Source organism: Ovis aries, chromosome 5 (genome assembly GCF_016772045.2).
Source record: "Ovis aries strain OAR_USU_Benz2616 breed Rambouillet chromosome 5, ARS-UI_Ramb_v3.0, whole genome shotgun sequence".
NCBI classification, from domain to species: domain Eukaryota; kingdom Metazoa; phylum Chordata; class Mammalia; order Artiodactyla; family Bovidae; genus Ovis; species Ovis aries.
The window spans coordinates 41,924,574-41,995,367 of record NC_056058.1 but is presented as its reverse complement, the minus strand read 5'-3'; the positions used below and the strand labels follow the sequence as shown (position 1 = coordinate 41,995,367).

General features: G+C 48.7%; 2 protein-coding genes across 3 annotated transcripts in view; one reads left to right on the top strand and one right to left on the bottom strand.

Annotated features, from left to right (window-relative positions):
* The first annotated feature begins 25,225 nt into the window (after positions 1–25,225).
* On the top strand, positions 25,226–48,433 carry BTBD2 (BTB domain containing 2). Its single transcript, XM_015096034.3, has 9 exons — positions 25,226–25,629; positions 39,238–39,357; positions 42,410–42,566; positions 43,576–43,681; positions 43,766–43,963; positions 46,392–46,584; positions 46,695–46,782; positions 47,022–47,168; positions 47,436–48,433. Exons 1-9 carry the CDS (start codon positions 25,247–25,249, stop codon positions 47,595–47,597), a joined length of 1,554 nt encoding a protein of 517 aa, XP_014951520.2. The 5' UTR covers positions 25,226–25,246; the 3' UTR covers positions 47,598–48,433.
* Positions 48,434–60,570: 12,137 nt separating this feature from the next.
* The window catches only part of CSNK1G2 (casein kinase 1 gamma 2), a 23,748-nt gene continuing 13,524 nt past the window's right edge, over positions 60,571–70,794 (bottom strand). The window contains exons 2-12 of one of the 2 annotated variants that reach the window (XM_027970241.2): positions 69,249–69,680; positions 63,325–63,365; positions 63,130–63,199; positions 62,905–63,053; positions 62,575–62,809; positions 62,416–62,501; positions 62,246–62,330; positions 61,998–62,164; positions 61,812–61,895; positions 61,614–61,720; positions 60,571–61,485 (exon numbers count right to left, since the gene is read on the bottom strand). In XM_027970241.2, the coding sequence (XP_027826042.1) occupies positions 61,431–61,485; positions 61,614–61,720; positions 61,812–61,895; positions 61,998–62,164; positions 62,246–62,330; positions 62,416–62,501; positions 62,575–62,809; positions 62,905–63,053; positions 63,130–63,199; positions 63,325–63,365; positions 69,249–69,432 (1,263 nt within the window). In that variant the 5' untranslated portion in view covers positions 69,433–69,680 and the 3' untranslated portion in view covers positions 60,571–61,430. The remainder of the gene's footprint in view (positions 61,486–61,613; positions 61,721–61,811; positions 61,896–61,997; positions 62,165–62,245; positions 62,331–62,415; positions 62,502–62,574; positions 62,810–62,904; positions 63,054–63,129; positions 63,200–63,324; positions 63,366–69,248; positions 69,681–70,794) is intronic. The other variant, XM_027970242.2, reaches the window with a different exon arrangement.

Here is a 70,794-nt window from a genome sequence, read left to right as displayed (position 1 = left end):
CTTTCATCAAGAGGTTTTTAGTTCCTCTTCACCTTCTGCCATAACGGTGATGTTATCTGCATATCTGAGGTTATTGAGATTTCTCCCGGCAATCTTGATTCTAGCTTGTGCTCCTTCAAACCCAGCGTTTCTCATAATGTACTCTGCATACAAGTTAAATAAGCAGGCTGACAATATGCAGCCTTGACAATAGCCTCCTTTTCCTATTTGGAACCAGTCTGTTGTTCCATATCCAGTTCTAACTGTTGCTTCCTGACCTGCATATAGGTTTCTCAAGAGGCAGTTCAGGTGGTCTGGTATTCCCATCTCTTTCAGAATTTCCCACAGTTTATTGTGATCCGCACAGTCAAAGGCTTTGGCATAGTCAATAAAGCAGAAATAGATATTTTTCTGGAACTCTCTTGCTTTTTTGGTGATCCAGCGGATGTTGGCAATTTGATCTCTGGTTCCTCTGCCTTTTCTAAAACCAGCTTGAACATCTGGAAGTTCACGGTTCACGTACTGCTTGGAGAATTTTGAGCATTACTTTACTAACATGTGAGATGAGTGCAATTGTGCGGTAGTTTGAGCATTCTTTGGTATTGCTTTTCTTTGGGATTGGAATGAAAACTGACCTTTTCCAGTCCTGTGGCCACTGCTGAGTTTTCCAAATTTGCTGGCATATTGAGTGCAGCACTTTCACAGCATCATCTTTCAGGATTTGAAATAGCTCAACTGGAATTCCATCACCTCCACTAGCTTTGTTCCTAGTGATGCTTTCTAAGGCCCACTAGACTTCACATTCCAGGATGTCTGGCTCTAGATTAGTGATCACACCATCGTGATTATCTGGGTTGTGAAGATCTTTTTTGTACAGTTCTTCTGTGTATTCTTGCCACCTCTTCTTAATATCTTCTGCTTGTTAGGTCCATACCATTTCTGTCCTTTATCAAGCCCATTTTTGCATTATCAAGACTGTTGAGCAAACTTGGCTCAGAACTGGGTCTCATATGCACATGAGTATAAAGTTATTGTGTCTCACACGTTTCCAGGTCCCAAGGAGTTTCTGACCTCACAAGACTTGTCTGATAATCTGTCACCCAGCCAGACCCTACAAACCCATCACTCCACTCTTCCTGTCTGGGCTGTTAAGATTCTGCCAGGGTGTTTTCCTGTCTTATTTCAGCAAATCCAGCAAAGTAAGGCTTGTCTGCTCAGTGGGTTTTTTGTTAAAGCCTAAAGTTGGCAAAAGCTATGAACACAAGAATCAATAGTTTATCTGTAGGACAGCGAGGCATGCATGCCTAGAAATAGAATTGGGAAATAATCTTGCCACGATACATACAGCAATAATAAAATGCTTAGAAACAATGTCCACAAGAAAGGCACAGGATCTGTGTAAACAAGGCAGTTGAGTCATTCTGAAAGAAGTAAAGGAAAATGCCAGTAAAATGGAAAAGTGTGAGAAGAATAAAAGTATCAATTTCTCCCAAATTATCATGGAATTCATACCATCTTAAAGGACCACAATTTACAAACATTTTACAATTTTACAAATTTACAAACAAATTTACAATTTACAAACTTTACAAACATTTTACCATGTTAAACAATTAGGACCATTCTCAAATTGGTAGCTTTAGATGAAATATGAGTGGAGTATTAACATCAGTAATTTATTTTGGCAGGTAAACAATATTAAACTAGATAAGCATTAGTCTTATCTTTATAAAAACTAAATAAGACTTAATTACATCTTAAAAGCATTTACATTCAGCTTAATTTAAGTCATTCTGATTTCTTTATATTTTTCATTCTAATTTGTCTTTTAATTTTAAAGATAATGTTGAAGTAATATAATTTTCATTGAACAAATCAAGATGATCTGTTGAAGGGAAGGTAATGTTTAGATGGAAAAAAAATTGAGTCATATCTTGTAAACTTTTATTACCTTCACTTAGGAAAATCACTGTTTTCAATTGTTTATATAAATATCCCTTCCCTTCAACAGAACACGAAAGTTGTGCAATGGTAGTCAGCGGTCTTGGATATTTTGTCGGATTTCAGTCACACAGCACTCATAATTTCACACATTTGAAAGTCTTATTTTGAATTCACATATTATTTGATCGTTTATTGGCATTTGTAATTTTATGTTTAAAAATGTGAACACATCACACACTCACCTCACTTGCACTGTTGCTCACGACTGTTAGGAGGGGCTGTAGGAGGCTTCCTGAATTCGTCTGAAAAGCTGGCAGTGGGGTTAGGAAGCATAGGCCTCCCCAGGAGCTGGAGTGGGAATGGGGCACAGGTGGAGCCTGGAGGAGCTCTAGGCCCAGAGAAACTGCGGAGGGACTTTGACCATGGTTTCTTGACAGTACCTATTTATTTTATTTTTACTGCGGTATCTTTTATTTGTACATTTTACTATTGTAATACAGACAAAATAGAAGACCAAGGTTGGACTGGTAAATTCAGCACTGTCGTATCACTTAAGAGCTATCTGGTCTTTGGTGAGGATTATTCTCAATGCCATGCTCTATGAAGCTATTGCATCGATTATTGTATAACCCATTTTACATACGAATGAAAATTCAGTATCATGGGTCTGAAATGTTTCTGAAACAATCTCATAAGAAATAGAAACTTTTATTTATTTTTTAAATATTTTTTTCTTTTTCTGCACCTGGTCTTGTTTGTGACATGTGGGATCTAGTTCTCTGATCAGGGATTGAACCCTGGTCCCTTGCATTGGGAGAAAAAAAAATTTTTTCCCCTAATTTTTATTTAGTTGTTAGCTCTGAATATGGCAGCTAAGGCTGTATATAGGAAGACTAGGTCTGGATATGATGAAGAATCAGAATGGAAGACTTCAAGAGGAGTTTTGTTGTGGTAAATAAAGTAAAACAGGGAAAAAGGCAAGTAACACTTGGCTTTAAATGTGAGACAAGTGCAAGTTCAAAAACAAGAAACATGGTGGAAAAGGCAGGGATTGAACCTGCATCTCCTGCATTGGCAGGCAGCTTCTTTACCACTGAGCCACCAGGGAAGTACATTTTCAATAATAGATTACTACAATTACTGTGCGTTTTTGAGCTGAAAAGGTAACACAATATCAAATTTTGATATTTTTTCTATTAATGAAACAGTAAGTTAATGTGATGAACTAGGGGTAAAATCACCTTTGAAACTGTATCAGAGAAGAAATATCTAATTAAATTAACTTTGAACACAAGAAGTCCCTGCAGTTGTGATCTGACATTGATTAAAGTTGTATTAAACCTACAAAGTGTTTGCACAAAGTGTTTCACAAGAGAGAAAAGTTGTAACTGTGCGTCTAGGTGTATAGCCTCCCTTCCTGAAGTGGCAGTGCCTTTCAGAAATGTATGTCTTTACCCCTGTCCCAGAATCGATTTTCAAGTGTGCAGTCCTACTAATCATTAATTAGTAGGGAATCATGGGAAATAAATCCTTTTCCTAGACACACTCATCTTAACCACTGACATCATCCTTGACTTTCGTACATCCAAACATCAACCTTTCACCTCTTTGTTGTCTACCTTTGGATTCACATACATCTCTGATATTTTTTGAGACCAGAAAAGCCTAAGGAAGAAGAAAGCACAACAAATAAGTAATTATGTTGTTTTCTCCATATGTACTGGTGAGTTGGCAATGATTTCTCATTTTTTCCCATGACCTGAGTTTAGTTTTCCCTTAGTGACTTTTTCTTCATACCTTTGATATGTGCTGAGTTTTATCACAGAAAATGCTGCTTTTCAATGAAATCCAATCTCTTTGAAAACTCTCAGAAATATTTGGCCTTGTGTGAACAAAGGAACAGAAACCACCTGGAACAAATCTGAAACTGTAATATCTGAACACTGTTCTCCACAAAGAAATAAACACGTGTTTTCGAACAAGAAAATGGTAATATTATAAAAATAAGATTGGGAGTTACAGAAGAACCAAGCAATAAAGTTAGAAGACACTTTTTAGCTCAAGAAAGCAAACAGAAGTCCTGGATAATCCAAAGTCTGTGCTCAAACAAATTAGTCAGTTCACTTTCAAGGTGAAATGCAGATTGCTTTGTTTAAAGATCCTTCCTTTTATCTAGACAGACATCTTGATGCTGAATCCAAGTGGAAGATATCTAAAAGTACATTATGTGTGCACTATAATGATATCATCTCCTTAGTCTGAATAATTCTGGGTTTGTATATTTTACACTAAAAAGTTTTACTGGAAATCCCGAGCCACAACTAAATTTGTCCAAAAGGTCAATGGTGTTGATAGGTAAGAAGCAAAGTCAGGTAAATCAGCTGGAGAACAGAGCAGAAACTATTTTAAAATAAACACTAGTTTAAACTGTTTTGACTATGGGGTTTTGTTTGCATGAATATGCATGATATTGTTTCATACAACAATTTAAAAACAACATGAAAAAGAAAACAGCCTTCCAGATAAATGGCTTAATGCCCATTTTATAGTACTGAAATAAAAAGGACAAAGATTTTTAAAAGAGAAGAATCAATAAAGACATATTTGTGAGGAGATCAGAGTACCCACTTTTTGTTTAAATAGTGTATTGATTGAATATTGGCTCTGATTACTGCATTCAGCGTTTGAAACAACTCCAGCCACAGCACTGATGCTGACTTTCAGTGTAATGTCAGGTCTGAGTCACGAGTGAAATTTTACTAGTAAGGCTTTGTGCTGCCCCATTTCAGTGAGGACCACAGGAGAATGAGGGAGACATTGCAGGGCCCCAGGCAGAATAGGGTTAGGATGCGCATAGTCGCTCTTGATGTGCTGGTGATAACTCACATTCTAAGATGCGACTTCAGAGACAGGTATTATTGAATGGTAATAATTCAATAATTCAACAAGGGGGGAACAAAGGATATTTAGCCTTGGTATGAAATTAACCCTCAGCCCTCATTACTATGTATAAAACAGATAACTAATGAGAACCTATAGCCTAGATATGAAATTAACCCTCAGCCCTCATTACTATGTATAAAATGGATAACTAATGAGAACCTCCTGTGTGGCACAGGGAACTCTACTCAGTGATCCGTGGTAATTTAAATGGGAAGGGCCTCCAGAAATGAGAGGATTTATGCACACATATAGCTGATTCACTTTGCTGGATGGTAGAAATGAACACAACATTGTAAAGCATCTATACCCCATTAAAAAAAAAAATCTGATTGCCTACAAGGCACTTGTGTAGGCCCTAGGGTTGCAAGCATTTGGATAAGCAATCAAAAGCTCATGGAGCTCGAGGTCTAGTTGGGAGAAAGAGAAGATTAATGCATCCATAAACAAATGAAACTGAAGAGATATATCTCATTAAGTGCTGTGAACAAAACAAGCAGGGAAACGATTTAGGGAATTTCTGGTGATGATGTAGTATTTGTAAAGATGGCTAAGGGTATCTCTCTAAGAAGGTAACATTTAAACCACAGCCTGAGAGTGCAGGAGCTCTGTGTGTGCCAGAGACGAGCGGACAGTTGTGGAGGTGTGTTCTCAAGAGAGGGAACAGAACCTGGAAAGACCCTGAGGCAGGGGCACAGCAAGGAAGCCTGTCTGTCTGGGGCCAGTGAGAGAGAGCAGGACCAAGGAGCTGCAGGGCTTGCAGGTTATTTATTATGACGACTATGGCTCCTGCTCCAAATGACAGAACGTCTTCGGAGGGGGTGGTAAAGAGAGGCTTTGTTGACTTAGTGTGAACAGCCGTTAGATTTACATTTAGCCTCCAATTCTATCACACCGGGGATTTGTTTTTAAGTTTCCAGTATAATATTAAGGCTTCTTAGGTGGTGCAATGGTAAAGAATCCACTTGCAGTGCAAGAGATGCAAGAGACGCAGGTTTGATCCCTGGGTCGCAAAGATCCCTTGGAGAAGGGCGCGGCAATCCACTACAGTATCCTTGCCTGGAGAATCCCATGGACAGAGGAGCCTGGCAGGCTACAGTCCATGGGGTCTCAAAGAGTCAGACTCAGCTGAGCTACTGAGCATATTGTCAAATGAAGAAAAGCGTTAGAAATGCCCCGCGGTCCAGTGGCAGCTGGAGAATGTGATATTGACTGTCTCATGAATGTGAAACCATCTTAGGAGATGATACACACTTTCTCTAGTATACAGATCCTTGTATAACCATAGTACTCTAAAAAAGGCACTTTCCCACTTTCAAATATTTCATGTGTATGTATTCTTTCTGTTGTAAAGAATGTAAGTTAATACTAGCACACTTTATTGATCATTAGAAAAATTTGTTTAACAGAAGTAGTTTTTTAAAAGCAGATAGACACTCAGCAGAGATCATTAAAATGATTTATTTTTTAACTCCCTTTTTAGAGTATGTCACTGTAGTCAATAACTGTGTTATTCATACTTTTCACCACAGTTATAGTTTTGCTATTTAAGACTTACAGCATGGACCACTTGTTAATCTTATTTATTATTATTATTTCGGGGTTTTGATTTTTATTTTATTTTTGGCTGTGCTGGGTCTTTGTTGCTGCACTCAGGCTTTGTCTAGTTGCTGCGGCAGGGAGCTACTCTCTAATTCCTGTGAGTGCCAGGGCTTCTCACTGCCCTGGCTTCTTTGTGGAGCATGTAGGGGGCTGTCTGTGCACGGGGTTCAATAGTTGTAGCACTCGAGCTTAGTTGCCCCGCAGCATGTGGGATCTTCCCAGACTAGGGATGCACTGACAGGTGAATGCTTACCCAGTGGACCACCTGGGAAGTCACACTTGTTAGTCTTGATACTTGACACTGTGCCCCCGGATCTTGGCGTGTTGGTTTTAGGCTCACAAACGGTTCACACCCCTGACTCCACGCAGGAGTGATGGAGGGCTCGTCGTCGCAGAGGGGCAGTCTGCACTCGGGCAGCCCCTTCTCCTAGGGATGTGGAGATGCCCGCGATGCATGGAGAACTCTGATGTTCCACTTGGTCCCTGAATGAGAGAGAGCGCGCTTCTGTGCGGGAGCGGTAGCTGGGGGTGGGGGGCAAGCTAATCCAGGGACTGGACGCTGGGAACCCGACTGCAGCAGAAACTCCAAATGTCGACTGTCGTTTTGTAAAAAGGAGACAGACGTGCTTACCTGAGAGCATACGACACAGGACACAAGGCACTCGTTGTTCCTCTTTATCTCATGTCTTTGGTCCCAGAGTTGGGTGACCTCACAGGCCAGGTCTCGCTGAGGCTGTAAATGCTGGTGGTCAGGCAGACGTGATTCAATGCCTCCCTTTGCCTTGTGGTTGCTCATTCAAAGTGAAAGTGTTAGTAGCTCAGTTGTGTCCTACTCTGGGGCCCCATGGACTGTAACCCATCAGGCTCCTCTGTCCATGGGCAATTCCCAGGCAAGAATACCGGAGTGGATTGCCATTCCTTTCTCCAGGGGATCTTCCTGATGCAGGGCTCAGACACATGTCTCCTGCTTGACAGGCAGATCCTTTACCACTGAGCCCCCTGGGACGTCTGAACTGCTCCTTCAGATCAGTTCATTTCAGTCGCTCAGTCGTGTCCAGCTCTTTGGGACCCCATGAATCACAGCATGCCAGGCTTCCCTGTCCATCACAAACTCCCAAAGTTTATTCAAACTCATGTCCATCGAGTTGGTGATGCCATCCAGCCATCTCATCCTCCGTTGTCCCTTCTCCTCCTACCCCCAATCCCTCCCAGCATCAGAGTCTTTTCCAATCAGTCAACTCTTCACATGAGGTGGCCAAAGTATTGGAGTTTCAGCTTCAGCATCAGTCCTTCCAAAGAAATCCCAGGGTTGATCTCCTTTAGAATGGACTGGTTGGATCTCCTTGCAGTCCAAGGGCCTCTCAAGAGTCTTCTCCAACACCACAGTTCAAAAGCATCAATTCTTCAGCACTCAGCTTTCTTCACAGTCCAACTCTCACATCCATACATGACCACAGGAAAAACCATAGCCTTGACTAGATGGACCTTTGTTGGCAAAGTAATGTCTCTGCTTTTCAATATTCTATCTAGGTTGGTCATAACTTTCCTTTCAAGGAGTAAGCGTCTTTTAATTTCATGGCTGCAGTCACCATCTGCAGTGATTTTGGAGCCCCCCAAAATAAAGTCTGACACTGTTTCCACTGTTTCCCCATCTATTTCCCATGAAGTGATGGGACCAGATGCCATGATCTTTGTTTTCTGAATGTTGAGCTTTTAAGCCAACTTTTTCACTCTCCTCTTTCACTTTCATCAAGAGGCTCTTTAGTTCCTCTTCACTTTCTGCCATAAGGGTGGTGTCATCTGCATATCCGAGGTTATTGATATGTTATTGATATTTCTCCCAGCAATCTTGATTCTAGCTTGTACTTCTTCCAGCCCAGTGTTTCTCCTTAGGTGAGAGCAAAACCAGGTAGTGGAGGTTGGCCCCGTCTCAGCAAACAGTGCGCTTCCTCCTTCATCAGAGAAGGTACCTCAGGTTCATCTCCTCCAAGTGTGTCTCACTGGAAATAAAGCTGAGATGACCATCAGTCTACTTACTCCTGAGAAACAGTTATCAGAAACATTAGTCTAATTTTTATTGATGTAAACACACTGTTTTTCACAGTGAACCACTGTAGACACTGGAATGTTTCTGTCATCCTCCATCCTTGAGGAGAACAAGTTTCCCTTTGTTTTGTATTAGATTAGTAGTCATGAGTAAACAAGTGTAATCTTTTTTTTTTTTTCTTGACACACCTGGGTAAATAATTCAAATGTAACCTTTTCTTATAAGTCATAAGAAATTATAAATTGTCTAATATGTGCTCAACTGACTTTGTGCTTAAGAGCCAGACATGACTGAACAGCTAAGCACAGCACAGTGCATTATTGTTTATATGCCAATTACAGGCTCAGTGGGTAAAAAATACACCTGCAGTGCTGGAGCCACAGGAGACGCAGGCTTGATCCTGCATTGGGAAGATCCCCTGGAAGAGAAAATGGCAACCCACTCCAGAATTCTCCCCTGGAGAATTCCATGGACAGAGGAGCCTGTCCACGGGATCACAGAGAGTAGGACATGGCTAAAGCAGGCAGCCGGGCATATGACAATGACACTCCAGTACATCAATGAAACAGTTTAAGAAACAGTAACTACCTAGCAACAGTATCCAGTACTCTAGATATTTCCATTGTACTTCTATTAAAGTAACACGAAATATTTTTTTAAATTGGGTCTTACACTCACTTTGTTGTTGTTCAGTTGCTAAGTTGTGTCCAGCTCTTTGCAATCCCATGGACTGCTGCCTTTTCATACTGTTCATGGAGTCTTCCAGGCAAGAATATTGAAGAGGGTTGCCATTCTCTTCTCCAGTGGACCACATTTTGTCAGAACTCTTCACTATGACCTGTCTGTCTTGGGTGGCCCTACATGGCATGGCTCATAGCTTCACTGAGTTATGCAAGCCCCTTCGCTGGGACAAGGCTGTGATGTATAAAATAGATAACTGATGAGAAACTACTATATAACACAGGAAACTCTATTCAGTGCTCTGTGGTGACTGAAATGGGAAGGAAATCCGAAAAAGAGGGGATATGTGTATACATGTGGCTGATTCATTTTGTTGTACAGCAGGAATTAACACAACCATGTGAAGTAGCTAACTATATACTCCAATAAAATAAAAGTATAGGAAAATAATAAGACCGTTACAATTCTGTTTAAAGGCATTAGAATGAGCACAGCTCAGCTAGAGATATATGAATCTTCTAAAGCCTTATGAAGTACTCAGAGCATAATTCGTGAGATAAGAAAATGATGAATGAGAAGATGGATGTTAGCTGAGCCTACAGTAGTAATCATTTCTCAATACATATCAGTCAAAACTGTCATGCTGTATGCCTTAAACTTATACAATGATGTATGTCAATTATTTCTCAATAAAGCTGGAAAAGTCATAAAAATCCATTTTAAAATTAAGAAACAAAAATTTAGGTCTTATTGAGGCCGTTTAGATCAGCCCCATGAGAAGACTTCTGTCTTCAGGGTGCCTTCCTTCAAACACCAAGATCCAAAATTTCCATGTTTCCTCAGTTCCTTTGTGCAAAATAGAAAGCTTCTGAAATGGTATACAGAAGTGCTCTTAACCTGAACCTTGTAAATTACCTACTCTTATACCCAAAGACTTCTTCGTCTTAGGTATGCAGAGTCATTTGTGATTACTTCTGTTCATCACCTCTGCACACGTTGGTCTTTCCTGACTGCCTGGAAAACTCCCAGTATCCTGTAAGAGGTAACCTGAGGGTTAAGTTCTCTAAATTGAATCCTATTCAGGGAGTGCACTTGAGCACCTCCGCAAAAGGCTTTCTTCTGTTTCCTGGACCTGCTTTCCCCGCCCCGGAGCCTGGCCCAGCCTGGCGACCCACTACGCTGAAGCCCCAAAGTGAGCCCCACAGTGAGTACGTGCCGTGAATAATTTGTATCCTAACAAACGTGAGCCAATGAACAAGGACTCACAAGCAAAACTTTTACCGTTGCTATTGCAGGGAATGCCACACGGCGGCAGGCTTTTCTCAAGACCGATTGTGATTACCTGGGAAATGAAAGCTTTTGAGAGTTTTGACTCATTAGAAAAGACCCTGATGCTGGAAAAGATTGAAGGCAGGAAGAGAAGGGGACGAGAGGATGAGGTGGTTGGATGGCATCACCGACTCAGTGGACATGAGACTGAGTAAACTCCGGGAGTTGGTGATGGACAGGGAGGCCTGGAGTGCTGTAGTCCATGGATGGGGTCGCAAAGAGTTGGACACGACTGAGCGACTGAACTGAACTGATTGAATTCAGGTCTGTAAATTAACGTGGAATGTACCTGAATGAACACCCAAAAGCTTTTGCTTTTTTCCTGAGTATTATTTTTTAAATTAACCTTTTCCCCATATTATAGTAACATTGATACATATGTTGTCAATGGTGGCAGGTGAACTGAGTGTATTTTCTAGTTTGCTGTTCTGTTATTTCTGCTTTCTCATCATTGTACCCTGATTAAATTCTAGAGACATAACTTATGTTTCTTTTTAATTTACCATCTAAGCCACTGGGGAAGCCCCTCATCTGCATTAACAGAACAAAAATAATACCAATATTCAGTCCATCAGTGTTAGAAATCTGATTATGAAATCAGTCAGTTCAGTTCAGTCCAGTCCCTCATTCGTGTCTGACTCTTTGCGACCCCATGAATCGCAGCACACCAGGCCTCCCTGTCCATCACCATCTCCCAGAGTTCACTCAAACTCAAGTCCATCGAGTCAGTGATGCCATCCAGCCGTCTCATCCTCTGTCGTCCCCTTCTCCTCCTGCCCCCAATCCCTCCCAGCATCAGAGTCCTTTCCAAAGAGTCAGCTCTTCACATGATGTGGCCAAAGTACTGGAGTTTCAGCTTTAGCATCATTCCTTCCAAAGAACACCCAGGGCTGATCTCCTTTAGAATGGACTGGTTGGATCTCCTTACAGTCCAAGGGACTCTCAAGAGTCTTCTCCAACACCACAGTTCAAAAGCACCAATTCTTCTGCGCTCAGCTTTCTTCACAGTCCAACTCTCACATCCATACATGACCACTGGAAAAACCATAGCCTTGACTAGACGGACCTTTGTTGGTAAAGTAATGTCTCTGCTTTTCAATATTCTATCTAGGTTGGTCATAACTTTTCTTCCAAGAAGTAAGCGTCTTTTAATTTCATGGCTGCAGTCACCATCTGCAGTGATTTTGGGGCCCCAAAAATAAATTCAGCCACTGTTTCCACTGTTTCCCCATCTATTTCCCATGAAGTGATGGGACCAGATGCCATGATCTTCGTTTTCTGAATGTTGAGCTTTAAGCCAGCTTTTTCACTCTCCTCTTTCACTTTCATCAAGAGGCTCTTTAGTTCCTCTTCACTTGCTGCCATAAGGGTGGTGTCATCTGCATATCTGAGGTTATTGATATTTCTCCCAGCAATCTTGATTCCAGCTTGTGCTTCTTCCAGCTCAGCGTTTCTCATGCTGTACTCTGCATGAGTTAAATAAGCAGGGTGACAATATACCGCCTTGACGTACTCCTTTTCCTATTTGGAACCAGTCTGTTGTTCCATATCCAGTTCTAACTGTTGCTTCCTGACCTGCATATAGGTTTCTCAAGAGGCAGGTCAGGTGTTCTGGTATTCCCATCTCTTTCAGAATTTTCCACAGTTTATTGTGATCCACACAGTCAAAGGCTTTGGCATAGTCAATAAAGCAGAAATAGATGTTTTTCTGGAACTCTCTTGCTTTTTCCATGATCCAGCAGATGTTGGCAATTTGATCTCTAGTTCCTCTGCCTTTTCTAAAACCAGCTTGAACATCTGGAAGTTCACAGTTCACGTACTAAACTAAAATGGACTGGAATGGGTGAATTTAACTCAGATGACCATTATATCTACTACTGCAGGCAGGATCCCTTAGAAGAAATGGAGTAGCCATCATGGTCAACAAAAGAGTCCAAAATGCAGTACTTAGATGCAAATCTAAAAAACGACAGAATGATCTCTGTTCGTTTCCAAGGCAAACCATTCAATATCACAGTAATCCAAGTCTATGCCCCAACCAGTAACGCTGAAGAAGCTGAAGTTGAACAGTTCTATGAAGACTTACAAGACCTTTTAGAACTAACACCCCAAAAAGATGCCCTTTTCATTATAGGGGACTGGAATGCAAAAGCAGGAAGTCAAGAAACACCTGGAGTAACAGGCAAATTTGGCCTTGGAATACGGAATGAAGCAGGGCAAAGGCTAATAGAATTTTGCTAAGAGAACGCACTGGTCATAGCAAACACCCTCTTCCAACAACACAAGAGAAGACTCTCCACATGGACATCACCAGATGGTCAACACCGAAATCAGATTGATTATATTCTTTGCAGCCAAAGATAAAGAAACTCTATACAGTCAGCAAAAACAAGACCAGGAGCTGACTGTGGCTCAGATCATGAATTGCCAAATTCAGACAGAAATTGAAGAAAGTAGGGAAAACCACTAGACCATTCAGGTATGACCTAAATCAAATCCCTTATGATTATACAGTGGAAGTGAGAAATTGATTTAAGGGACTAGATCTTATAGATTGAGTGCCTGATGAACTATGGACTGAGGTTCGTGACATTGTACAGGAGACAGGGATCAAGACCATCCCCATGGAAAACAAATGGAAAAGATTATGAAATAATACATTCCAAATTATTTGGAAGTAGTTAGGTCTTTCTTTTTGAAAGGAATGGTTGTGAAATAACCCAAACTTTGGTCCATCTTGCATTTCTGTGTTAAAATAGCAGAGGTATTGGAAACATTCTTTCCATTTACTTTGAACTCTTCTCTGAGAAACTAAACCACACAGTGCTTTTGCCCATCAGGCTCAGGCAGTTTGATAAAAAAGAATGAAAAAAACAAGACACCTCAGATGTCTTAAGACAGTCTGGAAAGTGATTTGTCTCACAAGAAAATTCAAGGCTTGAGTTCACTGCTGCTGATGCATGATACACCTCATAAGCATGGAAGGGTCACTGATGTACATACAGGTCATTGAGCATAATCTGTCAACCAGAGACCAAGGGTTTCAGGAGCTGTGACAGGAAGCTCTCACTTCCCACTGACTGAATCTCTGTGACTTCCTGAACTCCTTGAAAGTGAAAGTCTCTCAGTCGCGTCCAGCTCTTTGCGACCTCATGGACTATACAGTCCATGGAATTCTCCAGGGCACAGTACTGAAGTGGGTAGCTGTTCCCTTTTCCAGAGAATCTTCCTGACCCACGAATCGAACTGGGGTCTCCTGCATTTACAGATTCTGAGCTCCTTACTTCAATGAATTCTGTCCCCTTCCTCTCTGTTGACTGATAGGACAACAGCCCACAGAGCAGAAAGTCTGGTCCAATAACTGACGATGGGCTCTTCTCTTCCCTTTCCAGTCCTGCCTTTTCACCTCTCTCTCTTTTCTCTGCTCGTTGCTCACCTTTGCCGTTATCATTGGGAGGTGGTGGGCAGGCATTATTCTTCATCCAAAAAAGAACAAGTAAAAATGCATTGCTATCCCAGTAGAAACATTTTAATTTAGACATAAGAGCAGTTCACAATGAATATGGATTCGTACAGTTTTCCATAGGTTTGTTGTTGTTCAGTTGCTTGGTTGTGTCTGACTGTTTGCAACAGCATGGACTGCAGCGCACCACGCTTCCCTATCCTTCATCATCTCCAGGAGTTTGCTGAAGTTCATGTCCATTGAGCTGGTGATGCAGTTCAACCATCTCACCTTTCGTCGCCCTCTTCACCTCCTGCCATCAGTCTTTCCCAGCATCAGGATCTTTTCCAATGAGTTGGCTCTTCACATCAGGTGGCCAAAGTATTAGAGTTTCAGCTTCAACATCAGTCCTTCCAATGAATATTCAGGACTGATTTCCTTCAGGATGAACTGGTTGGATCTCCTTGCAGTCGAAAGGACTCTCAAAACTCTTCTCCAACACCACAGTTCAAAAACATCCATTCTTCGGCACCCAGCTCTCTTTATGGTGCCACTCTCACATCCATATATGACTACTGGAAAAACCATAGCTTTGACTAACAGACCTCTGTCGGCAAAGTAGTATCTCTGCTTTTTAATATGCTGTATAGGATGGTCATAGGTTTTCTTCCAAGGAGCAAGCATCTTTTAATTTCATGGCTACAGTCACCATCTGCAGTGATTTTGGAGTCCAAGAAAATAAAGTCTGTCACTGTTCCCATTATTTCCCCATCTATTCGCCATGAAGTGATGGGACTGGATGTCATAATCTTTATTTTTTGAATGCTGAGTTTTAATCCAGCTTTTTCACTCCCCTGTTTCACCCTTATCAAGAGGCTCTTTAGTTCCTCTTCAATTTCTGCCATTAGGGTGGTGTCATCTGCCTATCTGAGGTTATTGATATTTCTCTCGGCAATCTTGATTCCAGCTTGTGCTTCCTCCAGCCCAACATTTCGCTGATGTACTCTGCATATAAGTTAAATAAGCAGAGTGACAGTATACAGCCTTGACGTATTCTTTTCCTGATATGGAACCGGTCGCTTCCCCTTGGGGCCCTTGTTGGCTGAGGGGAAGTGGCTGCCGCATGAGCAGAGACACAGCAGCTCTGGAAAGGCACAGGTGACCCAGAAGTGGGGCCTCCTGCCTGCCCTCACCTGTGTGGCTGGACCACACAGAGGTGGATGCCTCAGCTCCATCCGGCCAAGCCTTCCAATGCCGGCAGGGGCCATGACATTCTGCCTACATCCTCCAGACACCGAGCTCCCAGATAGCCTGCCCCATTAAGAGAGGGAGTGAGAAAACTCTTTCCTAAGCTTATAAATTCTGTCAGGAAGCAGACGGTGATGATGGTAGCATCCTCACAACTGAGCTTCTATCCTCAGCCGCTCATCTCTGAAGTCTGGTCCGGCCACCTCCACCCCTGTGGCCTTCTCTTTACCCCACGTGTTTCCCAAAACTCCCACTCTCTCAGAACTTTTAAAAGCCCCCTCATGTGGTACAAGGAAATAGGCTCTTTCAGAAATGTATTAACTCATACAGATTTCAAATGTATTATTCTTCCAAACAGCTGAAAACTTTCACCTTTTAAAATTATTTACTTATTTATTATTGTTTATTTGGCCACCTCAGATCTTGGCTGGTGCCAATGGGATCTTTGCCGTGTTATGCAGGATCTTTTGAGTCGCTGTGCAAACTCTAGTGGCTCTGCGGCCCAGTAGCCGCGGCGTGGAAGGTCAGTTGCCCCTTGGTATGTGGGATTTTAGTTCTCCGATCAGCAATCGAACCCAAGTCACCCCTCGTGAACTTGGGGCACAGAGTTTCTGGCCTCAAATGGGAACTTCTCCCTATTTTGGCCCAGGAACTTGGGATGCAGAGTTTCTGGTCTGAAATAGGAACTTTTCCATATTTCAGGCAGGGAATTTGGGGCCCAGGGTTTCCAGAGTTCTGTCCACAATCTTGGGGTGCAGATAAAAATATGGGAAATACATCTTCAGAGTTAACACCTTTTGAATTGTTTTTGAAAACATCATCAAAATTTTTATGTATTTTACGATGGTGTTCATTATCAGAGTGTGGGCTTGGTAAAATGTGACTTTCCCATGGCTTTCTTGTCCTTATTTATCTTGCTGATAGATACATTGGCCTCTTTGACTAGTTAGTTCTTTTTGAAGCAAAGATTGAAATGGTCCTTCTAGTTTGTATGATTTTTAATAATCTCATCCAAAGTAATTTCTCAATTGTTTTTTCTGTTATATAACATTTCCCATTTTCATTTTGTTCCTTTTTTCTTCTTGTTTTCTTTTGTGTTTATAGCTATACATCCCATCCGTATTTTTTTGTGAGAAGTACAGTTGATTAACATAACTATTTTTGTGTTGTGATACAGCATAGGGATGCAATATTTTTATGGAATCCACTTAATTGGAATATTACCAAATTGTGAGTTTTTGTTGGTTTTGGAGATGAATTGCTTGTGGGCATCTTGGTTTGCAAATATTTCTTTGCATTCTCGGTTGCCTTCTTCATTCTTGAAGGTTTTCTTTTTTGGGACACCTGCTTTGAAATTGAACTATGTCGCATTTTCCTGGTTTTGGTTTCATTGCTCTAGGGGATGGATTCCAAAAGAAGTCATCTGAACCCAAAAAAGATAGTTTATATCCTCATGTGTCCTGTCTATGTTTTCCTTAAAGACTTTCATAGAATCCCTCCTGACCTTTAGATATTTATGATTTGGAGTTCATTTCGTGTATGAGGTTAGAGAGTGTTCTAACCTCATTCTTGTTTTCTTTCTTTTAATAAGCCTCGCACAATCCTTCATAGTGTCTCTTATCAACACATATTGCCAGCACCAGGGGAGGTGTATTCCCTTTTCTCCACTCCTTCTCCATCAGTTAGTGTTTGTCAAGTTTCTGACTATGGCCAATCTGAGTCCTGTGAGGGGATTCCTTCCTGTGGTTTTGATTTGTATTTCTCATATTTAGTAAAATTGACCTCTTTTCATGTGATTTCTTTTCAAGGGTGAGTTCATGTTACCTCTAGATGTAGCTTCCCGTAACTCGGCCCTGTTTTAAATTCTTTTGTGATGATCACCCTTGGCCTATAGTTGAGATCAGCTGTTTTTGCCTTACCCTTTGACCCTGAGAATACTCAATGCCCATCAGCACAGCTTTTCAAGCTGTTGTTACAGAAAATGGCCACAAGTCAGCAGCATTACTCAGCCCCATGCATTTCCCACACCCCTGTCATTTCTGTGTGGTTTTATGTTGGAATAGAAGTGATTTCTGATTTTCTGTGTGTTTCAGGTGTACAGGAACTTGATAAATTCATGGATGAACATTTATCTATTCTCTTTCAAGTTCTTGTTCCCAACTAGGTGATTACAGCGTGTTCAATAAACTTCCACCTGCTATTCAGTAGGTTGTTTTTGATCATCTACTGGATACATATATGAGTGCCTATGTTAATTCAAATCTCTTAATTTACTTCGCCTGTACCTAGAGATTGAGGGCTCCTGCTGAGGGCAAGAGGCACTCCAGGAACGCCGTGGGGTCACATTGCCTGCCACATCCTCCCAGGACCCTGAGCCCCAAAAAAATCCAGCTTTGGGACCCAAGCCTGCCCAGTCTCTAGAGATATGATACCAGCCAACGTGACCATGGGATGAGGGAAATAGAGTCAGCATATGTTTCTATATTTATCGTGTTTATCCAGTTATTTGAACCTGCGTATACAGGTGAATTACAAGGCAGTGGGTGGGTGGTTTTTTTTTTTTTAATTCATAGTCACTTGATTTACTCACACATTGATGTGTATATGCTATATTTCAGGGACTGTTCCTGTACAGATTATGACCAAAAGTGGAGTATCATTCCTAGTGTTACCCAGTAGGTCCTTGTGGCTTATTTTCTACACAGTAATGTGCACATATTAGCCAAGTAGCTTATTTCTATGTGCCCAACACCCTTCTTCTCTGCTAACAGTAAGCGAGATGAGTTTTTTCTAATTCTTTGAACTTTTTATCTTGACTCAAAAAGCTCCTATGTATCCATTTCTAGATTCCACCTAGAAGTGACATCATACTCTATCTGTCGCTCCCTGTCTCTCTTACTTCACTTGCTATGATCATCTCTACCTTCTTGCCTATGCCCGAACGTGGGGTTGTTTCATTCTTCCTTATGGTTGATTCATATACCATTGTATACATAGAACCCATTTTCTTTATTCATTTCTGTGTCCTTGTACACTTAGGCTGCAGCAGTGTCTTTCCTTTGGAAATCGGTCCTGCAGGGATGGCAGGGGTACCCTTGTCTTCTAAAATGTTTCTTTTCCCTGACTGTATGCCCAGGCACGTGATGGCTGTTTCCTCAGGCACCTCCATGTTTCGTTTTCTAAAGATCCTCCGTATTGTTCTTTCTAGTGGATGAACCAATGGAGATTTTTAGTAATCTCATCCAAATTAATTTCTTGATGGGAGTTTCTAGTCCTCAACTTTTCCCATTTTTGTTTTGCTAACCTTCATTCTTAATTATTTTTTCTTGTGTTTGTAGCCATCTATCCACTCTTTCTTTTTCAGTTGAGGTACAGTTGATTCACATTACTCTATTTGCTTTGGGATACAACAGAGTGATTCAGTATTCACATGGAATGAAGTGAAGTGACAGTTGCTCAGTCATGTCCGACTCTTTGCGACCCCATGGACTATACAGTCCATGGAATTCTCCAGGCCAGAATATTGGAGTGAGTAGCCTTTCCCTTCTCCAGGGGATCTTCCCAACCCAGGGATTGAACCCAGGTCTCCCGCATTGTGGGTGGATTCTTTACCAGCTGAGCTCATGGAATATATACCATTTAAAGATATTTCAAAATCATGGCTCTATTTCTCTGTGCTGCATAATATGTCCTATTATTTTTCTTACATTATACATAGTGATTTTTATTTCTTAATTTCTTCTTCAATCTGGCAACACCCACAACCAAATCCCCACAGGTATCCGTTAGTTTCTGGATTTATGAGCCTCTTTCTGTTTCATAGATAAGCCCATTTGTGTCTTATTTGAGATGGAAATTAAATGTGATTTCCTATGGCGGTTTTCTCTGTATTTCTGACAACCTTACCTTAGATGAAAATATGTAAATAAATTCTCATGAAAGGAGTATAATTTTCAGGAATAGTATAATGTCAAACGGACTTTTTCCACCTTTCAGCCAGCAGAGTTTCTGGCCTGAAATATGAACTTTTCCATATTTCAGCCTGGGAACTTGGGGCGCAGGGAGCTTAACCAAGGTATAGTTTACTTACAGTTACCTGCACAGATCGTAAGTATGATTGGAGAAGTTTAGGCAAATGTGAGAACCCATGTCACCTATACCCCATCAGGACCTGGACTATTTCAGGGACTTCGCTGGTGTTCCAAGGGCTAAGACTCCACACTCCCAACACAAGAGATCTGGGTTCAATCCCTGGTCAGGGAGCTAGAACCCACGTGCTGCAAATAAGAGTTCATGCGTTGCAACAAAGATGGAAGATCCTACGTGCCACAACTAAGACCTGGCACAACCAAATAAATAAATACGTGTATTTTAAAAAGACCTAGAACATTCCAGCATCCTAAATAGTTCCCTCCACTCCCCAGACAACTGTTTTCCCAATTTCTAGCACTCTAGAAATCACACCTTTTCTGAAACTTCATTGAGTTGGTCATACATGAGGTGTCTTCAGGGTCTGGCTAAAGAGCTGTGACTTTACAGATGTACAGTGTCAGGTAAGAAAGTTTGTGTTCAGTGAAATTTAAAACTTTTTGTTTTAATTGAAACATTAACACCTTTATGGATAGATGTATTGGTCTCTTCCCTGGCAGACATGGAAGGGTGAGATGTTTAAAAACTAAAGATCTTGTACTTTATTTCTCAAAAGTAATTTAACCACCTTGACCACCTATGGGTCCTAAAAATGGTGATTTGAAATAGCATCACTGGGACTTATCTGGTGGTCCAGAGGTTAAGGCTTATGCCTCCGCTGCAGGGAGTATGGGTTCCGTTTGGGGAACTAAGATGCCACAGGCTGCATGAAAATGTTAGTCACTCAGTCATGTCCAACTCTTTGCGACCCCATGGACTGTAGCCCACCAGGCTCCTCTGTCCATGGGATTCTCCAAGCAAGAATACTGAAGTGTGTTGCCATTTCCTCCTCCAGGGAATCTTCCTGACCCAGGGATTGACCCCACGTCTCTTATGTCTCCTGCACTGGCAGGCCCGTCTCTTACCACTGGCTCCACCTGGTCACATCTAGAGGATTTTATAAAAGGATTTCAGCTTAAAATAAAATGAATAAGATATATTAAAACTGATACTTGTTTCTCACATTTCAGAATATTTTCTTATGTGTTGCTAAAAGAAATGTCTCAGGATTTTAGGTTTTGAGTCATCCTTTTAGCAACAGGGTATTTATTACTAGATGCAACCTTGGGGACAAGCATCACCTATTTCACTTCCTACAAATACTTGTGTTTTCACATCCATGTTGAAATGGCTAAAGTTTTCTGAATTCTCTACACTTCCTTTAATAAAAACCCTACTGGTAGGTAAACTACTATTCTAAAAAATGTAAAATAAAATGTGACTATGGCTTTATACCAAAATTTGTTATGATCGAACATAGTGATATCTTTTGAAGCATTATTTGTGAAAACCTTTTTATTGTGAATTTTCTGTCTGGTTTCTTTCTCTCTCTTTCAGAATATTTATTTATTTAGCTGCACCAGGTCTTAGTTGCAACACTAGGGCTCTTCAGTCTTCTCATTGTGGTGTGCAGGATCTAGTTCCATGGCCAAGGATCAGACCCTGGTGCCCTGCGCTGGGAGCACAGGGTCTTAGCCACTGGACCACCAGGGAATACCATATGTTTGCTGAGTTTTGACAGATGCACACATCTGTAAAAGAGATCCAGAACATGCTTGCCGTGGCCCTGGTTCAGTCCCTGGTTGGGGAACTGGGATGCCTCAAGCCTCTGGGCAGCCAAGAAGCAAAACAAAACAAAATATTGTATCAGGTATTATAACTAATCTAGAAATAAAATATGCATCCTTTGTGTATAAGTTATAGGCCATACTACAACTTATAATACTATGCCATTTTATATAAGAGACTTGAGCATACTCAGATTTCAGTGTGTGCAAGGGTCCTTGAACCAGTCCCCTGCATTATAGGATGACCATGAAAAATCACAGCGTGTCAGGGATTATTAAAATAGGTGGAAGAACAAAGTCACATCCATGTCCCTCATTACTAACAGGTGGCCACCAGGGCCAATTGTACCAGTTACCCACCTGTAGCCATGGGTAACAGAGAAGATGACTCTGCTTGCTTAATTCCACAAACACATTTATTAGTTTACAGAACAAATAGCCGCAAGCTAGGACAGTCTCCAGGCTCACCCAGCAGACTTTTCCCCTCTTCTCCTTGGCCAGAACTGGTCATGTATGTGCCTGGTCCCTGAACCAATCAGTGGGCGAGTCACTCCCACTCATGCAGATAGCTTCTGTGATCTTGGGTCTTAATTTCCAATTAGCAGTTATTTTATAAACTCTTGATCTTACTTTCATTCCCTGGATTTATATTTTATGTTGACAGATAAAACAAGGCAGAAATTACATAAATTATAATAGGATCTTCAGAGACTTATGGTTTATCAAATGATAAGAGTAAAATTATACTTTAGGTAGGGCATTTACAAAGCAGGATTCTGCAAATATTTTCTGTAAAGGGCCGAGAGTAAATATTTTTTGTCTTTGCTGAGCATAACATCACTGTAGCAACTACTCAAATCCGCTCTGGAAGCTGGATAGCAGCCATATGCACCCTGTAAATGAGTGTGTGTAGCTGTGTACCAGTAAAGCTTTATTTACAACCAGGGGTGATGAGCAGGTTCTGGTCCGCAGGGAGGCTGAAGTTGCTGAGGACAGCCATTATGCAGTTGTGTTAGAACTAAATTAGAAATAACGACACAAACTCCCAACCTTTGAAATTTATTATTTCCACCTGACAACTGAAGTAGCCTTTAATGTTTTCCACCACAAATTTACGTGCAAATAGGGAAGAGTCTCAATATTGGCTCAGTGGTAAAGAAACTGACTGCCAACTAACCCAGGTTGGATCCCTGGGTTAGGAAAATCCCCTGGAGGAGGGCATGGTAACCCACTCCAGTATTCTTGCCTGGAGAATTCCATGGACAGAGGAGGCTGGTGGGCTACAGTCCATGGGATTGCAGAAGAGTCGGACGTGACTGAGTAATTAAATAACAACAGCTTAATATCCAAATGCAGCCTTCAGACTTTTCCCCACCCTGAGGAATAAGGGCTCTTTGGAGACTAGCTGGTTTTATGTTTCAGGGCAGGGCAGGTACATTGTGGGCCTGGGCTATCTCATTGCCAGAAAGAAGGGGTGCTTCTTCAAGTTCTGGGGTGCTGAAGGCATACAGGAGCCCACTTAATGGTATCTCTCATCAATACTGATGAGTTAATGACCAATTCAACTACTCAAATCTGAATGCCATGAATTCATAATTATCCTCAAAGACAAGAATCAAGATTTTTGTTATTTTTGAAAAAAAGAGATATTTATTTTATTAGGATTTTTGTTCTTTATGAAGCTGCTAGTTCAGTATTCACAGCCTGATTTTATTCTGATGAACCATTTTTAGCATCCCTACATAAAAAGGCTGACATCCCTGTACCACATGATCTATATTCATGATCCAGCTGTATCTAAAGATTTTCTCTATGTGCATGCTCAGTCGCTCAGTTATGTCTAACTCTCAGTTATGTGTGACTGCATGGACTGTAGCCCACCAGCCTCCTCTATCCATGGAATTTTCCAGGCAAGAATACTGGAGTTGGTTACCATTTCCTACTCCTGGGGATCTTGTTGAACCAGGAATCAAACCCATGTCTTCTGGGTCTCCTGCATTAGTAGCTGGATACCTTACCACTGAGCCACCTGGGAAGCTCATAAAAAGATTCTACTCTTTGTAAAAAACAAACACTAGAACAGATAGTAGATACAGTATTAATATTGGTTACTTTGGGATTTAATATAATGGATGAAGCACACGTTCTTTTCTTGAAATTTTCTGGCATTTCCAAGTTCTCTCCTTTATTTATTTATATATTATGTTTAGAATAAAAAAATAAATCTTTGCAAAAATTTTATCTACAGGTTCAAGATGCCTTTGTCTATGGTTATAACATTGTTTGCTTGACCTTCAGGAAATTTCTCACCCCAAAGAGCAGAGGATGGTACATCCTCTGAAAAGCCACTGGTAAAATCTGTAGTGCTGGGTCCTCAGCCCCTAAGGGTAGAGGTTGTCCTCAGGTAAGGGGGACTGACTTTCAGTTGTGGGAAAGATATGGAGGGCTTTAATCGTTGCCTATCAGACACCTGGCTTAAGTTGGGAGGAGTCTATATTCTAAAAAGAGTAAGGAAGGTTAGGTGGCTGGGGCTGAGGGTAAGGGTTGTCTTGGAGGTGGCTGGGCAGTTTCAGGCCACCTTGGAGGAGGAGGGACTGGACTACAGTGCAAACTTGGGGCCCCTTGTTAAAAAATTATTATGAATTTCAAGATGGTGACAGCAAGTCAGGGGCTGCCCATGAAGCCGGCCCCTGTGGAGACCCAGGGTTCAAAGTCTACTTTGGAGGTAAGAACTGGCCGAGATTCTGGCAGAGATTGGATGCTGAGGCGGAATTTCTTGCCTATGGCTTTCCTGGGTGTCCAAGGGCCATGACCCACAGGCAGAAGTCCCTCCTCCATGGGGGAGACCAGGCTCTAGGCCCCCGGGGGTCTCCCAGTCACTTTTTAGATGCTAAACTGTCACAGGTGTTACTGAAGTCCTGTGTTCAGGTAGGGTCTGGTGAAAACACCCTTATGTCTCCCTCTCTACTCAGCCCCTGCCTTCTGGGATATTAAACAGGGTACCCACCCCCCACTCCCTGTTCATCTTCTTGACTCCTGAGTCACTGGTCAGCCTCCCTTCCTTTAGGAAAGCCTCCAAGCTGCCCCTGCACCCCTGAAGTCATACCTTCTGTTACATTCCTCAGGCTGCATCTCCAGGTTGTGACCCCCAGGTTGCTCAAGAGACCCTGTTTTATGGTCTCCTAGCTGCCTGTGCTTCTTCTTCAAGGCATTAGGGCACTCTGACATTGTGGGTGCAGTTAGCTGTTTGTGGGTTGCAGCTCTGTGGACACCGGGCAACTGACACCTGGCTCAGAGGAGGGACCTGTATCTCTGTTGATTCTGGGATGCACAGCCCTCCCCTGCATTCAGCGCTACCCCCACTGTGGAGTCCCCTCAGCTGACCACCTGGGGTTGGGGCTAAGGTCCAGGGTCCCAGCTATGGGGTTTGGACTCTGGAGTTGGGTCTGCATTTGTGTTTGGGGGTCATGGGTCAGAGATTGGGATCTGGGGTTTAGGGAATGGAGTTGGGGTCTTAGTTCTGGCGTCCCGGGTCTGGAATCTGAGGTCTGGAGTTGGGATCCAGAGCATGGGTTCTGAGGCCCAGGATGTAGGAGTGGGATTATGGGGACTGAGGTCTGAGGCCTGCAGCCCCTGCAGTTGAGGATCTAGGATCTAGACTGGTGATTCCAAATCTGAGGTCAGGGTTTTGAGGTTTGAGGTCTGGGGTCACAATTTCTGGATCTGGGACATAGAGTCTGAAGTAAGGGGTCTGGGTTTAGTACCCGGGTTCTGAGGTCCAGGATCTGGGATCTGGGGTCTGAGGTAGAGGATCTAGAATCCGGGGTCCGGGATCTGAGGTTAAGGACCTGGAATCTGGAGGTCCAGTGTCTAACAGATCTATAACCCGGAGTTAGGGGTCTGAGGTGCAGGATTTAGAACCCGGGGTTGGGGATCTGAGGTAACAGATCTAGAACCCGGGGTCCAGCTTCTGAGGCAACAGATCTAGAACCCGGGGTTGTGGGTCTGAGGTACAGGATTTAGAATCTGGGGTCGGGGTCCCAGGTCTGAAGTACGAGATCTAGCACGTGAGGGGTCCCATGTCTGAGGTCGGGGCTCTGGGGTCTAGGCCCGGGGTCTGAGGTACGGTCTCCATCGGCCTCTGCTTGCCCCCGCCCCGCCCCTCCCTCTCCCCTCCCGCTCCGCCCCTCTCCCCTCCGTGCCCCGTCTCCTCGCTCCTCCCCTCTCCTCCCGCCCCTCCCCCGCCCGGCCCGCCCCGCCGGGCGCCGCACCGACAAGATGGCGGCGGGTGGGAGCGGCGGGCGCGCGTCGTGCCCGCCGGGGGTCGGCCCGGGCGCGGGGGCCGGCCCCGGGCCCAGCGCCAACGCCGCCCCGGCCCCCGGCAACGCGGCCGCCGCCGCCGCCGCCCCGGCCCCCGCTGTCCCCGGGCCGCCCCCGCCGGTGTCGGTGTCGGGGCCGGGCGCGCAGGCCGCGGCGGGCGGGGAGCGGGCGGCCGAGGAGCCGGGGGCGGCCGCGCTGCTCCGCGAGCCGGTCTACAACTGGCAGGCCACCAAGCCCACGGTGAAGGAGCGCTTCGCCTTCCTCTTCAACAACGAGGTGCTCTGCGACGTGCACTTCCTGGTGGGCAAGGGGCTCGGCGCGCAGCGCATCCCGGCGCACAGGTGGGCCGCCGTCCGGGACCGCCGCCCGACCTGGGACCGGGTTAGCACCGAGGCCCGCCCCCCGGGACTCCGTCATCCCCCAAGACGCTGCCGCTTCCCGGGACCCGGTCATCCCCGGGACCGGACCCCTACCCCCACCCCCCTCCCCAGGATTCAGTCATTCCTGGGATCCCGCTCCCCGTCTCCCCTCAGGAAAACCGCCAGCCCCGGGGACCCAGCACCAGCCATTCCTGGAACCCCTGCTGTCCTGGGGCCCTGCCCTCCCCCACCGCCCCCGGGTCTCAGCACCCTTAAGGCCCTGTGACCCTGCCAGGCCTCCGTCCAGCCGGGACTTCCAGATACCAGCCATGGTCCGCTCCTGCGACCCCTGCCCCTCCACCCTCATTGGAGTCTCCTGGCTCTATGATCCCTGACCCTGCGCTCATGCCCGAAATCTCCCAGGTGCGCTGACCTCTTTCACTTGCTGCATCTCTGTGACCCTTCAACCCCTGCCAGGCTTTCCAGGCCTTGCAGACCCCAGCCTGGACAGCCGAAGGACCTGCAGAGACCCCATCTCCTTCCGCCTCCTCCACTGGGCCCCAGTGACCTCCTCCCCCGAGTTCCCCCTCCTGGGGCTGGGACCCCCCAGAGCCCCGCTCAACTCCCACCTCGTGAACCCCAGACCCTGACACCGTACATCCCAGGTCTTCTCTTGAATGGGGTTTTCCTTGGTGCAGGCCCACATCTCTGCCAGTCTCAGGGGTGCAGCCTCCAGACTCCTGGGTGGGGCGGGGCTGGTATCAGACCACCCTGCCAACTGCTTGCTGGGGGATGCTGGGAGGGTTCTGTTGGGGGAGGGGGCTGGGGGTTCTTGCAACTCTGCCTGGAGAGTCCCCAACCCGCTGTGAGGCTTGTCTTCACCATTCTGGCATGTGGCTTTTACTTGGCCTGTGTCTTCGAGATTCTTCTCTCTGGCCCTTTCCTGGTTATTTATGTGCAATTGGGACTAGATTCCTGTCCGAGGAAGGTTCCAGGCCTGTGAGGGCGTCCCCAGGACCTCCTGGGGCTTGTCCCTGCCCTAACCCTCTCCCTTCCCCTGCGAATTCCCCAGAGGACTGGTTGCCTTGTGACCCAGGAGCCCCAGCCTCTGTCATGCCTTTCTTGTTTGATATTCCTGCTCTGTGGATCCTTTTGATGGAAGGTTCTAGTTCCTTTTCTATTCAGCCTTTGGGTTGTTGTTTCATTTGCATTGTGAAATGTTACCTGCCGCGATCAGGTGCGTGAGTGACCCTGGGCTCTCCTGAGCCTCAGTTTCCCTCCACCTCTGTGACCTGGGACCGACCATTAGACACTTCCTTCCTGGAGCCACTGGGAGGGTGGACCCTGTGACCAACCAACCCTGGGACTAACCAGGTCCTAATCACAGTGCCTGGGCTCATCCTCCACAGGCTGGCCCCACAGGCTGGTGGGGATGTAACCCGGTGCTCCAGGAAACACTCTGGAGCATTGCTGCTGGAGCAGACAGAAGTGGGGAGAATTCCTCACAGCATGCGCCCAGCTCCAGGCTGGACCTCACCCCCGCCTCCCTCCCGGATGGGCTGCATTAAGGGAGTGGCTTGTAAGGAGCAGATTGGAACCCCATCTTGGGGAAACCCGGCAGATGCCCCTTAACCAAGTGGCTAAGTTGATGGTCCTGGGGGCGTCAGCACCCCCAGCAGGAAAGACTCCTCCCCCCGGTGTGCTCCACCCCCAGCCCTGAGTCCCAGTGTCGTGGGTTGATGGTGGCCCCCAAGTTGTGTCCAAGTCCCAATGCCCAGAACCCATGAACGGGACCTTATTGGGAAAAGGGTCTTTGCAGATGTGGTTAAGAGTTTCAAGAAGAGATCATCCTGGATAATCTGAACGGCACTAAATCCAACAAGTGTCAAGTGCCCATGTGAGAGACATGGAGAAGAGGGACCGGGCAGAGACTGGAGGGATGTGTCCACAAGCCACAGTCTGCCTGGGGCCCCCAGAAGCTGAGAAGGGCAGAGCCTTGCAGGGAGCGTGTCCCTGATCTTGGACCTGCAGCCTCCAGAACGTGAGATTCTCTCAAGTCACCCAATTTGCGGTAACTTGTTAGAGGAGTCCCAGGAAACCAGTCCACCTGGAGAAAATAACCAGATAAACCCAGTGGGGCATGCCTCAGGTCCAGGACACCGGCAGGTCCCCAGGACGGTCCTGGGAGGAGCCCGAGGACACAAGTAAACGCCACGTGGGATTCAGAAACAGAGCCTGGGGCGGGAAGGGCATTAGTGCAGAGCTGGTGACTGCTGAACTGGACCTGAGCTTACTTCACAAAGCAGACTGAGGGCAGGGCTCGTGCCAACTTCCAGAAAGGCTGTTGGGTCTGCAGCCACCATTTCCCAGAATCCAGACTTGTGGTGATCTGGGGCTGGGGCGCAGAATGGCGTGGACTCTGGGTGAAGGGCGACCTGGTGCATGGGGCGCAGGAGGGCCTGGCATACGTAACAGCAGAGGGGCCAGCTCTGGCTAGGGCACGCTCAGGCCTCGTTCAGAGTCTGCCTCCCACCCCCATCCCCTCTCCACTGTACTGCTTTTTCATAGCTCTTTTTCCTTCTAACTTCCTCTGTGATGGCTGTCCTTGGCTTGCTATGAGCAACGTCTTGCTGCTCTCCCTCCTGCCAAGCCCAGGAAAATGCCTGGCACGCTGGGTGCTCAGGAAATGCATCAGTCCAGTGTCTATACTCACAGGGTTCCCTCTGAGGAAGTGCTGAGCATCTTCAGGGTAGCGCTGTACAGTTTGATGGCCCCACGTTAGTATCTAAAATACCTTTATTCACATATCACTGGAGACTTAGCAACACAGAGATGTCCCCAAAGTACAGCAATCTCTGTGTGTGCTTAGCTAAATAGCATGTTTTTTTGGTGACTGTGGCTTTATGGTGGATTTTGACAACTGCCGTGGCTGTTCTTCCCAGTTTTGTTCAAGACTTTTTGTGAAGGCTTTTTCAGCTCGTCTCACACATTTAGCTGTTTCAGGATCAGTTACCCATCTGTCCATCCCTTCCTCCTGTGCATCCCTTGCTCAATCCAGCAGTCTCTGAAATGGTGCTAATAAAAGACATCTCTTTCCCCGTGGAATTTACCTTCCAGGACAGTACCAGCAAGTTTTTGTAAAGAGCCAGACAATAAGTAGTCAGTAGGCCACATGGTCTGTGTCCCGGCTGCTTAATTCTGCTGTAGCAGTGTGAACACAACAAGACAGAAATGAATGTGCATGGCTGTGTGCCAATAAAACTTTATTTACAAAAACAACTGGTGGGCTGGATTGGGCCCAAGGGCTGTATTTGACCAGTCCCTGGGTCAGTGGTTCCCTATAATCTTTAGAATCAGTTTGTCAAATGCTAAAGAAATAACTGGAGGGGTTTGTCTTGGCAAAGATACCAGGTTGGGAGAGCTGACAGTTTAGTATACAAAGTATGGGCACATGTTGTCTCCATTTATGCACGGTGCTTTTGTGTTTCCATAGGGAAGTTTTGTAGTTTTATGTTTTGTTTTGGTTTTTTTGGCCACGCTGCCGGATTTTGGGATTTAGTTTCCTTTCTGGGGATTGAACCCAGGCCCCCTCGACAGTGAGCATATGGAGTCCTAACTACTGGACCACCAGGGAACTCGCAGTTTTATAGTTTCTTTGCATAGCTCTTGTGTGCAAGAGCTATGGCACCCCACTCCAGTACTCTTGCCTGGAAAATCCCATGGATGGAGGAGCCTGGTAGGCTGTAGTCCATGGGGTCGCTAAGAGTCGGACACGACTGAGCAACTTCACTTTCACTATTCACTTTCATGCATTGGAGAAGGAAATGGCAACCCACTCCAGTGTTCTTGCCTGGAGAATCCCAGGGACAGGGGAGCCTGGTGGGCTGCCGTTTCTGGGGTCGCACAGAGTCGGACACAACTGAAGCGACTTAGCAGCATGTAGCTCATGCACATTTATTGCTAGGTGTTGGGTTTTTTGTTTTTTTTAGTTTTTGTTTTTTCTGTTGCAGATAGTTTCTCCATTACATATTTCTTAGCTGGTTCTTGCTGCGAAGCTGTGGGGCCTTGCACATTTACTTTTATCCACTGGAATGATTTCTTTCTGAATCCTTTTTGGTGTTAATAGCTGTTCCACTGATTCCATGGTCCAGTGCTGGTCCAGTAGACTTTTCTGTGACAATGGGAATGTTCTAGATCTGTCCTCTCCAGTCTTAGCCTCTGGTCACACATGGCTACTGAGCACTTGAAATGTGGCCCTCACAACTGAAGAACCAAATCTTGTTTTCTCAGCTACACCACATGGCTCAAAGCATCTTAGTTCCCTGACCAGTGATTGAACCTTCGACCTCAGCAGTGAAAGCGTAGAATCCTAACCACTGGACTGCCAGGGAATTCCCAAACTGAGTCTTTCTCTTTTTTTCAAATCTATTTATTTTCGGCTGCCCTGGGTCTGTGTTGCTGTGTGGGCTTTCCTCTAGTTGCATCGAGCAGGGGCCGCACTCTAGTTGCAGTGTGTGGGCTTCTCATTGCAGTGGCTTCTCTTGTTGTGGAGCACAGGCTCTAGTTTTGCCATTTGTGGAAATCTCATATAATTAGAATGACAGAATGTGTAGGTTTTGATCTGGCTTCTTTCATTCAGTGTCTTATTTGTGAGATCCATCCACATCCTTGAATCGACAGCTCATTTCTTTTTATTGCCAAAGTAATTCATCTGACTGCTGAATCCCATTGCATGGATGGACCACACTTTGTCCATTCACCAGTCATATGGGTTATACGGGCATACAGGTTAAACAGGTTATTTCTAGCTTTTTATTATAAGGAATAATACTGCCATGAACATTCAACATTTGTGCAGAAATCTGCGTATGGAAGTACTGTTCCTTTTGGGTAAATACCTTGAGGGTCAAATGTTGGAAACACAAGGTAACACTTACATGTGACATCTTAAGAAACCGCCAAACTGGTTTCCAAAGTGGCTTCCCCATTCCCCACCCCCCCATGATGCCCGAGGACTCAGTAATGTCTTTGGCCTCATAGGTGAATTGGGAAATGTTCCCTCCTCCTCTGCTTTCTAGAAGAATATGCAGAGGGTTGGTGTTAATTTCTTCTGGGAATGGGCTTTTCCTTGTGGGGAGATTTTTTCTTTTTTTTTTTTTGCTGCACTGTGGGGCTTATGGGATCTTAGTTCCCTAGCCAGGGATCGAACCTGTGCCCCCTACAGTGGAAGCTCAGAGTCTTAACCACTGGACCACCAGGGACTTCCCTGTAGGGAGATATTGTTTTTTAATTGGTTGTGCTGGGTCTTCGTTGCTGCATGAGGGCTTTCTCTAGTTGTGGTGAGCAGGGGCCGTTCTTCATTGCAGTGTGTGGGCCTCTCATTACGTGGCTTCTCATTGCAGAGCACAGGCTCCAGGCACGTGGGCTTAGGAGTTGCAGTGTGTGGTCTTTCGTTGCCCCACGGCATGTGGGATCTTTCTAGATCAGAGATTGAACCCGTGTCCCCTGCACTGACAGGCAGATTCTTACCCGCTGTACTACCAAGGAAGTCCCAGAAGATTTTTAGTGACTAGTTCACTTGTTATTTGTTTGTTTAGATTTCTCTGTCTTCAGTGAGTGTTGGCAGTTTGTCTTTACAGGAAGTCATCCATTTCCTCTAAGTTGTCTTTGTTTGTTGACATAAAGTTGTTTCAAAATTCTTTTACCATCGATCATAGTGATATTCCGTTTTCATTTCTGATTTTGGTAATTTGTGTCTTCTTTCTTGATCAGTTTAGCTAAAGTTCTAGCAGAGATTTTTCCCCTCAAAGAGTGACCTTTTGGTTTCATTGATTTATCTCTATTTTCCGATTCCCAGTTTCATTAATTCCTGCTCCCACTTTTACTATCTTCTTTGTTCTTTGGGCTTGATTTGCTCTTTCTTTTCTAGATTCCTGAGATGGAAGATTACCTTGCTGATTTTATTTTTTATTAATTTTTGGTCACTCTGTGCATGTCTTGTGAGATCGTCATTCCCTGACCAGGGATAGAACCTGGACCCCGGCAGTGCAAGTGCCGAGTCCTAACCACTGGATCGCCAGTTAATTCCCAGAAGCTTAGGTTGCTGATTTTAGATCTTTATTTAATGGATACATAATGTTTACCCCAAGCAGTGTTTCAGCTGTATTCCTTACACTCGGATGTGCCGTGTGCATTTTTGACCCAGTCAAGATCTTTTCTAATTCCCCTTGTGTTCCTTCCCTGACCCATGGGTTACTTAGAAGTGTTGTTTCATTTCCAAATATTTGGGAATTTCTCAGAGATCTTTCTGTTATTGGTGTATAATTTAATTCCTCTGTTTGGAGAATAAGCTTTGACTTCTTTTAGTGCCTGTGAGTATATTTGTTTCACCTTGTGCCTGGTCTGTCCTGGAGAATGTTCCTGGAGTGTGCCTTCTGCCATCACCGGGCTGAGGGTTCTGTCTGGGGGGTTTAAGGAGTCTTTATTTTCTGTGGCAGGTCTTGTTTCCAGCACGCGGGGCCCCTAGTTGTGGCGTGCAAGCTCTGCAGTTGCAACATGGGGGCTCAGTTTCCCCATGGCCCGTGGGATCCTAGTGCCCTGACCAGGGATCCAAGCTGAGTCCCCTACACTGGAAGGTGGGTTCTTAACCCCTGGACCACTGGGGAAGCCCCTGGGCTGACGGTTCTGTAAAGGTATGTTGGTGGCGTTGTTCATTCTGGCTGTTGGTCAGTTGTGAAGAGTGAGGTGTTGAAACCTCCAGTGGAAACTGTTGGATTGTCTCTTCCGCCTCTTTATGCTTGGTTTCTCTTTGTGTGGTTTGGGACTCGGCTGTGTGTTTGTTTGCGCTGTTACCCATTCCTGTGTACTGACCCTCTGTTCGTAGGAAACGTCCACTTTCCAGTAACATTCCCTGTCTTCACATCTGTCTTGTCTGGTATCAGGGCAACCACTCCAGCTCACTGGTGCTTTCTGTCTGCAGGGTGTATCTTTCCTCATCTTTCTCCTCTCACCCCCTTCGTGTGTTTAATGTAAAACTTCCGAGCCTGTGCTGTCCATCTGTCTGGGGAGCCTTGGCCATAGGGCAGGTTTCTCCACTGGGGTGTCCCTGCCGTCCGCTCGTCATCACCCTTCCCTCCTGAGGGGTGCTCTGTGTAGACATCCCCTTTCCCCTCCTCCTTTGCCCGCTGTTGGAGTATCTGTGGATGGTGGTTCTAGCTGGAAAGAGTTGTTTACTCCGGCATCTGCCGTATGGTGATTTCCTATTTCCATAACTCCTTCTCCATTTGTTAACTGGGATTCTGAAAGGAAAAGCTGTCCCTTCCCTGTTGCTCACACACCTCCTCCGTTATATATTTATTTCATCATGGACTCACAGTTGTTTATCCTGTGGGTCATTGTCTGGTATGAGCATTACTGTCCCAGATTTGGCCTTTGGAAGTCCTTACAGTTGGCTCAATTCCTTTTAACATTGACCTGTCATGTTGGGAGAATGACTTTACTTTTTGGCCCCACAGGATACCCCAAGTTCATCTCATCATTCTCCTCCCTCAGCCCAGGAATCAACCATTTCTCCTTTTAGTGGAAAATGGTATTTAGAAACCAAGATACAGGTGCTAGGTGTGCTCACTGCTGCTGGGGTATTGTTGTTTAGAGACCTTCTTAGCAGATAGAGCGAGGAAATATACCAACACACACACAACCTCTATTTCTGTGTCTCTGTCTCCATCCATCCATTCACCCACCTAAAAGCCACGAGATCAACTTGAGTCCCTCTGGCTCTGGCTCAGCCTTGGAGAGTTCGTCCCAGCCTCCCTTCCCCTCACCTGTAACTCTCTTCTCCAGGTCTGAGAACCTGGCTCTCATTCTGCACATGTCTGCTTAGTGGCACCATATGTGTAGTTTCAGAGCTGCTTTCCCTCTCCTGTGAAAAATGCTTTTTCTGCATGAAGCACAGTATTTGTATGCAGTTCTTTTGGCCTTTAACCTGTTTCCCAAAGCTGCTTAGCTGGTCTTTCTTCCCTGTCCCTTCAGGGTACTATGTCATTCTTTCTTTCTTTTTAATTTTTAAGTTGTAAAATACACATACCATAAAATTCACCCTTTTAACCATTTTTAAGTACACAGCTTGGTGGCACTAAGCATATCCATGTTGTTTGCAACCATCCCCACCAAAACTCTGTCCCCATGGAACACTGACTCCCCATCCCCTTCCCCAGCCCCTGGCCCCACCATCTTCTCCCTGTCTCTGTGGATCTGACTCCTTTAGGGACCTGTGAGTTGAACCAAACTCTGTGTTATTCTGTGTCTGGCTTCTCTCACTGAGCATCATGTTCTCAACATCTATTCGTGTTGTAACATGAGTCGAAATCTCCTTCTTAAGGTGACTAACACCCCTTGTATGGATGGACCACTTTGTATGGATGATGTGCTCATTGCTCGTCTGTCATCTGTTGATGGACGTTGGGTCGCTTGCATCTTCAGGAGTCTGTGGATCATGGCACGCTGAATACTCTTGCACAGGTTTTATGCGGACGTGTGTGTTCACTTCTCTCAGGCACAAAACCTGGGAGTGGCGCTGCCGGGTCGACGGGAACTTCATGTTTTGCCCCCTGGTAACCCACTTGCCTATCCACCACAGCTTCACACCTCATGACCCCCGCCCCTGTCACCCTGCTTGAGGACTCTGATTTCTCCACATCCTCAGCAGCTCTTGTCATTGTCTAGGTTTTTTATTCTAGCTGGTGGTCCAAGGGATAAGGTCATGTCTCATGGTGGGTTTTTTTTTAACTGATGCTTTTGCTTTGATACTGCGTTTCCATCATACTTTCTCATTAATTTTTATCTTGCAGAGGCTTTTGACTCTTATCACTGTAAGTGCGTGCATGCTTAGTTGTGTCCGACTCTTTGCGACTCTGGACTGTAATGCACCAGGCTCCTCTGTCCATGGAATTTTCCAGGCAAGGATACTGGAGTGGCTCGTGGTGGTTTTTTTTTTTTTTTTTTGGCTGCATCATATCTTAGTTGCAGCACTCAGGATCTTCATTGCCTCCTGTGGGGTCTTTGCTTGTGTCGCATGGAATTCTCGTTATGGTGCATGGGCTCACTAGTTGTGGCACGTGGGCTTAGTTGCCCTGGGGCGTGTCAGTTCAGTTCAGTTGCTCAGTCGGGTCCGACTCTTTGCCACCCCATGAACTGTACACACCAGGCTTCCCTGTCCATCACCAACTCCTGGAGCTTGCTCAAATTCATGTCTATCGAGTCACTGATGCCATCCAACCATCTCATCCTTTGTTGTCCCCTTCTCCTGCCTTCAACCTTTCCCAGCATCAGGATCTTTTCAGATGAGTCCTTTCTTCGCATCAGGTGGCCAAAGTATTGGAGCTTCAGCTTCAGCATCAGTCCTTCCAATGAATATTCAAACTGATTTCCTTTAGAATTGACTGGTTTGATCACCTTGTTGTCCAAGGGACTCTCAAGAGTCTTCTCTACTACCACAGTTCAGAAGCATCAATTCGTAAGCACTAAGCTTTCTTAATGGTGGAACTCTCACATCCATACATGACTGTTGGAAAAAAACCATAGTTTTGACTAGATGGACCTTTGTCGGCAAACTAATGTCTCTGCTTTTCAATATCCTATCTAGGTTTGTCATAGGTTTTCTTCCAAGGAGCAAGCATCTTTTAATTTTCATGGCTGCAGTCACCGTCATCTGCAGTGATTGTGGAGCCCCCCCAAAATAAAACATGTCACTCTTTTCTATTGTTTCCCCATCTATTTGCCATAAAGTGATGGGACTAGATGCCATGATCTTTGTTTTTTGACTGTTGAGTTTTAAAGCCAGCTTTTTCACTGTGTTCTTTCACCTTTATCAAGAGGCTTTTCTTCACTTTCTGCCATAAGGGTGGTGTAATCTGCATATCCAAGGTTATTGCTGTTTCTTCTGGCAACCTTGATTCCAGCTTGTGCTTCATCTAGCCTGGCATTTCACATGATGTACTCTGTGTATAAGTTAAATAAGCAAGGTGACAATTTACAACCTTGACATACTCCTTTCAATTTGGAACCAGTCTGTTGTTCCATGTCCGGTTTGAAGTGTTGCTTCTTGGCCTGCATACAGATTTCTCAGGAGGCAGGTATGGTGGTCTACTATTCCCATCTCTTTAAGAATTTTCCAGTTTGTTGTGATTCACACAGTCAAAGGCTTTAGTATAGTCAATGAAGCAGATGTTTTTCTGTAATTCTCTTGCTTTTTCTATGATCCAAAGGATGTTGGCAATTTGAGCCCTGGTTCCTCTGCCTTTTCTAAATCCAGCTTCAACATCTGGAAGTTCTTGGCTCACATAGTGTTGAAGCCTTGCTTGGAGAATTTGAGCATTACTTTGCTAGCGTGTAAGATGAGTGCAGTTGTGTGGTAAACATTCTTTGGCATTGCCTTTCTTTGGGATTGGAATGAAAACACATTTTCCAGTCCTGTGGCCACTGCTGAGGTTTCCAAAGTTGCTCGCCCATTGAGTGCAGCACTTTCACAGCATCATTTAGGATTTGAAATAGCTCAGCTGGAATTCCATCACCTCCACTAGCTTTCTTCATAGTGGAGCTTCCTAAGGCCCACTTGACTTCACACTCCAGGATGTCTGGCTCTAGGTGAGTGATCACTCCATCATGGTTTTCTGGATAATTAAGATCTTTCTTGTATAGTTCTTCTGTGTATTCTTGCCACCTCTTCTTAATATCTTCTGCTTCTGTTAGGTCCATACTGTTTCTGTCCATTTTTGTGCCCGTCTTTGCATGAAATGTTCCCTTGAGTTCACTTCAGTCACTCAGTCGTGTCCAGCTCTTTGGGACCCCATGAATCACAGCATGCCAGGCTTCCCTGTCCATCACCAACTCCCAAAGTTTATTCAAACTCATGTCCATCGAGTTGGTGATGCCATCCAGCCATCTCATCCTTGGTCATCCCCTTCTTCTCCTGCCCCCAATCCCTGCCAGCATCAAAGTCTTTTCCAGTGAGTCAACTCTTCACATGAGGTGGCCAAAGTACTGGAGTTTCAGCTTCAGCATCATTCCCTCCAAAGAACACCCAGGGCTGATCTCCTTCAGAATGGACTGGTTGGATCTCCTTGCAGTCCAAGGGACTCTCAAGAGTCTTCTCCAACACCACAGTTCAAAAGCATCATTCCCTTGGTATCTCTAATTTTCTTGAGGAGATCTCTGGCCTTTCCCATTCTGATGTTTTCCTCTATTTCTTTGCATTGATCACTGAGGAAGGCTTTCTTACCTCCTTGCTATTCTTTGGAACTCTGCATTCAGATGGATATATCTTTTCTTTTCTCCTTTGTCTTTCATTTCTCTTCTTTTCTCAGCTATTTGTAAGGCCTCCTCAGGTAACCATTTTGCCTTTTTGCATTTCTTCTTCTTGGGGATGGTTTTGATCACCACCCTCCTGTACAATGTCATGAACCTCCATCCATAGTTCTTTAGACACTCTGTCAGATCTAATCCCTTGAATCTATGTGTCACTTCCACTGTATAATTGTAAGGGATTTGATTTAGGTTATACCTGAATGGTCTATGGTTTTCCCTACTTTCTTCACTTTAAGTCTGAATTTTCCAGTAAGGAGTTCAGGATCTGAGCCACAGTCAGCTCCTGGCCTTGTTTTTGCTGACTGTATAGAGCTGCTCCATGTGGGGTGAATCACACCTGCGTCCCCTGCATTGGTGGGTGGATCCTTAGCCACTGGCCTGCCAGGGAAGTCCCCTCATGGTAGTTTTGATTTGCCATATTCATCATCATGGTTTTGAGGGTGGACGGAGAAGTGGGGATAGGAGACTCCTGGCAGGAGGCCAGTGAGAGGCCTGGTGGGCAGGGCTGCAGGTGGAGATGATCAGACTCCCCTAGACCCAGTTGCTCTTCCAGGCCTGAAGTTTGTCACCTTGTCCACTGGGAACACTGAGGACATGTATAGCCCACCATCCTGGGCCCTGCACAGACACACCAGGCCCGGTTGGTCTGCCCCTTATGTCCTCCCAATGAATCGTCAGGGAAGGTTTTCCCTATAGAAGATCAAGATGCTCTGTTGTATCTAGGAGAAAGGAGGAGCAGGAAGGCATTGCAAATATGGATTGTGTGTGGGGCTGGAGACGCAGATGCTGCGGCGAATGAGTGGGGCTCCGAGGACACAACAGGGCTGGCAGCTGAACAGGGCATGGGCATCCTGGGGTGGCCAGATGGTGGAGCAAGCCGCATCAGTCATCCTCTCTTGGAACCCAGAATTCTACTATGGGGTATCCAAGGCTGTGCTCCCTCCAGAGGCTCCACCAGCTTCTGGGGCCCCAGGCAGCCTGTGCTTATGGATGCTTCACCTCAGTCTCTGCCTTCCTCAGCGTGCGGCCTCTCCTTGGTGTCTTACCATAAGCCATTGCGTCAGGGCCCAGCCTGGATGAGGGTAGCCTGGGCTTAGCAAGTGACATCTGCAAAGACCCTGTTTTCAGATGAGGTCCCATCCTGACGTTACAGGGGGATGTGACTTTGGGGACACTCCTTTCATCCACTACATTCGGCTTCTCACCTGGCCCCCATCTCTGGCCTGGCCTTTGGGGTGCTGTTAAGCCCTGTGCAGGACTAGGGGCCCGACCAGGGCCTGGCAGAGCTGGGAGCACACATCCACGATGGAGGAGTGGGTAGGAGCAGGGGTGGACAGGCTTCTTCTTTCAGGGAGTGAGGGATGCCTGGGTGGGGTCTGCTGGGAGTTGTGGGGAGGGTCACTGGGCAGAGAGAAGCCGGGGAGTGGGCTGTCACTGCTGAATCCAGAGATTTTGCATGGGGGTGGGTGCTCAGAGCCCTGCATGGGTCACGGTAGGACCCAGGGAGCAGGTGTGATGCAGGCATGGTGGCTTGCAATCCAGAGAAGAGGGTTTTGCAGGGGGCTGGCCTTTTGGGGAAGGCTGTCATGGGGCAGGCCTGGGGACCATGAATTCACAACTGGTGGAACCCTGAGGCCCCCAAGGCCACTCACATCCTAACTCCCCCTTGTCCTCGACACTCTTCCCCACAGACTCAGCACGGTTCTAACATTCCCTCCAGGCCTTCCCTGGCAGCCTGACCCCGGGAGATGTGTGTAGAGCAGTGGAGTGAGTGAGTGAATAAATGAGTGAGGGAGTGAATGAGTGGTTGAGCGATGGTTAAACAAGTGAATAAATGAATGAGTGAGCGAATGAGGGAGCAAGTGGTTGAATGAATCAGTGAGTGAATGAATGATGAGTGAGTGAATGAATGATGGGAGTGAACGAGTTGGAGGGTGCCTGAGCTGCCGCCTGTGGCCTGTGGAACTGGCAGAAAGCTGTCATCCGTGCAGCCCCGGGGAGATGATTTTGCATCTGTGCCCTCTCACTGTTGATCCACAGGAGCTAACTTCTCAGTTCTCAGGGCGTTCCTTCCGGAAGCATCTAGGGCAGGATGCTCTGGGCAGGGTGTTACTATTGCGAGGATGCTCGCCATCCACATCCCAGGGCCCCAAGAGACCCCAGGCTTGGGCAGTTGGGGACTGGTGGGCCTCGCAGAGGGTAACCAGGCCTTCTCTGACTCCCTAGGTTCGTGCTGGCTGTGGGCAGCGCTGTCTTTGACGCCATGTTCAACGGGGGAATGGCTACTACGTCCACCGAGATCGAGCTGCCCGATGTGGAGCCGGCTGCCTTCCTGGCGCTACTCAAGTAAGACCTTCCAAGTCCTTCCCACCCAGGGGTGGGACAGACATACCTGATGGTTAATAAATAGAACCCTGGGGATATTGCCTCCAGAGTCCCAGAAGCGACTCCCTTGAGATTTCTAGAACTCAACTCCTCAATGAGGGGTGGGCTCTGGACATCCCCCCATCTTCATATTTTGCATTTTTTGTGTCAAAATATATTTCACATACTGTTCAACTCACCCTTGAAAGTGTACAGTGTACTATTAGTGGCATTTAGTTTTTCCACAGAGCACCCAGCTGCCACCTCTTAATTCCAGAACAGTCCATCCCCAGAACCACACCCTCTCCAGCCCCTGACAACCAAGAGCCCACCCTCTGTGTCTGTGGATCAGCCTGTTTTGGACGTTTCCCGTCCATGGGATCACACCCTGCGTCTCTGCTTCTCTCACTGAGCATCGTAGTTTCAGATTCACCCGCGTCTTGGTGAATCTCCCAGTTTTCATTCCTTGTACTCAGAATTTTTAAAGAAATAACCTAATGTAAGAATTTTTAATTCAACCTCTATTTTTTCTTTCTGAGTTTCAATTTTTTTTCCTCAAGGACTTTAAAACAAATCTAGTGATTTGGGGTAGGGGTGCTACACACAGACTGCAGGAAGCTGTGGAGGCAGCACCAAGGAGGCCGGCAAGCTCTGTGGACATATGTGTAGCTTGGAGGTTATCCTACACGGTCAAACAGCTTTTCAAACGTGGAGTTTACTTTTTTGCCTTTTTTGTTGTTGGCCTCAGGACATGGGGGTCCTTAGTAGTTCCCTGACTAGGGATCAAACCTGGGCCCTCAGCAGTGGAAATGCAGAATCCTAACCTTTGGATGGCCAGGGAAGTTCTTTTCCCTTCTGATTATAAAAGTGGCATTGATTCACAGAAAGAGAGAGGGAGGGAGAGAAAGAGAAACGAAAAAGTGGAAGAAAATGGAGTGAACCTGTCCCTGCTCTGAGCACCACGGACAAGGCCTTGACTGGCTGGTCCCATTCATATCCAGTCCCATCTGTGTTGTGTGCTCCCAGCCCCCTGCCCCAACTGTGTCATCTTCTCCCCTCTGGTATCCACAGTTACCCTCGGATGTAAATCAGTTCCTGTTAGCTCCATCTAACCACGCTGAATTCTGTGGGCTGACACAAACACTTGGTGGAGTAATCTTACTTCCCTGTCTTTAGGCAGCTTTTCAGACCAGGGTCCACAGGCTGCCTGCGAGAAAGGGCAGAAGGTGCCGCTTCCAATGCTGCCTGCTGATCCTGCAGAAGCGGCCTGGAAGAATCTGTAAACTATAGACAGGGCTGAGTGCCAAGAAAAACTTATTTACAAACCAGGTGGTAAAATCACAGTGAACTGTCACTTCACACCCACCAGGATGGCTATTATCAATATTAAACAAGTTGTCTCAAGGACATGGAGAAATGGGGGCCCTGATGAACTTCTGGGGGAATGTGAAGTGGGGCAGCCACTGTGGGAACAGTCTGGAGGATCCTCAGAGTCTAAACATAGAGTCACCACGTGCTCAGGCAGTCCTCTGGGCACAGATCCAAAAGCAGGGGATGCAGGGACCTGAAGAGAGATTTGCACACCCACGTTCACAGCAGCAAATTCGCAACAGCCAGAAGGCGGAAACACCCCAGCTGTCGTGAACAGATGAGGGATGGATAAGGTGTGACCCATCCACATGCTGGAGTATTACTCGGCCTTCAAAAGGATTCTGACACTTGCTCCAACATAGATGGACCTTGAGGACATGATGCTCAGTGAAATAAGCCAGATGCAAAAGGACAGGTACCGTCTGATTCCACTAACAGGAGGAACTACAGGAGTCAGATCCAGAGACAGAAAGTGGATGGTGGGGCCAGGGGCTGGCGGAGGGGACGGGGAGTCAGTGTTTCATGGGGACAGAATTTCAGTTTGGGAAGTTGAGAAAGTTCTGGAGATGGATAGTGGGGATGAATGCACAATGATACGAATGTACCTAATGCTACTGATGGTCAAAATGGTAAATTTTATGTACATATTACCATAATTTTTAAAAATTAAAATAATGTCTATTTTTTTAAAAGACAAAAAAAGTGACAGATTGCAGTTAGCCAAACCCTCCCTTTAGTCTAAGCCTGGCGAGACATGGGGTGAAAGGCTGTTCTGTCTCGTCTCCATCTCTGTGTCTGTCTCTCTGTATATTTTTGCTGTTTCTCTTTCTGTCTCTGGGTTTTGATGACCGTGGCTGTTCCCGAGAGGGTGGACACTACCGCCGTTGGTATGTGAGGGGCTCTCCCATCTTCTCCCACATGTCCCGGTCTGTTCCCTTACAAGGTCCCGCTCAGCACTGCTGACACTGATGGTCATTTTGGCCCTGACCCCGCCAGATCCCCGCTGCTGCTGTGCAGGCTTCCAGTGCGTTCTGGGGGTGCTGAGTGCCAGGAGAGGGGGCACCTTCCAGGAACTTGCTCTTTGGGCTGTTCCCGGTTGGGTTGGGCTTCCACCCTTGCCCTCTTGTACTCCCGCTCTGTGCCTGTGGATGACACTCAGGTGGTTTCCTGTGCATTGTCCTGCTGTGAACACGCGTCATTTCTCCTGCACACCCAGGGCCACCCAGATGGGCCAAGGGCTGCTTTCTCACTCTCTCCCCGTGGTTTTGTAATCGACCCCACTTCTGACCCACACAAAGAGTTGGCCTGAGGACAGGTGGTCACCATGGCCACCATATCTGCAATTCCAGCTGGCACTTCCGGTCCCATCAGTGGTTGAGCTTGAGCTGGCTGTGGCTGGGCCAGAGGGTTGTTCAGAGGGTTTTGGCCCCAGGGCAAGTCCCATGCTGCCCACAGAGGAGTTGGACAGAGGCTGCCTGCTGTGTAGACACATTCCGTGGGTAACGTGTGGGTAGTTTAGCTCTGCTCCTTTTTCCTGGTAACTGCCTTTGAGGAGTCAAGTCCACAGGTCAGAGGGCAACTGGTGCTGGTTTGGATGGTTCCTTCGGCCAGTCTGGAGGGTGAGGGCAGGGAGGCTGTCCTCACCACCCCCCTCCGCCCCTAGGTTTCTTTACTCAGACGAAGTTCAGATCGGGCCCGAGACGGTCATGACCACGCTGTATACTGCCAAGAAGTACGCGGTGCCTGCTCTTGAGGCCCACTGTGTAGAGTTCCTGAAAAAGAACCTGCGGGCTGACAACGCATTCATGCTGCTGACACAGGTGCAGGGCTGGGGTGCAGGGGGCGGGGCTGTGGGGCAGGGTGAGGATGTGGGAGAGGGGAAGGCGTGGGACCCGCTGGGGCACAGGTGCGGAGTCTGGGCAGCGATATAGGTGGGTGAGGACGCTGCCGCCGGGGCTGGAGAGTTCGGGTTGGTGCATTTCTGAGTTTTAGGTGTCTGCTAAATCTTGTGGAAGGATACATTCCTCCCTCACTGTACCCTGCACCCTGCGGGTGAGTTTCCCTGGTTACTCTTGTGCTCCTTTGGACGTTTTGGTGCCCTTGTGCAGGGCTCAGGTGTGGGGAGAAAGGTATTCCGTTACTAAGTTTTTTAGAGGGGCACGTTTGAAGCTGTCTGGTCCCATTGACTGTGGCGGGGCTAGACCACTGAGAAGCCGGCTGGAATAGGGCAGCACCCAAGTGTAGTTGTGGCTCTGCAACCCCTCGCTGCTGTGGTATCTGGGCCCCAGCGCATCTGCTGAGTTGCTCTCGAGTGCTAGAGCCTGGGCTGTCATGTGGGGACTGTTCCCAACCATTTCCTGAGAGCTGCAGCCACGTGGGACGTCCTGGCCTCCTAGCCCAGCCCTAGGCAGAGCATAATGCATAGGGGTGTGGGTTCAGGCTGCCCCACAGCTTCCCAGGCAGAAAGGAACCAGAATCTCCTCTGTCCCTGGGCCCCACCCTGTGCATGAGTTCTCGTATTAGGGGCGCATCTCTGCAGTGTCCTATGGGTCCTTCTCGGCCCTTTCCCCAAGGCTCCTGCCTGACCTGGGGAGGACTGGGCCCACCTCCAGCCTGAACCTGTTAGTGTCCTGACTTTTGAGGTGCAAGCCTGCCCTCCCCCCGCCCCACCCCCAGACAGTGGTTACTGTGAGTCTGGGACCCTGGAGGATGATCATCTCTGGGCTGCTGCTCGGCTCCCAGGACTTGAAATCCATGCCCAGTGTGGAGCCAGGGTTCATGCAGCTGGGTGTTGACATGCTCTTCTCTTACTGCCCTCCCACTCTCCAGGCAAGACTTTTTGATGAACCACAGCTTGCCAGCCTATGTCTGGAGAACATTGACAAGAACACGGCTGACGCCATCACAGCTGAGGGCTTCACGGACATCGACCTAGGTGAGGCACACTGGTCGCCGCCCAGGGGCCATTAGACCTCATCCCCGAGGTGGGGCCGCACCTGCTGACAGCCCCTCCCTGCAGACACACTGGTGGCGGTGCTGGAACGGGACACGCTGGGCATCCGAGAGGTGCGCCTGTTCACAGCCGTCGTCCGTTGGTCCGAGGCTGAATGTCAGCGGCAGCAGCTGCAGGTGACGCCCGAGAACAAACGGAAGGTTTTGGGCAAGGCGCTGGCCCTCATCCGCTTCCCACTGATGACCATTGAGGAGTTTGCTGCAGGTAACAGGGGCACCGAGAAGGAGTGTGACCCTGAGTGTGAGTCCCATGACCCTCAGCCTGGCCACAGTGGGTCAGGCGCCAGCCGTGTCTGTGTGAGAACAGGACTGGGCTCGAGACCCTGTTGTTGGAATGACCCCCAGAGGCCAACCATCCTGAGTCCCCACATCTCAGGTGTCCACACGCATGTGTCTTGAGTGTTGCAGATCCCCAACGGGGGCTCACATCTGGGGGATGGGCTGTGGCGTCCAGGTCTTCCATGAGCTGTGAAGGGCTGAGAGGTGTCCGGAGCCATGCTGCAGGGCTTGGGTTGGCACTCAGGACCAGGCGGGGTTGGCCCTGACCCTGCCTCCCGCCCCGTGGGGACCCTCCAATCCTTTGGACCATGTGGCAGTAGCTGCCAACTTGGCACCCTCCCCCAGGAGGCTGGGCCTCCCCTTTGGGTCATTTTCGTGGCTGATGCCAGCCTTGGTCCTGGAGCCACACTGGCCTGGGAGGTTCTGGATGGGGCTCTAGCCGACAGCAGGTGCGCCACGTCCGGTCTTTCCCAGGTCCATGCTGCTCCTGTTCCTGCTCTGGTTCAGGGTTGCCAGATCGAACAGCGACAGCAGACAGATCGTTTTTCAGTGTGTCTGCCATGCAGTGGCGAGGAGACACTTCTTTTATGGGTCAGCTCTCTATGATCAGAGTTTGACTTGACCCGTGTTTTATCTGGCAGTCCCTGGTGGCACGGCAGAACTTGGGTACAGCCTCAGAGGCTATCTCCGGTGCTGTGGGGCTCACTTATCCATCAAATATTTAGCACTTCCTCATACCAGACCCTGGCAGCACCACAGTGATGGGGCCATCCTGGGCACTGTGGGGTGTGGAGCAGCCTCCCTAGCCCCACTCCCTCGATCCCAAGAGCCCCGCTTGTCTTTTTTTAAAATTTTAATTATTTGGCTGCGTTGTGTCTTAGTTGAGGGACATAGGATCTTGCATTTCGGAGCATGGACTCTGGTTGTGGTGCATAGGCTTGGTTGCCCTGTGGCATGTGGAACTTAGTTCCCTGACCAGGGATTGAACCAGAGTCCCCTGCGTTGCACGGTGGGTTCTTAACCATTGGGCTGCTAGGGAAGTCCCACCCTTATCTTGATGATCACGTATGTCACAAACATTGCCCAGTGTTCCCTGGGGAGCTGGGACCTCCAGGTGAGAGCCCTCAGCTGTAGTGTTGAGCTGTCCCAACCCAAGATGCCTATGTGAGCCTTGCAGGATCCCTCTTTCTCCAACCCCGCTTGTCATCCTGAAATAGCTCTCCTCCTGGTCCCTCAGCCCACCTGGTTGCCAGAGCCCCCCAGGGTCTCAGGTCTCCTGGAAGTACCACCCTCCAGCCTTCCTTGGCCCCCTTGCCCCTCCTCCCATGAGGGTCCCCGGGCTGGAGCACTCTCCCCCCACATGCAAGCTCTTGAGGGTATGTGCCAGATCTGGGCCTTGTCCTTCTGCTATGGGTGGGACCTCTGGGGCTTTGGCTGTTTGTCACTCAACTGTGTTTTGGAGAATTTTCCTGCCCCTTCTATTCCCCTTGAAAATGAAAGTAGAGAGAAGGTTGGGAAAAAGTCCCCCAAAGACTACCTTGGCTGTGTGTGTCAGGACTGAGGTCAGAGCTGGTTTTCGTTCTGTTTTCTGTGCAGAGATTTAAAGAGTGATTCCTGTCTGTGTTCAGTCTTGTGTCTTACTGATACAAGACATCTTATCATACACGGACATCTCTCCCCTGTTGCTGCAATCTGCGCACATGGGGCTACTGAGTCTGTGAGCCAGGCCATGGCTGACCTGCCCCAGAAACGAGCCCAAAGCTGGTGAATGAGCGATTCCTGTAAAGGAGGGCAGTGACTTCTAGGCCTGTCGCAGGCACCTTGTCCTGCCACAGGTGGTGGGCAGGGGCGGGTGTAATCCTCCTGCCCTGGGGCCCAGGTGACCCCAGCAGGGTGATCTTCCCCACCAGAAGCTTCTCTGATCTCTTGGGTTGCTGCATCTAGGCTCCCACCTCCAGAGTCTTCCCCAGCTCCAGGCCTGTCTTGGGGCCAGCACCCCCGCATCTGTAGGTGCCTGGGGTGGACAGGCAGGGGCCCTGAGCTCTGTGGACCCATGGTGTTCCCCTAGGTGGTCCCTGAGGAAGTCAGGAGACCCGAGTAGCTGAAAGGGATTTTGCCCCGTTAGCCAGCAAATTGGAGCATTGGCCCCATGTCAACCTGGGACCGCTCCCCAAACGCTCTTGGAAGGGCCATTTCCCCCTCATTAACACCCACCCCCCACTCCCCCGCCCGGGGGCTGCTTGGACCCATGACAGTTTGCAGAGAAGAGAGGCTGGGTCTTATGTCTTGCCTTCTGGTGTCTTTGTGCGCTCACGGTTTGCCCCATCCTTCCCAACTCGCTCCTGTGCCCACAGGGCCCGCGCAGTCGGGGATCCTGGTGGACCGTGAGGTGGTCAGCCTCTTCCTGCACTTCACCGTCAACCCCAAGCCGCGTGTGGACTTCATTGATCGGCCGCGCTGCTGCCTCCGCGGGAAGGAATGCAGCATCAACCGCTTCCAGCAGGTGGAGAGCCGCTGGGGCTACAGCGGCACGAGCGACCGCATCAGGTGGGCGGGGCAAGTTGCAGGGGCGGGGCCTGATTGGGGCCTCCCCATTGGGAGGGGCGGGGCCTGGTTGATCGAGGTCACTCAGCATCTCCTTCCTCCGATGCCCTCAGGTTCTCGGTCAACAAACGCATCTTCGTGGTCGGCTTCGGGCTCTACGGCTCTATCCACGGGCCCACAGATTACCAAGTGAACATCCAGGTCCTGCCCCTACCTCCGGGCCCTGTCCCTCCAGATCACCCCTTCCTCTCCTCTCCCCTTCTTCACATCCCACCCCTCTCCCCTAGCCAAGGGGGACCCAGGACCATGCCTCTCTACCCCCACCATTGGCCTCCTCCTTTCAGGTTAGCTCAGTCCTTGGATCTAGGCTCTGTGGGGTCCTGTGGGTGGGCACCAGGTTGTGGGCACCGGGGTGAGCTGTGCCCGGCTCTGGCCCTTAGATCATCCACACGGACAGTAACACAGTCCTGGGCCAGAACGACACGGGCTTCAGCTGTGATGGCTCTGCCAGCACCTTCAGAGTCATGTTCAAGGAGCCGGTGGAGGTGCTGCCCAACGTCAACTACACGGCCTGCGCCACACTCAAGGTGTGCCTGACCCCACCCCACCCAGGCCCCTGACCCCAGAAACCTACCCAGGACTCCAACCCTGAACCTGACCCCCAGCCCAGACTCAGGGTCTTTGAGCCCCACCCAGGACCTCGCCTCCCAGTTTACTGCCCACCTCGAAGGATGTAAGGCTGGGAGGGCACAACCTTGTGTCCTCCTTTGGAGGCCTGCTGCGCACACTGGGTGGGCCCTGAGCTTTGTCCTCATGCAGCACATCCTTGCTGACCTGCTGGGTCCTCCCTGCAGGGCCCGGACTCCCACTATGGCACCAAGGGCCTGCGCAAGGTGACCCACGAGTCGCCCACAACAGGGGCCAAGACCTGCTTCACCTTCTGCTATGCGGCCGGGAACAACAATGGCACGTCGGTGGAGGACGGCCAGATTCCAGAAGTCATCTTCTACACCTAGGCCACTGGCCTGGCGCCCCCCAGCCCAGGCAGGCCACCTGGCCCCACTGCTGTGCCTGCCGCCCACGCCGCTGCCCCCTACAGGGCCAGGAGGGCTCCTCTCTGCGTGCGGTGAGCTGGCTGCCTATTCCAAGGTGATGGAGGGGTGGGCGGGGCGGCAGAGACAATCCCCCTCAGGACTTGGGGGGCAGGGTCAGCCTAACCCCGCCCTGAGCAGAGGGTCTGCCCGCCCACCACCCCTGCAGCCCCACTCAGGGTTGGTGCAGGGTGTTGGCTCCTGTTTGTTTCAGCTGCACATGGCAATGCATCCTGAATTCCCGGTTTCTCTGGTAGGAGAGCACGTGCGGGGCCCTAGCTGGGATGCGGGGCTTGTGTGCCTCTGCTCTGTTCACTGGGGAGGCTCAGGCCCCCCAGCCTGCCTGAGGATGAGGGCTCAAGCCCTCCCAAGGTCCTGCAGGCCGGCTTCCTGCCAGGCCCAGGCCCTGCCCCTGGGCCCAGTAAAGGACCATCTGTGTCCAGCCTCCCTGGATGCCCCTCCCCGCCCCTGCAGCTGTGGACGCAGGCGGCAGACTGGGTCTGCCTGGGAGGGGCGATGTTGTGGGCCAGCCATGGTGGCCACGTCCCCGCTGGCCCACCTGCCCACCCTGTAGCCCCACTCCCAGCCCCCAGCAAGTACTCTGCCCAAGGTGCTGGAGGGTGCAGCCCCCATCCCACCCCATGCTTCCGTCTGGAGCCTGTGTCCTCCCCGAAGCCATGGAAGGTGTGTCTGCACACCACACCCCAAATGTTTTTGTTTTTTTTTTTTTTAAATAAAGGAAAGAAACGTATAAGCCCTGAGACATGTGTTGCTTCCAGTGTAATCGGGTCCTGGCAGTGGAGCCAGAGACTTCTCACCTTCAGCGCATCCAGATCACATGGGGGCTTGCCCTGGGCTCCTCCTGGAGCAGCCAAGAGTGTCAGGAGCCCCGCCCCGCACCAAGAATCTTGTTGGCAGGGATGCAACCCAGAATGGCCCTGCTGGCTCTGCCCAGGGGGGTGTCCTCCTGCTTCCACAACCCATCCTGGCCCCTCCTGTCCAGTGAGGACTCTTAGGGACCCGGACCCAGGACCGGGCTGGCTGCAGAGACTCCGAGCCCCTGAGCTCCAGCCCTTGGGCTCCTCGTCACTTCCTGAGACCTGCCACACTGTAGGCAGACCCCAAGTGAGGGGTCCATGGGGTGGGGGACCAGGCCTCCCACTGTAGCCCCCAGAGCAGCCTGTCCTGGGGTCACTACAGTTCAGGACAGAAGGACAGATGGTGTCAGCCTGGGGCACCCACAGGGTGTGGGCATGCCAGGAGTAAAGGCCAGGCAACAAGCCGGTGGGCTCATTAGAAGGGCTCCCGAGACGGCTGTGCCCCACTCCCAGAGCCTGCGGCTATTCAGGGTCCCAGTGAGCTGCTATGACTGTCTCCTGCCAATGGAACATGTGACCTGCCCTCTGGAGAAGGACAGCATTGCGAGCTTCCACCAGCATCATTACAGTATGCTACAGCAGTGCACAGATTATGAAGCAAGAGAGAAAACGAAACAGACAGATCTACATTTACTTCAGAAGCTGGAGTTATCAACATTCCTTGACATAATAAAGGCCATATATGACAAGTCCATTTCCTCTAAGATCAGGAACAAGACAAGGATTCCCTTATTCAAGAAGGTTTTGGAAGTCCTAGCCACAGCAATCAGAGAAGAAGAAATGAGAGGGATTCATATTGGAAAAGTGAAGTAAAACTATCACTATTTGCAGGTAACCTGACACTATGCATACATTACCAGAAAACTACTAAAGCTCATCAATGAATTTGGTAAAGTTGCAGGATACAAAATTATGAAAGCTGTTGCATTTCTCTAACAATGAAATATCATAAATTAAGGAAACAGTCCCATTTACCACTGCACCAAAGACAAAATACCTAGGAATAAACCTACCTAAGGAAGCAAAGACCTGTAGGCCAAAAATAATGAGATCCTGATGAAAGAAAATGAACACAGAAACATGCAAAAATATAGCATGTTCTTGGACTGGAATAATCAATAGTTAAAATGTCCATACCACCCAAGGCAACCTACAAATTCAGTGCAATCTCTTATCAAATAACCAATTGCATTTTTCATAGAACCAGAACAAAAAATGTTTAAATTCATATGGAAACAATCCTAAATAGCCAAAACAATCTTGAGAAAAAAGAACAGTAGAAGTTCAAACCCACTCATAACTTCACATCCTACTACAGAATACAGTCATCAAAACAGCACAGTACTGACACAAAAAGACATGGAGCAATAGAACAAGCTAGAAAGACCAGAGAGAAACCCATGCACTTACTGTCAATGAATCTATGAGGCAAATGGACTTCCTTGGCAGTCCAGTGGTTAAGACTCTACAATTCCACTGCAGAGGGTATGGATTCAATCCCTGGTTGGGGACCTAAGATCCTGGATGCCATGCAGTGAGACTAAAAAATAAAATATGCTTCCCAGGTGGATCTAGTGGTAAAGAACCTGCCTGCCAATGCAAGAGACTTAAAGAGACACGGGTTCAGTCCCCAGGTCAGGAAGATCCACTGGAGGAAGGCATGGCAACTCACTCTACTATTCTTGCCTGGAGAATCCCATGGACAGAGGAGCCTGGTGGGATACAGTCCATAGAGTTGCAAAGAATCAGATGTGACTGAAGCTACTTAGCATGGATGCATATATATATATATATATATATGTATGTATATATATGTATGTAAGGCGAGGATATACAGTGGAGAAAAGACAGTCTCTTCACTAAGTAGTGATGCAAATACCTGACAGCTAAATTTAAAAGAGTGAAATTAGAACTTTCTCTAACATCATATACAAAATAAACTCAAAATGGATTAAAGACCTAAATGTAAGACTGGATACTATAAAATCCCTAGAGGAAAACATAGGAATAACACTGATATAAATTGCAGCAATAGCTCTTTTGGCTTCCCCTCTTAGAGTAATGGAAACAGAAGTAAAAATAAACAGATGGAAACTAAACTTAAAGGTTTAGAAAGAAAGTTAGTCACTCTGTCATGTCTGCCTCTTTGTGACCCCATAGTCTGTCCATCTAGTCAAGGCTGTGATTTTGCCAGTAGCCACGTATGGATGTGAGAGTTGGACTATAAAGAAAGCTGAGTGCTGAAGAATTGATGCTTTGGAACTGTGGTGTTGGAGACGACTCTTTAGAGTCCCTTGGACAGCAAGGAGATCCAACCAGTCCATCCTAAAGGAAATGAGTCCTGAATATTCATTGGAAGGACTGATGCTGAAGCTGAAACTCCAATACTTTGGCCACCTGATGCAAAGAACTGACTCATTTGAAAAGACCCTGATGGTGGGAAAGACTGAGGGCAGGAGGAGAAGGGGCTGACAGAGGATGAGATGGTTGGATGGCATCACAAGCTCAATGGACATGAGTTTGAGTAAACTCCAGGAGTTGGTGATGGACAGGGAGGCCTGGCATGCTGCATTCCATTGAGTCACAAAGAGACATGACTGAACTGAAGTCTGTAGCCCACCAGGATCTTCTATCCATGGAATTCTCGAGGCAAGAATGCTGGAGTGGGTTGCCATTTCATTCTCCAGGTTAAAAGCTTTAGTATAGCAAAAGAAACCTTGAACAAAATGAATAGGCTGTCCAGCCTATGGATTGAGAGAAAACATTTGCAAACAAGTGACATATAGGGATTAATTTCAAAAATATGCAAACAGCTCATACAACTCAGTATAAAAGAAAAAAAAGGCCCAATCAAAAAATGGGCAGATTTAAATAGACATTTCTCCAAAGAAGACATACATATGGCAAAGGGCACATGAAAAGATGCTCAACATCACTAGTTATTAATACTAGGGAAATGAAGATCAAAACTATGAGGTATCACATCTCTGATCAGAATGGCCATCATCAAAAATCTACAAACAATAAATGCTGGAGGGTGTGGAGAAAAGGGAACCCTCCTACACTGTTGGTGGGAATGTAAACTGTTGCAGCCACTATGGAGAACAATATGGAGAGTCTTCAGAAAACTAAAAACAGACAATCCCACTCCTGGTCATCTATCCAGATAACACCATGCACCCCTCTGTTCATAGCAGCACTATTCACAATAGCCATATGTCCATCAACAGGTGAGTGGTTAAAGAAAACGTGGTACATGTATACAATGGAACATCACTCAGCCATAAGAATGAAATAATGTCACGTGCAGCAAGGATGGACCTAGAGATTATCATACTAAGTGAAGTAAGAAAGAAAGTCAAATATCATTTCACTTATATGTGAAATCTAAAAAATAAGACAAATGAACACATTTACAAAAGAGAAACAGACTCACAGATGTAGAGAACAAACTTATAGTTACCAAGGGTAAGGATGAGGGGTAGGGATAAATTGGGAGTATGGGATTACCTACTTAAAAGACAGGAAACTATCTAATATCTGTAATCTGTAATAAGAGAATAATCTGAAAAAGAACATAAATGTAACTGAATCACTTTGCTGTACATCTGAAACAATTACAACACTGTAAGTCAACTGTACTTCAAGAATAATTTATCTCCTGCAAAGCATGGTCTCTGGCTAAAGTGGAATCACACTGGAATCAATCACAGGATAGAAACAAGAAATCCCCAGATGTTTGTTAACCAACTCCTTGACATAAACATAGGCTGAAACAGAAACCATATGGAAATAAGGAGCTATTTTGAACTGAATGATACTGTGATTATAACATACCACAATTTGATGACCCCACTAAAGCAGAATTGAGAGGGACACTTGTACTTTATGCATAGACTGGAAAAGAAGGCTTATTGTTACTATTGTTGTTTGGTTGCACTGTGTTACCTGTAACGTCTCAGTTCCCTGACCAGGGACTGAAACCAGGCCCTGGTAGTGAGAGGGCTGAGTCCTGACCACTGAACCAACTGGGAACTCCCAAGAATAAAAGTTTAAAATTCACAGTCTAAGCTTTCATTTTAAGACACTAGAGAGTTAATAGCAAGTTCAATTCAAAACAGGAGAAATAACAAAATAATGAGACCGAAAATGAAGCAGAAAATGAATGAAATACAAACCATCAGTTGGTTCTTTGACAAAAACACAAGAAAATGTTTCTGTTTGTTCATTTGTTTAAAGAGAGACAACAACAAAAAATAAATAAAAAATAAAAACAAATAAAGAGAGACAACACATGACTAATATCAAGTGAGAAAGGGCCACCGTGACAGATCCTACAGACATTCAGTAGATAGTAGAAGGGGTTCAATTTCTGGACAGGATATAGATTGATGTGGCAGACCACAGCTTTAGCTGGTTATAAGAAAAGTAGAAAAAGAACAGATTCACTACAGGAATCATATATACATACAGCCACGGTGGAAAAAAGCATAGAGGTTCCTCAAAAAATTTGAAACAGAATTACATACTTTGGCCACCTGATGCGAAGAGCTGATTCATTGGAAAAGACCCTGATGCTGGGGAAGACTGAAGGCAAGAGGAGAAGGAGGTGACAGAGGATGAGATGGTTGGATGGCATAACTGACTCAATGGACATGAATTTGAACAAACTCTGGGAGATAGTGAAGGATAGGGGAGCCTGGTGTGCTGCAGTCCATGGGGTTGCAAAGAGTTGGACACGACTAAAGTGACTAAATACCAACCAGCAATCCCAATTCTGGGTATTTATCCAAAGGAAATAAAATCAGTTGTATTAAAGAGACACTTGCACCCCATGTTCACTGCAGCACTATTTATAACAGCCGAGACATGGAAACAACCTCAGAAACAAAGAAAATATGATATATATGTTGTGAATACATTATAATCACAACATTAGTTAGTTAGAAATCATTCTTAATTTGCATACAGTAGAAATACACAGATACACATTTTTCAGCCTTAAAAAGAAGGAAGTCTTGCAGTTTGCAACTTGGATGAACTTGGATGACATTGAGTGAAAACACAGAAAGATTAACTACCATCTGATCTCGCTTATGTGTGGGACATAATATTAAAGGTGAGATCACAGAGTTCAGTTCAGTTGCTCAGTCGTGTCCGACTCTGTGACCCCATGAACTGCAGCATGCCAGGCCTCCCTGTCTATCACCAATTCCCGGAGTTCACCCAAACCCATTTCCATCGAGTCAGTGATGCCATCCAGCCATCTCATCCTCTGTCAGCCCCTTCTCCTGCTCTCAATCTTTCAGGGTCTTTTCAAATGAGTCAGCTCTTCGCATGAGGTGGCCAAAGTACTGGAGTTTCAGCTTCAACATCAGTCCTTCCAATGAACACCCAGGCCTGATCTCCTTTAGAATGGACTGGTTGGATCTCCTTGCAGTCCAAGGGACTCTCAAGAGTCTTCTCCAACACCACAGTTCAAAAGCACCAATTCTTCAGCACTCAGCTTTCTTTACAGTCCAACTCTCACATCCATACATGACCACAGGAAAAACCATAGCCTTGACTAGACAGACCTTTGTTGGCAAAGTAATGGCTCTGCTTTTGAATATGCTATCTAGGTTGGTCATAACTTTCCTTCAAAGCAGTAAGCGTCTTAATTTCATGGCTGCAGTCACCATCTGCAGTGATTTTGGAGCCCAGAGAAACAGCCACTGTTTCCACTGTTTCCCCATCTATTTCCCATGAAGTGATGGGACTGGATGCCATGATCTTCGTTTTCTGAATGTTGAGCTTTAAGCCAACTTCTTCATTCCTCTTTCACTTTCACAGAGGCAGACTGTAAAACAGTGATTGCCAAGGGCTGGGCTATGGAAGAGGGAGATGCCGGTCAAATGACACAAACTTTCAGTCATAAAATGAGTAAGTTCCAGGGATCTAAACTACAGCATGACAACTGCCGTTGATGATACTGTATTTTACACTTGAAATTGGCCCAGAAAGTAGATCTCTCATCACACACACACAAAAGTAACCATGTGAATTGGATGTGGTAATTACCTTGACTGTATGCGTCTGTATATTAGATCATCGCATTGTCTACCCTATATTATAATAATTACATATAATTTAAAATATATTGATGAAACATGGATGCTAAGAAATCAAGAGGGACTAGATTCCAGTGAGGAAAGAGCCCCTTCCAGGTGAGTAGCCCCCAGCAGCCTCGGAGGGACTGGGCACTGCTGGGGCCGCGTGGGCTGGCGGAACAGCCCAGACCCCAGAAGGGCTAGAAGCACCGCCCAGGTTGTCTCCTACGGGGATCTTGCCTTGCGCTGGGTGGGGAGTGCGTGGGGGTGAAGAGGCAGAGTGAAAAAAATGTTCTTTTCCTGCTATAATGCAGGCATCGCAGGTCAAGACAGTGAACTGACGTCAGGACGCCTGGACTAGAAACGGAGGCTAACGTGGGGAAATGCAGCCAGCCAGCCAGCTCGACTCCTGTAAGGGACCTGCCCCCTCTGCTGCTCTCTGGTGCAGGTCATCCTCTCACAGTGCGTGGGATGTGATAAAAATTTAGATACACACGAAGAAGGAAAATGTTATCTGAGATGAAGAAGGAACAACAGCTGGTAGGAACAGACCTACAGGGGACCCAGATGTTGAAGTCAGTTGTCAGGGATTTTAAAAATTACTGTAATGAATCTGTTAAAGAATATAGAGGAAAACGGCAGGAGGTTGAAAAGATGGAGGATTTCAACAGAGAAATGGAAACTTAACAAAGAAAGAAACAAAAGGAGGTTCTGGGACTAGACAATACTTAAGATTTAGAGGATGTGGGCAGCATACAGGCAGACACAACAGAAGGGGGATGGATGTCTCTCAAGACAGGTCAAAATTACCCAAATGGAATCCCAGAGGGAAAAATCAGGGGAAACAGGCAGAGTGCAAGAGATCTGTGGGATCACATGAAAGTCCTACATATAGCCAACTGGATTACTGGCGGGGGGGGGGGGGTGGAAATAGAGAACATGAGCAAAACAAGTATCTGGTGAAATAATCACAGGAAATTTCCCCAAACTGATGAAAAATATCAACCCGCAGATCTAAGAAGCTCACCAAATGGTCAGAAGGATAAATAGAAAACTTGTCATACAGATCAATAAAAAGCACACAACCCAATACAAAAATGGGCAGGAAAAAAAGACCTATGACATTTCTCCAAAGACAACATACAGATGGTCAACAAGCACATGAAAAAATGCTCAAGATTTCTAAGCATTCAGTTCAGCTCAGTCGCTCAGTCGTGTCCAACTCTGCGACCCCATGAATTGCAGCACACCAGGCCTCCCTGTCCATCACCAACTCCCAGAGTTCACTCAAACTCACGTCCATCGAGTTGGTGATGCCATCTAGCCATCTCATCCGCTGTCGTCCCCTTCTCCTCCTGCCCCCAATCCCTCCCAGCATCAGAGTCTTTCCCAATGAGTCAACTCTTCGCATGAGGTGGCCAAAGTACTGGAGTTTCAGCTTCAGCATCAGACCTTCCATTGAACACCCAGGACTGATCTCCTTGCAGTCCAAGGGACTCTAAGAGTCTTCTCTAACACCACAGTTCAAAAGCATCAGTTGTTCGGCACTCAGCTTTCTTCACAGTCCAACTCTCACATCCATACATGACCACAGGAAAAACCATAGCCTTGACTAGATGCACCTTTGTTGGCAAAGTAATGTCTCTGCTTTTGAATATGCTATCTAGGTTGGTCATAACTTTCCTTCCAAGGAGTAACTGTCTTTTAATTTCATGGCTGCACTCACCATCTGTAGTGATTTTGGAGCCCAGAAAAATAAACTCAACCACTGTTTCCACATCTATTTCCCATGAAGTGATGGGACCAGATGCCATGATCTTAGTTTTCTGAATGTTGAGCTTTAAGCCAACTTTTTCACTCTTTCACTTTCATCAAGAGGCTTTTAGTTCCTCTTCACTTTCTGCCTTAAAGGTGGTGTCATCTGCATATCTGAGGTGATTGATATTTCTCCCGACAATCTTGATACCAGCTTGTGCTTCCTCCAGCCCAGCGTTAATAAGCAGGGTGACAATATACAGCCTTGACGTACTCCTTTTCCTATTTGAACCAGTCTGTTGGTTCCATGTCCAGTTCTAACTGTTGCTTCCTGACCTGCATACAGGTTTCTCAAGAGGCAGGTCAGGTGGTCCGGTATTCCCATCTCTTTCAGAATTCTCCACAGTTTATTATGATCCACACAGTCAAAGGCTTTGGCATAGTCAATAAAGCAGAAATAGATGTTTTTCTGGAACTCTCTTGCTTTTTCGATGATCTAGCAGACGTTGGCAATTTGATCTCTAGAGAAACCCAAATCAAAACTACAATGAGGTACCATCTCATACTAGTCAGAATAACTATCATGGAAATGTCTACAAATAACAAATGATAAAAAGGGTGTGGGAACCCTCCTATACTGTTTCTGGGAATGCACATTGGTGCAGCCACTGTGGAGAGCAGTTTGGAAGTTTCTTAAAAAGAGAACTTCCCTGGCTGTCTAGTGGTTGGGAATCTACACACCAGTGCAGGGGACACTGGTTCGATCCCTGGGAGGATCAAACATGCCAAGGGGCAGCTAAGCCCAAGCACCACAAGTACCAAGTTCAAGCTCGAGAGCCCATGCTCTACAACCAGAGAATCCACTGCACCACAACCAGAGAGCAGCGCCCACTCCCACAGCTAGAGACACATGCGCAGCCCCACACGGCCAATTAAAACCTGAGACAGGAGCTGCCATTAGATCCAGCAAGTCCACTGCTGGGCATACATCCAGACAAAACTCCAATCTGAAAGGGTACATGTACCCCAGTGATCATAGCAGAACTATATAATAGCCAAGCCATGGAAGCAACCTAAACATCCACTGAGAGAGCAACGGATAAATAAGATGTGGTACAACTGGCTGTACCTGAATACAAAAAAGTTTTTTGTGTTAAAAAAAATAAAGAATAAAGATGCTATAAAAATAAAGATGTGGTACATACATATAGTGGAATACTACTCAGCCATAAAAAGGAATGAAATAATGCCATTTGCAGCAATATGGGTAGACCTAGAGATTATCATAATAATTGAAATAAGTCAGAGAAAGACAAATACTGTAAGATATTACATATACGTGGAATCTAAAATATGACACTGATGAACTTATTTATAAAACAGAAATAGACTCAGGAAACAAACTATGGTCATCAAAGGGGATGGAGACTGATGGAGAAATAAATTAGGAATTTAGGATTAACAGATACACAGTGGTATATATGAAATAGATAACAAGGACCTACAGTATAACACAGGCAACTATATTCAGTATCTTGTAGTAAACTATAATGGAAAAGAATCTGAAAAAGAATACTTATGTTTATATATATATATATATATATATATATATATACACACACATACATATAACTGAATCACTTTGCTGTACATCTGAAACTAACACTAAATCAACTATTCTTTAATAAAAAATAAAACAACAAACCTTACATCTGAATCAAATAAATTTAAAACTAAGATAAAACGCACAAAGGACAAGAAAGGACACATTCCTTTGAAGGAGACAGCGCCCACTCAACTCTCACTGGGAACGATGGAGCAGTATCTTCAAAACGCTGAGGCAACAAAGTCACACCCAAGCCACTTGCCGACCCAAAGTTCCACTCCCACCAAAAATACCTTCTGCTGATGCAGGTGAAATAAAGGTATTATCAGGCCACCAAAAGGTGGGAGAATTTGCTGCCAATGAACTCACACCATGGGCGTTTTATAGGAAGCTCTTCAGGATCTCAGACAGAACCTCTGATAGATCTGCAGGAAGACTGACCATGTGGGTAAACACACAAAACTCTAAAAAATGTGACTGAAAGACTTGACCATATAAAGCAAGTATGACAACAGGGGAATCATGGGCTTATATGTCAGAAGTACAATAAATGGCAAACAGCACAGATACACAGTGGTATATATGAAAGTGGGTGTAAGTGGGAATGGGCCAGCAGCATACAGGTGGTCCTCTGTTCTGCACTTGTTCCCTGTTTATAACAAAAACTGCCCTGTGAACCAATGCCTCTAGGGCTCCACCACCACAGGGCTGGGCTGGCCTCCTCTGCCTGCCCTCCCGACAGCACCATTTCCACTTCCCCATGACACAGATGGCCTCCATCACCCCACTCCCCCATGCCTGGTCCGGCAGAGCTGACCTTCTGAGGCCTCAGGGCTGAAGAGACGCCTAGGACACATGTGGAAGCCTCGGCTCAGGGTTGTTTCACCAGCTTCCAAAAAGGCTGCAATGCCAGATCTTCCGGCCTAGACGATGCTACCACTTTGCCCTCAGGCATGACTAGTCATCACCTTTAAAACCCAGCTGTCTTGCGAGGACATGTCTTGTGGGTGAGTGTCCTCTAACTCACGGTGGAGACTCCAGGCTCTACCTGGAAAAGTTCCCTTCAGCAGCAGTTTTTTTAATTCATTTTTATTTTCAGCGGTCTTGGGTCTTCACTGCCTTGCGAGGGCTTTCTATAGCTGCGGTGCATGGGTGCTTTGCAGCGCAGTGCCTTCTCTTTTGTTGCGGAGCGTGAGCTCCAGGGCGCATAGGCTTCAGCAGTCCCGGCTCCTGGGCTCTAGAGCGCAGGCTTAGTAAGTGTGCTTAGTTTGCAGCACACAGGCTTAGTTGCTCCAGGGCATGTGGGATCTTCCTGGAGCAGGTATGGAACCTGAGTCCCCTGCATTGGCAGGCAGTTTTCTAACCACTGGACAGCCAGGGAAGTGCCAGCAGCAGCTTTAAGTTCCTACTCTGACATTTTTCGCTGACTCTGGTCCAACACTGCCCCCACTGCCATCTCCTGTATCCGTCTCTGGCTACTCACCGCCAGCATTGCCTCTTCACGCCCTGTTCTCCCCAAGCCTTTTCTCTGATCTTCCTTGTGGCCTCACGCACCTTAACAGTTTACTCTTCGTTTCTAAATAAAAATTTCACTTATTTTTACCTTTGCTTCCCAAATCTGATTGGCTGGCTCTGGGTCCGGTTTTTGAGTCTGTCCTTCATGTTTGAATTTCTGATCCCAGGTGGTTTCACACCTTCCACTGCTGGGAGAGTCTCGTCCGTTTCAGGGCCCATGTTACATTCTGGGGAGTCTAGGCCTCCTGGCTGTGGGGGTGGGGGACCTCTACCCACCTTGGCTGGCTGCCCCCAAGGCCCAGCAGGGGTGGGCGGGAGCCAGGCTCCTGGAGGAGCTGCGCACATTATTTCATGGGCAGGACACGGCATGCTGCAGGCCTTCCTCTTGCTGTCAGTGACTTGGGTCCCTGTGAAGCTGCTCCAGGAGCCACTACGATCTTGGTCAGGCCAGAGTCAGAGGGCAGCATGGCCGGATCCTAGTGAGGGCCCACCTCCTGGCCTGCAGATGGCCGCCTTCCTGTTGCGTTCTCCAGAGCAGTGGTCACTCTTCCTCTCTGTATAGGGACCTGGCCCCATCCTGGGGGCCCAATCTCGTAAGACCGACCCAACTGAGGGTTTGGCGCAAACTCTAGGCCCCCAGGAAGGCATTTCCTCAGCCATTCCAGGGCTCCTTGCTTTGCTGTGGGGTTCACTCGAGACCCAGCCATCCAGACACAGCTGAGGCCCTTCTGCTCCTGGAAGGGAATCCGTCTGAGTGGCGGTTTCAAGTGGACTTGCGTAAACTGGGGCAAAGTTCCCCATCCTTTACGTTTGTATTTGTGGCTCCTCTGTTCTCACTGTGATGTAGTTAACTGATTTTCCACTTGCCCCCAATAAACCAACCCGGTTATCTCACTGCAGTTCTCTTACCTTCTTTCCCACCTCCACTTCTCCTGAGCAGGGGGTTGCTACTCCCTGGCTCCCTCCCCACGGCGTGTGCCTCCCTTCCAGACCCCTAGTCGTGCGTGTCCTTTCCCAGACACACCCCTTTGACAGACTGGACACCACGCTGGGAATTGGTTTCATTTTTCTTTATTTTTTTTAAAAAAGCCCCTAAGTTCTATGGCTTCCAGGAAGCATCAGAGAAACGGAAGTGCCATTTCTGTACACTTTGTAAAGCCAGACCTAGACGCACGCACCGCGAAGACGCCCAAGCTGCTCTGCCCGCAGCTCGCAGCCCCAGGGGACCACTGGGACGGCACTGACGGGGCTGCCCGCTCCACACACACCTGCGGGGCTCGGACGGGCTTTAAGGCGCTTGTCTCCAGGCTCGGCCGGCAGCGCGGAGCGACACAAAAAGCCCGCACACGCGCCGCCCACGGGCCTCGAGGTGGCTGCCCCCAGCCCAAGTTGAGGCCGGCGGCTCCACCGACAGGTGCCAGGACCCCTGAGGGCCGCGCCTGCCAGCCCAGGCTTTGGTGCAGCATTTTGGTTGGGGGCCGCCCCCACCCCGCCTTCCCCTCCAGTCTGGGGAGGCCCAGGGTGGGCTCACCCCCGGCAGCAACGCCCCGCAGCGCCCCCTCGAGAAAACGGCCTTTGGATCGAGGGAGACAAGCTGGACTTTATGACACTAACGGGCGGGCGGTGGTGCCGGCGGCCGCTCTACTCACTCAGCAGACGCGGGCGGGGGCGCAGGGCAGGGCAGCCGCTGTGGTTTCTCTTTTCCTTGTTTTAAATAGTTAATGCTCTCAGAGGGGAGGACTAGACACAGGTGTAGAAATCTCGGCCCAAGTCTTATGTGAGGGTCGTGACCCCGCGCGGGGGGCGGCAGCGCTGCCGGCCTGCAGTCTGCGTCCGGCTGTGGCCAACGAGGCCGTGGACAAGCTGGCCCCGGGGGGCTGCAGCGGGAGGATTCGGGGATCACTGCCCTGGGGGGTCACTTGTGTCGCTGTAGCGATTTTCTCTTTCTCCTTTTGAAGAAACAGCAGCACCTGGAAGGGGGACGCAGGCTGAAAGGGGGCACAAGCTGCGGAAGGGGTGAGGGTGGAGGAGGAGGAGCAAGGGTACGAGGGGGCAGACCCAGGACATCCCTGCTTCCCGACCCAGCTGCGGGCCTTACTTTGTGTCGTCAGCCACCTCCACCTCTGCAGGGGCTGTGATGGGGGCGTTGGAGTGCCCGGCGGTGGGGTCGTCAGCATTCAGCTCCCCGTTGGTGGAGTTAAGTGCCTGCGGGGGGCGGGGGCGGGGAGTCAGGTGGGCCCCGCCTGACACCCCCCCAACACACACACTTTGGTGCGGTCCTTGGCCTGGCACTCACCTGGTTTTTGCTGTAGAGCAAGGCTTTCTCTCGAACCTGAGGCTGCGCGGGCAGGTCAGAGTGAGCCGTGCCGATGGGCGTGGGCTGCAAGGGAGCAAGAGGCAGCTTAGGCTCAGCTGGGGGCCCCTGCCAGCCACCCTCACCTACCAGGGGCCCCTCCCGTGCCAGCCCCCTCCCTCCACGTACCAGGGGCTTCCCGGCCCAGTCGTACTCGTAGTCAAACACGAAGCCGCTGCGGTCAAAGAGATCGGTGAACAGCTTGCGCAGGTAGTCGTAGTCCGGCTTCTCAAAGAAGTCTAGGCGCCGCACGTAGCGCAGATAGGTGGCCATCTCCTCTGCAGACACCAACAGGGCTAGTGGAGGCTCGGGGCAAGGGCACTGGGCAGGGGTATGCAGAGCAAGGGGGCGGGGGTACATGGGGAGACGACTCTCACCTGGGAAGCTCTCACAAAGCACCTCGATGGGCGTGGCCCGCTTGGTGTCCCCGATCTTCTGGTAGCGTTCCTTGAGCGTGTCGGCCTGCAGGGGAGTGGAGTCAGCACTTTGGCCGGCCTGCCCACCCGCGGGAGACCTCCGGCCTGCCCACTCGGCCTGGCCCACCCACCTTGAGCCCCTGCCAGGGCAGGCTGCCGCGCAGAAAGTACATGAACATGTGGCCCAGCGCCTCCAGGTCATCACGGCGACTCTGCTCTGCGGGGGACAGCAGGTCAGCACAGCCCTCCCAACCACCATCCCCTGCCCGGCCCACACACCACTCACTCACCCTTGCCCAGGTGCGTGTTGATGCTCATGTAGCGTGCCGTGCCTGTCAGGCTCTTGTGCTCGCGGTACGGGATGTGCTTCTTGGTCTCGGGGTCGATGTACTCCTTGGCCAAGCCGAAGTCGATGATGTGGATGGCGTGCTGCCGCTTCGTGCCCGGCCGCCCCACTAGGAAGTTCTCCGGCTTCACATCGCGATAGATGAGGCTCTTGGTGTGCACATACTCCATGCGCGTGATCTGCCGGTGCGCGGGCGGTAGGTAGGCCTCAGCCCGCTCTCTGCGCCTCCCACTTCCGCCCCACCCCGCCCCTTCCGCCCCAGCCCGGCCCGCACCAGCTGGATGGCTATCATGAGCACCGTCTTGAGCGTGAACGTGCGGTCGCACAAGTCGAACAGGTCCTCTAGGCTAGGCCCGAGCAGCTCCAGCACCATGGCGTTGTACTTCCCACACGGGCCAAAGTAGTAGACCTGAGGGACGCCCTCTGCGGATGGAGGACACAGACTAGCGCGGTGCCCAGGCGGGCTCCCCCAGCTCCCCCACGCCCGGCCCTGGGGTACCTGCGGCGCTGAGCTGCTTGTAGAAGCGGTACTCCAGGTGCAGCTGCGGTGCCCGGGACTTGATGGGCTCCTGGGAGGGACGAGAGGACGCGTGGGCGGCACGCAGGGTGCAGTCCTGCCCTCCTCCCGCCCCGACCCTGGCCAAGCCCATCGGGACAGCTGCCGCTTGGGGCTAGGGGCAGGTTTTGGACTCACCAATTTGATAGCTACGTATTCATTTGTATAGAGATTCTTTCCTGTGGGAGAAGCAGCACATCAGGCCCGCGGGACTTCCAGCCCATGAGCCCGCGCATCTCCTGTTCCCCTCACAGCCCCCCTTGCGCTGGTCCCCTCCTTCCCAGTCTGGGAGGGAAAAGGATGCCCGCAAGGGGCTCCCCCCGGCTGTGAGCACCCTCACCCATCACCATCCCTAGGCCAACCCTGCCTCCGCCCACTGGGGGCTGCTCCCCTGTCCTCAGCGGGATCCTTCCCGCCAGCACGCCCATGCACTCCAATTTCTCCCACCTAGAAGAGTGAACACAGAACAGAGTCCTGGTGACCCCAAGGCCCTTCTTCAGCTCCGGAGACCTGGAGGAGACATCCACACCACCCTACAACCCGTCTCTGTCCCCAGATGCTCTCTGAGCCCCCATCCATCAAGCCATTTGACCAGCACTCTCCCCTCTCAGTTCTAGGGACCCTCGAGGGAGGCCCCCAACCCACGCCCTGCCTGTAAGTCCAGACAGTTAAGTTGTGAACATCTGCTGGACAAGGCCCACCCCCCCACCCCAACCCCCCCTATCCCCTGCGGTGGAGTAAGGGCCCCAGGGCCAAGAGCCCCTTCCCCAGCCTGAGGCTTCCTGCACAAAGCCCATCAGGAGGAAAGTAAACCTGCATCCTAGGCTTAGAAACTGACATGCCTGGGGCAAGAGGTCTCCCCTAGCCCCTCACCAGCCACCTGGACCTCCAGGTGTGCATTGAGAACCAGCTATACTGCTCAACCTCATAAAACTGCAAACACAAAAGCTCCAGAACCCCTGCCCAGGCCAGCTTTTCACCTGCTAGTTCCCACCCTTGGCTGAACCCCAGATAGCACCCGGGGGTGGTGGCCTGTGTGCATACCCAGCAAGCTGCTGCACCCTCTCTGCCCCTCCCAGCACCACCCGGCCACCCTCTGGGGCCTGAGTGCCAGCAGGCCCCATGGTGTGCTGTGCTCCTAGAAGACCTCATGCTGAATCACCCCGCTGCTCCATCTTGCTTCTGAGAGGGTCCAGCATGGGAAGAGGCCTCAGCTAACCCTCCATCCCCCTGCAGTGGGACAGTATGAATGCCCAAGGTGCTGGGCCCACTTGCCCCACCCATGGGATGGCTGAGACACCAGTGTGTAGAACCACACAGGCGGAGGCCAGGGCCCACATGCCTGTCAGTCAGCTCCCTCCTCCCTCAATCCTGGGTCTCTCATCACTGTGGCCCCCGCCTGGGGTCTTCAGCTCAGCCCCTGCTCCTCCAGGGCCTCTGTTTCCCCTGTGGTGCACAGTCAGCTGGTCAATTTCCCCAGAGACCTGACAACATGGCCCCCAGTTCTGCAGAGGAATCGCGTGTTGGGAATTAACTTCACAAACGCAGGACTCTGTTCTGCGTTTAGTGCTCAGCGTAGTGCGCATACCACCTTCCTTAGGTTTATCCTGGAGGCACCTGGAGGGTAGATTTTTAAATGTTTCTTTTCCAACTGTTGCTCCAACGGAGAAATACAGCTGATTCACGCTGGTACACCCAGCAGCCTTACTAAACTCACTCCCTCCTGTTTACTGAGCAGCTACTCTGGCCTCCGCACATGGACAGTCAGGCTGTCTGGACGGGTCACGGCGTGTTTCTTCCTGTCCCATCTTTCCACATTTGGTCCGTTCACTGCCGCTGTCAGGAAAGGGTACCCTCTGGGACCCCTCCTGCAGCCTCTATTCTTCCATTCTGATAAGTAAAAGACACCCATGGGCAAGGAAAGCCTCCATCTAGTCCTGGTTGTTAGGTTTTGAGTAAAAAACAGGCAGGCCTCATGTCCCCCAACATTTTATTATGAAAGCTTCAGATACAGCGAACGGGAGAGCTGGGTGCACAAACCCTGCGCCCTCGCCGCCAGGCGCGACAGCTCGCGGTCTGCTCCGCTCTGCCGCCCAGATGCACGGTTGTCACCTGTTCTCTCAGATTTGTCTCAAAGTTGTAGACCTCAGTCCCCTGTTCCCTAAGTACTCCACCCTACAGACCACCTTTAGTCTGTACTTAGTCCCTGTCTTTCCCTTGGGAAGCGATTTATCATTGAAGAGCCCTGCATCTGATGAGCTCTGTGCCACCCCACCCCGTCAGGACAGAGCGCATCCCACTCACCTCCCAGAAGAGGCCTTCCTTCAGCAGCGCATCACTTCCTGGCCAGGTCTGCTGGCTTGCCCTGCCCTCCACACCCCCAGTCGCCTGGCCGCTGGCTCCTGCGAGGTGTCTGTCTGGATCTCTCGCCCGGTTTTAATCGCACCGCCTGTCTTCTGACTGAGCTATACCCTTTTCCTGTGCTGCGGACACTGGCATCTTGTCCAGGGGTGCTCTGCAAACAGTACCTCCCAGTATGCAGCTCACCTGCTCCTGCTCTTAATAACACTTCTGGATGTTTAAACTTCGATGATGTCTAACTGGTCCCTTCCAGTAAATGGTGATCTTACTCTATGTCTTGTGGTAGAAACCTCATGTTTTGCCATTTGCGAGCTCTGGGGTTCAGCTGAGTTGAAGGTGAATGTGTGGTCCGTGCACACGCACACGTGCATGCGGGCATCTAAAGTCCGTGGTTAGAGTCTCCTCGTGGACCTCAGGTGTTCTGGGCTCGGCAGAGGGTGTGAAGAGCAACAGTCTGCGAGGCATGGTGAAGAACAACTCAGGGGGGACACTGTGAGCAGAAGGGAGATGCCAGGGGCTGCCCAGGGCAGGAACGGTGCAGGCACTGCATCCAGGGCATGGAGACTCCCAGAGCTCCCCTGCATTCGGCGGGAAACCCAGAGCACCCATATATTGGGAGGGGGTGACTCCAGCCCCTAAATAATGTCTGCTCTTGGGCCAGCCTATCAAAGTTGCAAGGCAGCCCCTCATGGGTTCAAGATGAGTCCCTAGGATGAAGCATAATCCAGACCTCACGGGTGCTACCCACACTGTCCAACACATCAAACATCAGTACACATGTGAAAAATGGAACAGAACCGTAAGAAGGAAAAACAGAATCAAAGGGACCATAGACCCTGGCGTTTAAAATAGACACTGCAGACGGGAACCTCCTACACTGCTGGTGGAAATGGAAGGTCGCGCGGCTACTGTGGAGAGCAGTATGCAGGTTCTTCAGAAATCTAAAAACAGAGCTGCCATATGATCCTCCAATTGGGCATATGTCTGGTGAAAACTCTAAATTCAAAAAGACACATGCACCCCAATGTTCACAGTGGCACTGTTCACAGTAGCCGTGACAGGACATGGAAGCAACCTAAATGTCCACAGACAGATGAGTGGATACAGATGTGGTACATGGATACAGTGGAATACTATTCAGCCATAGAAAAGAATGGAATAATGCCATTTCCTGGCGGTACAGTCAATAAAAATCCACCTGCCAATGCAGGGAACACAAGTTCCATCCCTGAGCCACAGCTACGGAAACCATCCGCAATGAGACGCCACCACAATGAGAAGCCAGTGCACCGCGAAGAAGAGCCCCTGCTAGCCTCAACCAGAGAAAGCCTGAGCACAGCAAGAAGACCCCACAGAGCCAAAAATAAATTTTTTAAAAAGATGAAAAAAAAAAGGTCTATATATGTGTAACTAAATCACTCTGCTGTATGGTAGAAATTAACACAACATTATAAATCAACTATACGCCAATTAAAAATGGCTACTTTAAGTATATTCAAGAATTAAAGGAAAAGATGGGCAAAATTAACAAACAGATGGAAAAATCTCAACAGAAAAAATAAGAGGAATCAAATGGAAGTGAAAAATACCATTGTATGAAATGAAAATGTCAGTGGATGCGCCTATTATAGATGCTGCAGAAGAGAAAAAAAAAGGGTGACCATACAATAAAGAAATGCAAGCTCTCCAGATTGAAGAAAGAAAACAGGCTGGGAAAAAACTTGAACTTGAGGGACCTGTGGGCTAGCATCAAACACTCCTGACAGGCTTCTCAGGTGGCTCAGTGGTAAAGAATCTGCCTGCCAATGCAGACCCCTGGTCCAGGAGGGTCCCACATGCCACAGAGCAACTGAGCTGAAACCCCAACTGCTGAAAAGCGTGCACCCTGGAGCCCGTGCTCTGCAATAGGAGAAGCCGCTCAAAGAGAAGCTCACACACCGCAACCAGAGTGTAGTCCCAACTCAGGACAGATACAGAAAAGCCCACACCGCAAGAAGACCCAACACAACCAAAAAGAAACAAACACCACACCACCACCACCACCACCCTCCTGACCATGTGTGACTGGAGTATGAGAACGAGAAGAGACTAAACAAAGGTAGAAAAAATATTTGGGGAAATAATGGCAATCCTTTCTCAAATTTAATGAAGAAGTGTGCAGATCCTACAAACTCAATGAACCCCAAGCAGGATAAACAGAAGACCATACCCAAACAAGGCAGAATCAAAACCGGAAGCCAAAGATGAAAAGAAATCTTTGCGGGCGTCCCTGGTGGTCCCTGGGGATTCCACTCTGCAATGCCGGGGATACCAGTAGATCCCTGGTCAGGGAAGATCCCACATGCCATGGGGCGACTAAACCTATGTGTCACAACCACTGAACCCACGATCTCAAGCCTGAGAGTTGCAAATTCTGAACCCTGCACACTCTAGAGCTTGTGCTCTGCAACAAGAAGTCACTGCAACGAGATGCCCATGCACCGCAACTAGAGTAGCCCCTGGTGCAGGAAGAGAGGGCCTGTGCCCAGCTTTCTGAACACCCAGCGCAGCACCCCGAAAAAAGAAGAAAAATCTTTGAAAACAACCAGAAAACAAGACAAACGATACACAGAACAAGGCTCGACATTAGTCATTGCAGAAAAGCAAATAAATTCCACATTAGGCACCATTTCACACCCACCGACACGCTAGGCAACCCGAAGTGCAGGGGCGGCTGCAGGACAGCCAGCGCCCTCCCCGCGCAGCCTGCAGGGTTTAAACAGGTTCCCCGGCTCCGGAAACCAGTCTGGTGGTCCCTCATAAGCACTTACACTCTAGAAGAGCGCCCCGGGGCGGTTTTATTCATAATAGGACGAAAGAAGAGAGGAACCCAGAGTCAATTAGGCAGGCGCAGGCAACCACGTGACTGAGCAGCAGGGGCGGGCGGGGGTGGGCCCGGGAGCAGCGTCAACAGGGCTGGTGCTCCAGTCCCGACCAAGCTTTACACACGAATGGTGCAGCACCCAACACAGCGGTGTTCTGTATCTGGGTTTCGGAGCAACAACCGAACCTGGATTCTTAAAAGGCATTTTCTGCTGAAATGACCCAGACCTGTGAGATTCAGGCTGCCGCCCCAAATGCCAAGGGCAGGAGCCGGGGGTGCGAGTGCGTGCGCGTGTCCGTGAGAGCAGGAGCAGACGCTTAACTGGGCAGCAGGGCTGGGTTTCAGCCCCTGACGGGCAGTGGGCAGTGCAGGCCAGGCTGGAGGGAACCCAAAGGAAGGGAGGGTCTGTGTCTCCCGCCCACACCCCTGCCATCAGCAGCCTGGCCCCGCCCTTGAACCTGGAGCCCTAGAGCCTGGCGGCGAGGCGCCGGCCCCACTCCAGTGCCCTTGCAATCTGCCAAGGTGCAGACTCTGGCCGGGCCTCTCCACCCAGTCCCATGGGCCGCCGGACACATTTGACACTGGCAACAACAGCCACGAGCTGGGCAATGACCACCAGACAGGGACTCGGGATCGCCCAGAGCTCAACCACCAACGGCTGTGTAGGATATGCCCCTTATCCTCCGCTCTGCCCCGTCGGGTACCATGGGGCCAGGAGCCCCCAGCACAACTGCTCCTTCCCCGGGTCGGGGGGCAGAAGCCCCACGCACTTACCTGTGTCCCGTCCCTACGACTCCCACCGCCCCCGGGGCCCCAGACGTGATCGCGCGGGGCTCACCTAGCCGGAGCTCCCCGAAGTTGCCACAGCCTATCTTCTTCCCGACCCGGAAGTTGGGGCCCACCATCAGGACCCCCGAGCTGGTCCCCGAGCTGCGGACGCTGTGGCTGGCCCGACCGGCGGCCTTGGACATTCTCCGGCCCTCCTCCGACTCCCCTTTCCCTCCTTTCTTGTCAAAATCCATAAGTTTGTGGTACCCTGGCCTCTCCACGGTGACTCAGCTGCCGTGCAAATCCGGCTCCACGGAGACCTGCGGTCGCGGCGGCTCTTCGGGGCTAAAACCCCATGGCGCCCAGCGCGCTCCGGCTAGTGGGACACGGGCGCGCGCGAGGGCCCGGCCGCAGCGCTCATCTCGGTGGCCTCCGGGTCACACACGGGGGGAGGACTCATGCTGCTGACGGGTCCCGGGGGCTCAAATCTCGTGGCTCTCGGCTGGAGGAGAAACAGAGGCCCGGGTTAGGAGGACACGCGCCTCCCCGCCACGCATCCCGAGGTCCAGAGCACAGCCTGGCCGGACCTGGGACTGGGCGTTCACTGCTGGTGGAACCTCCTTCTGGAAAGATCTCTGACGCACTGGTGCAACCTGGAGCCTTCTGGGGGCTGAGGGATGGGAGGTTCAGGCCTCTTGAGAATCCCCCGTGTTGCCTGCTGCCTGCCCCCTGCCCCGCCAAGGGCTGTAGGATGGCTGTACCGGCAGGGGAGATGCCCAAACGAGTGACCAAGGTGCCGCGCCCCCCCCCCCCCGCCCCGCCCGTGGCACTGAGCCCTAAGAAGAGGACAGACGCAGAACAGTACATGCAGAGGCCTCAGAGACAGGCCCCACCACTGACATGGGGTCTCCAGAGACGCCCCTCCCTTCCCCACCCAATGTCCAGGGGACATCGAGGTCCCTGGGTCTCGTTCCAGGAGCTCGTGACCCTGTGGTTAGGTGAGTGACCCGCTGCTGCGGGACAGAAAGCAGGCAAGGAGGGGCTACAGAAGCCAACACCAGCCTGGCTTCATTTGGCCCAGCAGCCCCCTGCCTTGACAGGGCTGGCTGGGCAGTTGTAGCTGGGGTGAGTCCGGCCTGGCCTCGCCAGTACAAAGCTGGGGTTGTGGGTGGGATGGCAGGCACCCCCAAAGTCCCCCAGGTTGCAGGAGAAGCAGCCCAAGCCAGGGGGTGTGGACACACAGGGCAGGTGCCCTGAAGCAACCCAGGCTGTGTCTGTGGTGTGGGCTCCTCCCTTCCCCACCCCTCCCTACACCCTGTGCAGACCAGTCACCCTGTGTCTCAAGAGGAGGGTCTCCCCTGCCAGCCATCCTCTTTTCTCAGCCACAGTAACTGCACCCTCCAACAGGCCCTCACCGCCTCCTGTTCTCTCACACCAAAGTCACAAGAATCTCTCCAGAAAGAAAACACTAGCATCCTCTTCTAACACCTCCCTAGCCCGCCTCGGCCCAGACTGGCCACTGTGAGGCTGACACCTGTGCCCCTCCCTACCAGGCACTCAAGGGCTGGCACCTGGTGAAGGCCACGCCCGCTTAACAGCCAAGGGGAGGGGAGGCG

Bases quoted from the DNA above. Each gene is read 5' to 3' on its own strand.
- BTBD2 (XM_015096034.3), top strand. From the start codon at position 25,247: ATGGCGGCGGGTGGGAGCGGCGGGCGCGCGTCGTGCCCGCCGGGGGTC. The intron at 42,567-43,575 runs GTGCAGGGCTGG...CCCACTCTCCAG, and splicing joins CATTCATGCTGCTGACACAG to GCAAGACTTTTTGATGAACC. The intron at 46,585-46,694 runs GTGGGCGGGGCA...CGATGCCCTCAG, and splicing joins GGCACGAGCGACCGCATCAG to GTTCTCGGTCAACAAACGCA.